The sequence below is a fragment of the Henckelia pumila genome, chromosome 2 (assembly GCF_033568475.1).
Source record: "Henckelia pumila isolate YLH828 chromosome 2, ASM3356847v2, whole genome shotgun sequence".
Taxonomy (NCBI): domain Eukaryota; kingdom Viridiplantae; phylum Streptophyta; class Magnoliopsida; order Lamiales; family Gesneriaceae; genus Henckelia; species Henckelia pumila.
This window is the reverse complement of record NC_133121.1, coordinates 78,191,257-78,263,345: the sequence shown is the minus strand read 5'-3', so window position 1 is coordinate 78,263,345 and position 72,089 is coordinate 78,191,257. Positions and strand designations below refer to the sequence as shown.

Genomic DNA, 72,089 nt, shown 5'->3' with positions numbered 1-72,089 from the left:
TAACCCCATGGACTTTGCATACTTAGTCAAGAACAAGGGATTAAGATTTCAATCCCTTACTCTTAACCCGGATGGAGTTAACTTAGTTTTTCTCAAAGAATTTTTTCAAAAAAAAAATTCTAGGTGCGCCCAAAATCATACATGCAATGTCATAAAATTACCAGGAATCCAAAGACACTATCATGATCAACAAACACCTATTGTTGTGCAATGGTCAAGCAAACACGAACTTCATCAATTACTTTGCTACACTGCACCAGTCTAACATGCGTGCTTAAAAAAATTCACGATTCAACCAACAATTTCTCATGTTCAATCAAAATCAACATTTTTTCAAAAACAATTTTTTTTTCAACTCTATCATCATAGGTCAACATTCATCACTCTACTTATTCACAAAACACAAACGCAAAACATAATGAGATGCATGAATACGAACTATATGACATAAACTAGACCATATGAATGCAAAACACAACACAAACAAAACTAATCTACCCCCATTTTTGTTTATTGAAATTTTTGATTGAGTTATTAAAGAATTTTTTCTAATTTTATTGGATAGAAAATTTAATAAATTAGGTGATACTTAAAAATAATTTTTTGGATATAGATAGAAAAAAAAAATTCTGATAATTGGAGTAATTATGAATCGTAAATTTGCTTTATTATCTACTATAGTTATGTTATGTACTTATGGTTTTTTCAAAATATATTTTTATGTTGATTACATTATTTATGGAGTTTAACATATTATGAATAACAATATGAATGTATAATAGTCGTATGAGTCAATTGTAAGTTAAAGTTAAAATTTAACAACATTATTTAGATTTCATTATTATATTTTAATTTTTGTTATTTGATGATTTATATATATATATATATATATATATATCTATGTGTGTGTGTATATATGTGTGTGCGCTCTTTGGTTTTCTATTATGTTGCCCCCCTTGATAAAATTTCTAGATCCACCTCTGGATATACTTTGAAATTATTGAAAGAGGCACATGCAATAAACATTCGGATAACATCCAATATTGCTGCTGAAGCATTGGTCTCATCAAAGTGAATTTCTTCTTCTTGCATAAATCCTTGAGCAACCAGGCATGTGTTGTTTCTCACGACTGTTCCATATTCATTCAGTGTTTTCATGTACACCCATATTGTACCTATGACATATTGATGGTTTTGGTCTTGGAACTAAATCTCAAACATGGTTATAGGTGAAATAATTCAGCTCTTCTTGCATAGCTTCTACACATATTGGATCAATAAGAGCTTCATAAATTTTCTTAGGTTAAATTTGAGATATAAAAGCTGAATGCATAAATAGATTGAGTAGTTTCCCTCTGGTCTTGACTGGAACATAGGTGTTACCTATAACCAGGGTTTGTGGATTATCTTTCTTCCAGGTGGAATTGATCATCTAGGTTGACCGGTGGAATTTGATCAATTGAATTGGCTTCAGTTGCATCATCCATGATTGAATTGACGTCAGTCATCTGTCCATCAGTCAGGATCTCCTCAGTTTTCTGTGCATCGACTGTTGGAACAACTTGATCAACTAGTTGATCTACAACATCAGGTTCTGGAGACTGAAGTGTCCTCAACTGGACATCATCTTCACGGTCATCTTCCAGAGTTATTTCTCATAAACGATTGGTCAGTTGAGTTGGATCAGTCATCATGTCAGTCGAGGTTGTTTCATCAAAAATAATGTGCATAGAGTCTTCAACATTTAAAGTTCTTTTGTTAAAAACTCGATAAGCTTTACTAACAGAAGACTAACCAAGATGATATCCTCATCTGACTTAGCATCAAATGCAGTCAGATGAATTTTATGGTTTTTGTAGATAAAACACTTGCAACCAAACACCGTGAAATAGGATACCATTTGTTGCTTGCCATTCCAGGTCTCATATTGAAACGACCTCTATCTCTACTATAATTAATCATTAAATAAAATATGGATTTTCAAAAAATTTTGGCATGACCTATCTATTTATATTAAAATCCACTTGACACAGACAGCAAACTAACAATACAACTGTCAACACAGATAAACTAGACCGATAAAACGAAGGAGAACCTAAGGGAAGAGGTTCGACGTCACAATCATCCAAAATTTAACAATTTAATCTTTACATGCCAAGAAACAAATCTAAAAGTCATTACATTTACATTTACCAAATAAACAAAATTAATACTTCAAAACATTCAAGTTTGAATAACCTCTGCGGAAGACTGGCATAGGTCGGAGGGAGGTGTCGTGCCCGCATCGCAGTCCTCTCGATAGTCATGCCCCTCGATCTCAACGATAATCTAACCTGCACCAAGCAAAGGTAGTGAGCCTAAAGGCCCAACAAGTATAAACCATGGAATAAAAAGGGTTTAAAAATACATGCGGAAATAATTAAAATATTGTACTTAATATACCTTGAAACTTACTCAGAAAAGTTGAATGATAAAAGAGACTGAGACTTGGAACAAAATAAGAGAAGATTGCATGCAATGAACTCGCACATTACATCAAAACTCACGCTTTTAAACATGAACTGAAACTCACACTTTAAACTTGGAACTTTCCTCTGTAACTTTCATAATTTTTACTTTAACTTTAACTTTTACTTTATTTTCCTCTGAGAATTTAGATCCTTGATTGTGACCCTTTGTTTTGATCGATCAATGACTGCAGTATACTATGCCAGCAAGGATGCCAAGATTTCTCCCGTTAAACACCACATTGCCCCTCTGAATTTGTAGGGATGCCGAGATTTTTCCCGTTAAACACCATACTACACGTCTGGTTGGTAGGGATGCCGAGATTTCTCCAGTTAAACACCGTACTACACGTCTGGTTGGTAGGTATGCCGGGATGTCTCCCGTTAAACACCGTACTACACGTATAAATTTTGGCAATTGAGCTAGGGCATCCCCCGACCCATCATTGCACATCAATGTCACAACCAATTCACTTCATTCATTAACTTTCACTTTCATTGCCTTTAAACTTTTAAATTTTTCTTGAAATGCAAAAGAATACTTCAACTTGCTTAAATTTTATTCAACTCGAAGATGAGAACCCACACACACACAAAAAAGCAACTTAAGGGGATGAAACCCAACATAAAGTAAGAAAGATTGGTGAGTAGGTGGCTGCCCCTAAGATGGTTACCCAACTTAAACTCTATTTCTCCTCAAGCATGTCTTATCCCGAGAAATCACACCGAAAAGCCCTTAACTCTACCTTTCCTTAACCAAACTTAATCCCGCTTGAACCGACACTCTCCCCACACTCTATACTAGTCCTAAGACCAGATTATGACCTCCAAGGATAGCCCGAGAAACCCAAACAAAAAGAGTTTCCGGACAGCCCCTAACTCTCTTCAAATTTTGCACTGACCACCTTGACTTTTCGCACCCTTAACTCAATCATAACTAACACGAAACGCTCCCAATTTGAACCGACACGACCACAACATCCTAAAATTAACTTAGGACCAGACCTCACCCAGCCTTAGTGTCCCAACCCGTCCAGTTTAATCTAGGTGTGCAAACGAGTCGAGCTACTCGTGAGTAGCTCTGTCAAAGCTCGACTCGAGCTCGATTTGATCAAGCTCGAGCATACAATCGAGCTTGAGCTCAAGATTTAAATCTATGTGCTCGAGTAGCTCGCGAGCTACTCGATAAGACACATATATATAAAATATAAAATAAATATATATAAATATAATATATAATATTATATTTATTTATTTATTCATATATTTATTTATTTATATATATATAATTTTAAAGATCGAGCTCGAGCTCGAGTACTCTAACATTACTCGAGCTCGAGCTCGAGTACAAAATTTACTACTCGATCGAGCTCAAGCTCGAGCTGTTGTGCTGAGTGTTGAACTTGTAACGATAGAAATCAGTTGAGGTGCTGCAAACCTCATTAAGTAAAGAAACAGTCGTGGACTCTGTTCTTGTAACTAGGAGTTTTGGGATAGGCAGTGGGTAAGTCCTAGTCTTGGATCGGGCTCTTTCAAATTGCTTGTAGTAGTCAAAGTCTTCTAGTGGATCCTTCCGAGGTGGAAGAAAGGGTGACGTAGGAGTGATTGAAATCTCCGAAAATCCAGAAACAAACTCTTGTGCATCTTATTTTCAGTCAATCACTCTCACCCACTCACCAAGTCATTTGATCATTAGTTCAGAATCTATTATTTGGCATCATTCCGCACAATATCATGTTTGTCAATTAAATCGACACCGAGAAAGGAAAAGCTCAGTTGACCAACCTCAACTGAACATAACGTAGCAGTTTAAGAGGTAAACTGCTACAGTAATCAAACTGATTTTCTGTCAAGCAACATCAAAACAGTTTATCTACTCAATTAATCGATCCTAACAACATGTGTGCTCCGATTTCTAGTGAGAAACTAAAGATAGGGGTGTGCAACCTTCGGTATGGTTCAGTTTTACATAATTACAGTTCGATTTTTTGGTCTAAAATTTTTTATAGTGCGGAAATAGTTCAAAAAAATTTAATGAAGTTCTTATAATCAAATCACAATTAAGTCACAAGATAAAGGATTGTAAATGACACAAGAAATATGGAAGTTCGAAGGCTGAATCCTTTTACGTCTCCCCTTCTTCCACATAGAAAAGAATTCACTAGAAGACTTTGGTTTTACAGACATAGTAACAACCCACACCAATATTAAGACTTATTCAATGCCTAACTCGGAACTTCTATTACACGACAAGATAAGATTTACAGTCCTTATCAAACTATCACAAACACAATATTACTGTTTGAATCATTAAATCCAAACTATCAAACTCTTCTTCACAGGCTTTCTGTGTGAAGCAGTTGAGGAGCTTGAAAAACCTTTGGTTGATCCTTGAAGATCTGATAATTTCCTTGATAAGTGAGGGTTTAATTGAGCAAAGTAGATAAGACGTTTGTGAGTGCTCAAGTGAGATTGTTAGCACAATAGATGTGAGAGATTCAAGTTGCAAAGATAGAGCTTCGGTTGTTATTCTCTCTTCAAGCAATCTCTATTTATAGTGTCCTTTGCATGGAAAAACTCATCGCTCATCTGGAGATCCTTAATGCAAGATACTGTTGACATTTTTCTTTCTTGAAATTTAGTAAGCTTTAATACAAGCGAGATTTGGCTCTTTACAAATCAAGAAGGCAACGGTCGCAGACAGTGTCTGATCATAAGCTCATCGGTGAGCGTTTCGAGAAAACAATATGATTTTCTTGATTTCTTGTTGGCTATGTATGTCTTAACAATCTACTGTTCTGAAAAATAAACAGAAAACTCTGAAAAATTTGTATCTTAGATCAGAAGATATCCCTTACAACCGTTGTGAAATGTATGCTTAAAATGGTGAACGTGCGAAGATATCTGGACCAAGCGAGTAGATCCTGTAATGGTATCCAGTCAAGTGATTTACTTCTTAAGACTAGTCGAATGTTGACTTTTTCATGCAACCAGGTGAGTGACTTCTCAAAACCGGACGAGTGATCTTCAAAGAAAGTGATCGATAACCTGTTTTACACAAAAGACAAGAAGAACTACAACAATGATATATTGTTTGTTATTACCAAAACTTAGTGATTCAACATAAATTGATAACTTAAATTCAGTTTTATATAATTTTTCATTAGTTTGTACAAGTTTACAATTATAAAATTTGATAATTGAATGGTCATAATTCAATTTATTTTTTTTAAAGTAAAGTTAAGTTATTTAAAATTTGTTTTTATAGCTTTTACAGTTATGCGAGTTATACATTAAATTTTTTTAAAATGTATATAAATATTTTTTAATAAACTTTTTAGCAAATTTGTAATTAGTTATACAAATTTAATAAATACAAAAAATATATAAATAAATATACAATAATTTATATTTGAATTATTAAAACTATACTCACTTACTAATAGTCTAAATATAAATAAAAAAATTTATTTTATTAAAATATGATTATAGTCGGTTTGATTTTGAAGTACATAAAACCATAACCAAATTATAATAATTACGGTTTTAAGTTATAAAACCAAAATAAGATGATGCGGTCAAAATTTTCGCATTGAATAAAATATCTCAAACCGATAATCAACGAACCAATTTATTTAGTAAATCGAACCAATTTATCCCAAAATATTTCTGTGTATCAAAGAAAACGGGTGAGATAACTTCATCCGAAGGCGAAGCCACTCCGACGCTGAAGTCAGTATAAAATTCAATAAAAAAAGTATCGAAATTGCAAGGTATGAAAATCGTGTAAAAGACATATGTAAAACGTGTAAAAGATGCATGAAAGCATATAGAAGTGTATAAAAGAGCGTCAAGATCATGTAGAAGGCATATATGAGCGTGTAAAAACGTATGTAAGGCGTTCCTTTATTATGGTTAGAGACCTTTTATTTATAAGTGTAGAGTCTCAGTCCATATAAAATTTTATTGTATAATTCAACTAGATCCATGCATATCCATGTAATATTTTTGATATATCTCTAAAATATAAATAAATATATGATAGGATTTTTGTCATATCATTAATACTACCTCCTGGAAAGAAGTGACGGCGAGTGAAATGATGGAGGAACTTTTAAGTGGTCGACTTTATATGTTAGAGTATGTAAGGCAATATTCTGGTTGTTTGTAATTTTCTTTGAGCTTTCATGACAGAGTGAGCTTACTTAGATGTGCCAAATAATTTGGCTAATATAAACGTCAGACACTGAAGAGATAATCAAATGATCGATCTTTCATGCCGAGTCGATAAAGTGTCATCAAAAGAGACAATATTGACTATACCGCTCAATAAAAAGTCGGGTCAATTTACCAAAACCAACAAAAGATTGAGCATAAGACAAAATCCAAGATAATATTGATTGCCGCAAAAAGTCCATAGAGATCCAGAGTGATAATAGGTGTCTAAGCAGGCCATGGTTAAGAGTCCAAACAGAAATATAGTCTTATATAATGATGATCTGAGCCATTCAAAAACAATCTGAAATAAATAGATGTAGGTGACGATCAGTTTAGATTTGATCTCAAATAAAGAGCAGTAGACGATAATTTGATGAAACCGAGCTCAAATAAAGAGCTGTAGAGAATAATTGTTGTTGCCGAGCGTGTGATCGGGCTTATGTATGTGCCAATTTAATGGACTTATATTTTGCCAAATTAACGGACTTTAAGTGTCAAGCTGATTGGGATTTTGTGAATGCCAAGTTAATGCGCTTAGAGTGCCGAGTGGGTCGGGATTTTGAGTGAATGCCAAGTTAATGGGCTTAGAGTGTCAAGCGGGTCGGGATTTTGAGTGAATGCCATATTTATGTGGTCTTACATGTTGTCGAGCGGATCAGGCTTTTTTGTGAATGCCAAGTTAATAGGCTTAGAGTGCTGAGTGGATCGGGCTTTTGAAAATACCGCATTTATGTGGGCTTACATGGTGCCGACCTGATCGGGATTTTTTTTAATGACACGTATGTGTGGGCTTGTATGGTGTGAATGCCATGTTTATGTGGGCTTACATGATATGAATGCCACCGAGTTGGTCGGATTTTTTGGAAATGCCACGTTTATGTGGGCTTACATGGTGTCGAGCTGGTCGGACTTTTTGGGAATGATACGTTTATGTTGTCTTACATGTAATTGACAAGCTGTGTTGGGTTTATAAAGTCTTCAGCCATAGATTGGGGCTTTTCTACTAGATTCCATGTCCGAAATCGTAATGTAGGGTCTTACTGCGAGATTGCACACCCGATGTCATATAATAGGACCTTACTGCAAGATAACATGTCCGATGTCGTAGAATGGAGCCTTAGAGGGAGATTGCACGCGTGATATAGTAGAATAGGGTCTTACTGTGAGATTGCATGTCCGATTTCGTACAATAGGTCCTTACTGCGAGATTGCAAGCCGGATATCTGTAAAAAGACCCAAACAAAAATACAAGGCAATAGAAGTCCAATACAGTATCTCGTTAATTAAATTCATGGCTTCACATAAAAAATTTATCATGATATATCCCACATCCGACATTGATAAACTCACAACCATATGAGGTAGGTCACAATGTGAGGCTATTATATTTCAAGTAAAAGATCTCAAGTTTGAGAAACTCGGTCTTCATGAGATAATAGCATAACATTGAAAAGTAAGTTCTAGTGAAAGGAGAAGAGCCATATTAAGTCTCATGACATATACAGTAATCGGCTTTAGCATTTTTTTGTAACTTTACAAGAAACAACAATTATCACCTCCACGTAATAGAATCATGAACTATACAAGAAATTAAATTTATTTCAATGCATGCTTGGACATGTATTACAATAAGAATGCTTTGCTAAAAATAAAAATAATCGAAGACGTATTTTTATTTCTCGAGTCGCGAGTAGGCTTAACTAGGTTGTCACAAGGTGCCAAGCTAAGATTCTTGATGGTAAAAGTGACATGGGCTAAGTCCAAGCAAGATTCATATATTCAAATATAATATGTTTTGAATTCTGCACCAAAGCACGAAACCAGGGCAGGAAGAATCCAAAATAATAATAATTTGCATTCATGATGTCATCATAAATTCATTATAGATAATGGTAGGATATCAAGTGCATTAAACTATTCATAGGATATGAGAGATAACAGTTAAAAGGGCTAGAGTTTGACAAGTTTTATATTTCTAGAGTAACAAGACACCACAAAATTATAATAAGTCAAATGTGATTAAAATATGTATATTTTTTGTTATGAAAGCTCCTCGCATTATAAGGCTCGTTCAGTGCATAAATAGCACTTGAGTAGTAAATTAGCCTTAATGTGACCCTTTGAGATAACTAGCACAAAAAATCGTGATCTGAAGTGAATTTCATACAAAGAAAAATTCTCAGTCGCAGGACTAAATCATAAAGCATGCAGAAAATGTGTGTGTATATATATATATATATACATACCTCTTAGTGAGCTAAAGAATGCTACAAATTCTAGAAGTGTTCATCGATTCTTTAGAAAAATAACAATAATCATCGATGAAAGATAGTTTGAGTGTGATCAAAACCAAAGAACAAGCAGGCTGAATGCAATTCAATAGTAAAAGGAATATGACTTGTCTTGCAAGACATAAATTCCTTAGTGATATTTTCCTAATTTTATTGAGATAAAATTCTATTATAGAGTTTTGTCTTTCTTAGACAAGTTTTAAAATTGTTGATAATTATTATCTTCTATTGAAAATATTTGATTTCTGATAATATCTTGTTTCCATATTTTGTAGGATTCTAATCATGGAAGGAATTCTAATCTCTGTTTAAAGGAGATTGTGGAACGTTTTGAAGATACGGCGAGAGAGAGCAAAATACACAGAGAATAAATGTTGATTACTGCAGAAATTACTACGGTCATACTGTGTTGCTGAGTAGTGTTGGAAACACTGAATAACACACGAGTGAAGTATTGTTCTGAAAGTAGTTCTTTGGTTTTTGTTTTTCGGCATATTGTTTAGAACTTCCTATTGGTTTTATTATTCTAGTTCTTACTAGTTTTTAGGAAGTTATTTATTTTCTCAATTTGTTGAAAAAAGTAGTTTTTCATAAACAATCACTAGTTGGTTTTGTAAACTGATTTGTTTTCTAGTAATTATTTCACCACGAGGCATCGCGCAAGTACTTAGTACTTGTACATAAATATCTGTGTTATTTATTATTATTTTTAGTTAATTATTCAACTGCGTAGTGTGTCATGAAGTGTTGAAAACACTAGGAGATAACACTTACTCTGAAATTTATTGTTGGTATTTCCTGATCGAAACTGTCAAAACCCTTACAAGTGGCATCAGAGACATTCACTTGACGATACGAAGTGTGATTCTTGTTTTTGTGTTTTGACAGGATGGATTTATCACTTGTTGAATTGACGCATGATGTCATTGATTCTGATCTAGGGGATGAATCCATCGTCTTGCTTACCAGAAATTTTGGTTGATTATCTCAGAAGGATGAGGGATACCAAGAAACCAGAACAAAAATCCAAAGTCCCGGTCCCTCCTACTCCTAACATGCCCTTGAGAATTTGCGTACCAGATCAAAATAAGTCACCAGCTAAAGGTCAATATCAAACAAAAACTGAGGAAAGTGTCCTTACCATAGCCAAGAGAGTTGATTCCGTATAGTGTCATGAGTGCAAAGGATATGTACACTATGAAAATAAGTGTGTCAACAGATTTAACAAGGATATAATTGCCTCTTTAAGTGATTGTGAGTCTAAAATAGATCACATACCAAGTCACATCAAGCCTTACTATTTTAAGCTCATGTATGAATATATGTACTGGAATTACAGGCAAGTGTTGCCAACACTGCACCAGAACACTTCCAGGAGGAAAAATACAGAGAAAAAGGTTTGGGTATCAAAAGCTAAATCCAACTGTAATGTTGTTTATACTTCCTTAAAAACTAATGTTGCAGGTCATTGGTACTTCGAAAGTGGCAGTTCACGCCACATGACAAGGTTGAAAAAGTATCTCTCGGATTATGTTGAATAGAAAAAAGGAAAAGTGACATTTGAAGGAGGAGCCAATGGAAAGATTGTTGGTAGAGGCACATTGAACGTAGAAGGACTGCCCAAGCTTCACAATGTTCTACATGTTGAAGGATTAAATGCTAATCTTATTAGCATTAGTCAACTTTGTGATAATGATCTTTATATTAAATTTGATAAGAATCTTTGTGAAGTATTTGATAAAAAATAATTCATGTGTTATTTCAGGTAAAAGATCTGTGGATAACTTATATCAACTTGAAGAAGATATTGTATGCAAACACACGAAAGAGAATGATCTTGATCCATGGCATCAAAATTTGGGACATGAAAGCTTCAAGACATTGAAGAATTTGTATCTCAAAAGAAAAATAGCTGAAGATTGAGATAGATGATCTGCTGGAATTTTCCACACCTTAAGAAAATCCAAGTGTTGCCCCAAGTGTTGTCACACCCAGCCCAACACTTAGCACAAGACTGCCTCTAACTGTGATAGAACTGGATGATGCTCAACATGCTGATTGTACAGGAGACACTGATGGTGTATTGAACAATGATGGAAAGGAAATTTCAAGTAAAATCCAAAAGAACCATCCATCTTCACAAATAATTGGAGATTTACATGGAAAGATGCAAACCCGAATCAAAGAGAAGATTGACTATAGAAAGATGAGTGGGTTAATATGCATGAGTTCTGTATACTCACAGGTAAGTCACTTCTGTTTTATCTCTAATATTGAGCCAAAGAAAACACCTATGGATTCAAATGAAAAGTTGTGTAAGGACAGTGTTGTAGACTATGTTGACAACACTGGATACTGCAAGATTATTGGTAATATTTTGTATTTGAATGTTATTCGTCCTAATATTATGCTCAGTATGTGTTTGTGTGTCAGTGTTTATTGTGATAATTCTAGAGAAATTGACATTTCAAAGAAACCATCTCAACACTCTCGCACAAAACACATTGACTTGGACATTACTTTATTCAAATTTAGTAGAGAAATGTTTGATTCGTATGGAGTTTTTTTGGAACAAATAACCAACTAGCAGATATATTCACAAAATCATTAGATTTTGAGAGATTCTCCAACCTAAGAAAATCTTTTAGCATGTGTTCATTATAATCACTCACGGTTGCTGTCCCTAAGTGTTTCCAACACTGAAGGACAACACCAAAAATGCATGTGCATTTTTAGGACTTTAGGCATACTGCATTTTCATCTTGTCCTATGTTTTGCACTGTTTGATGATATTAACTAACATCCTGTAGTTCTTCTGCAAAATTTCTTTTTAGATCACACTTGCCATGATAATGTGCTCTAACTAAACCACGAAGTAGTTGAAAGATGTTCTTGTATTCCATGATCTTGTTCCATGTGAAAAGTGGTTTCGTTAATTTAGAGTATAGTTTGATAAAATTTCAATGACCAATGTCTTGAAAATCAAACTAAAATCGGAAAAAATTGGAAAAAGCTACCTAAAGGAGTCCAATGAAGACCGTTCTTTTAGTGTGCAGGCTACCACTTCTAAATAAAAAAAATGATACATGACTTTGGAACTGTGAAAAAAATTCATCAAAGTATTTTGAAGATTACAGTGTTGTTGGAAAGTGTTGCCAACACTAGTGCTTAACACGTACTCTGCACACACTCTACATGCATTTTATTGTTGATCTAATATCATTACATTTTGTTTTAGGCATAACTTAGGTCATGCATATATCGTAAATTGTGAATATTTCATGTTCAGGGGTTGACGTTTTAAACGGACAAAATAAGGTAAAATACCCTATTTTCTAAAATTTGATATTCTGTGATTGACAATGATTTAGTGGAGTTGAGCCGATGTGAAGTTATTTATGGGAATATTTGGCTACTTTGAATCTCGGATTATTTTCATAATTGGGTTGGATTTTATTTTTTTAAATTAAAAGGCTTACCTTTTTTTAAGTGTTTCTGCATGGGTCTTTTGAAAGGTGAAGGGTTGATAGTAAATATTTTGGATAATTTGTTCACCTTTATTTTGCACAAATTTTATTAACATCGCATTCATTGTTTTGTGTTGTTCAATTTGCTCTTTAACTCACTGCTTAATATTTCTATTTCACTTACTTGGAAGGAAAATGTTTTTACTCTCATGAGATACTAACTCGTGTGTTTTGATTAGAGGAGATTTTACAAAAGTAAATTCTGACCATTTTGAAAAAGGACAAGGTTTTAAACTTGTGTCTACTTCTGATTTCATTAAGGAAGATAGACCTAACTTGGTGTGCATCTGGTGTTGAGTCGAGTGTTGCCAACACAATATTCCAACATTGTTGAAGCTCTGCGCTACACTGCTCCCGCCACTGATTTCTCCAGATAACTCATTGTGTACTCTGAAGCCTTACTGGCTCAGTATATATTGATGCTTGAATTGGATGTTTCTGGTCAAAAAGGGGAGATGTAGTTGGCACAAACTCACAAACTTTGGATGATGGAAACTTCGGATATTGGACTGAAGATGCTTAACTGAAGATGGAAATGCTAAAGATGAAGAAGCAGTATCCTTAGTCTATATATTTTTTACTCTAGTCTCAATGCTTTGAATTTTTATATCTTTTTACTATGCTTTAATTTTAACTCCCTAAGTAATACTCTGATGATACTCCCATATTGCTCTAATATGAATAAGATCTCCATGGTGCTCTGTTACACATGTTATTCCTTGTGTTACCAACACGAGTGACAACACTATGTGTATGTTTTAAATTTAGGGGGAGACTTACTTATTCAGGGGTATAAATGGTTTTCAACTAAGGGGGAGTTTACTGGAACTCGTTTGTGCGTGTTTTGTCCAGAAAAGCAAAAAGGGAGAGATTGAAAGGAATATGAATTGTCTTGCAAGACATAAATTCCTTAGTGATATTTTTCTAATTTTATTGAGATAAAATTCTATTTTAGAGTTTTTCCTTTCTTAGAAAAGTTTAAAATTGGTGATAATTATTATCTTCTATTGCAAATATTTAATTTCTGATAATATCTTGTTTTCATATTTTGCAGGGTTCTAATCATGGAAGGAATTCTAATCTCTATTTAAAGGAGATGGTGGAAAGTTTTGAAGATACGACGAGAGAGAGCAAAATACACAGAGAATAAACACTGATTACTGTAGAAATTCTGGAGCTTTGAAGATCGATCGTTGATGAATTTTTGAAGAAATTACTACCTTCATACTGTGTTGCCGAGTAGTGTTGGAAACACTGAATAACACATGAGTGAAGTGTTGTTCTGAAAGTGGCTCTTTTGTTTTCGTTTTTCGGCATATTGTTTAGAACTTTCTATTGGTTTTATTATTCTAGTTCTTACTAGTTTTTAGGAAGTTATTTATTTTCTAAATTTGTTGAAAAAAGTAGTTTTTCATAAACAATCACTAGTTGGTTTTGTAAACTGATTTGTTTTCTAGTGATTATTTCTCCATGAGGCATCGCGCAAGTACTTAGTACTTGTGCATAAATATATTTGTGTTATTTATTATTTATTTTAGTTAATTATTCCGCTGCGTAGTGTGTCTTAAAGTGTTGAAAACATTAAGAGATAACACTTACTCTGAAATTTATTGTTGGTATTTCCTGATCGAAACTATCAAAACCCTTACAAATAGTCACTTTGCAACTAGCTGCCAGTACTTGGCAAACTAAATGAAAACCAATTTTGCGAAGCAAATGAAACCCAAAGGACCTACATCTTTGCTCACCAAAATTGATATAATAACATACTTTTATGAACTTTTCTTAATCGAATAAATAATTACGTGTAATTTGACAATCTAAAGATGTCGATGACAAGGATCTTGTGTAGTGAATTTTATGATAAAAAAAATATAACTGGCTTACATACAAAGGAGTTTAGGCCAATTACCTGAACAAACTTTGATCCTATTGATTGATGTGTGGACTTGTATGGTGAAACTAAACTACGAAAAGCAACGAGTAAATACACCATATGAATATAACTATAAGTACGTCGTACCAGACTTTAACCCAAGAAATTATTTGAAGTGTGAATGATGATTTATTGATGAATCAGTTTAATGGTTAAGAATTATTAAGCCACAAACACATGTAACCAAATTTCATGCTCGACTTTACATCACGTATGAAAAAATAATAATAATTAAATCACATAATATTCGAGAATTTACAATATGAATTTTAAACTTTTCTCTCGAAGAAGGACGCCATTGGAGGATGTTTCGGAGCCGTGCCTTTACCTTAAAGAAGACAGCAATCGAATCCCTCCAAGATCGAAAGCAAATGCCAAATTTTAAAAAACCAAACGGTTCTGTTTCGCACTCGGGAACAGTTTCGGTTTTACTTTGGTTCCCGACGATGACCGCTAAATTCGGTATCAACTATCAAGTGCACTAGGTCAAGTAATAGTAAGTGGACAATAAGTCCAAGTATCGATCCCACAGAGACTGTAGTCAATTATCAAGAATTAATTATTTAACTTAATCTAGACAAAAATAATAAAGAAGATTGCGATGAATTAAATAAAAAATTATTTACTAAAACAAATAATAAATAAAGTAGTTGAACGATAAATTTAATTAAAACTAGACAACCAAGACACATGAAGGTACCAAACAAATTATGCAAACAAGTGGCAATTCTAGGATCCAGATTTAATTTTAAATCACGACGAATCCTTCTAATTTATTTAACAATCTATTTATAGAACAGTTAAACCTATTCAAATATTGACGGATCAATCTTTCATAATTCAAATCAAATTCAAATGCATTGAGAAACTTGAGAATTCAGTTTTCACCTAAAACCGCATACTGAAACCGAATACTATTTCTAGTTGGTTTAACCATATGTCAATTATTGGACCGATCAAAATCAATTCCTAATCTGTCGACTTAGAATCAATTAACAAGCAAGTAAATAATTGACCAGATCATTCATATGAACAAAATATAAATTCAACAATCAATAATCTTAATAAAAATCTAAAACTCCCAAATCAATATCCAAATATTTGACATAAAATTGTTCGGTCCAATCTCGTCGTCTTGGTTGAAGAAATACTAATCAATAATTGAAAACAATATTCAAACAAAAGTTTTAATCAACAAAAACTAAGAAATAAAAGAGAAGAGAATAGAAGAAAAATCCCCAATCCTCTAGCCTATCCGCCTTCTCTCTGCGTTGTGATGTCCGGAGCCCTTCATCTAATGATAAAAAGCCTATTTATACGCCCCAAATCTTCAAAAGATTGCATCCTTCGCGACCAAAAATTTATCAAAAATAAAACTCTGTATGTATTTCTCGCTCGAGCGAGACATCTTCTGTTTCGTCATTTTCCCTACCCATATTTCTCGCTCGAGCTCGTAAAGGTGCGCTCGAGCGAGCTGTTTTCTGCCCCAAATCTAAAAATTTCGCGACATGCGTGGACCCTATGAAATGTCCGTGCCTGGGTCGGTGCATACCCCCTTTACAGCGCGTAGTTTTCTTGAAAAAATCATATATCGAGTTCTAGCCGTCGGATCGAGCTGAAATTTGGACAACATCTTCAAAACATCTTGAACTTCATTTTGAACGGTAAATATTGGATTTGCATCTCTCTAAAATAAAAAATGATTTTTGAATCATGGCTGCTCCGTAATTCATTTTTCAAAAATCCATTTTCCTACAAAATTAACCCCATGAGTGAAATGCACATATAAAAAATAAATCACATAAAACACACATAAAACAATATGAAAGCATGCAAAATAACTATAAAAACAACACCAAATTATGCACACAAAATGCAGTTATCAGGCGACTCGGGCGGTGGCCATTTTAGAACCGAAGGGAAACATGTAGGCTAGATCAAGGATGGTTGGCTCACACTAATTTTAAGTGCATCAAGCCAATTATACGGAATACCCAAAACAGGTTCGATTGGGCGAACCACGACTTCCTCGGGAAAATATTGAATATAGATGCGACGATCAATGCGGCTTTTTGGACTGAGAGATGCGCCTGTGAGTTGGCTACGCGTTGGTAGGTTGGACTTGGCCTGGCAGTGGCTGCAGACGGTGCTGCGAAGCGACTTTCAGGCGGTGGTTTGGGTGAAGACGGGCTTGTAACGATTCTTCCATACCAATCAAGAAAAGACAAATTTTATTCAATCATTGAACTACTACTATCCAAGCGATATTATGTATTTTGATATTGTTGCCTATATTCTAATGTATATGATGTTCTCTTGCGAGAAAATTTCAATGATTTTGAAGGAACGGTGTTGGATGGTGTGTATTCCGTGAAGTGTATGTCGTTCTCGACAAGTTAGAAGCATGGTTTGGGTACAAGGATTTGAAAGAGTCAAAAATATGATTTTTGTGTTGATCGGTGATGTGCGTGTTTTTTTAGTCAAAATCTTTGGTATGGTTTGTTTGAAGGGTGATTTGATGACTAAATGAAGTCTAAATCATAAAGAAAATCATTTATTGTGTATGTGAATGCATTAATTCATAAATTTGTGTGTGTACCTCCAAATGAGAAGAAAATCACACAGGTGGTCTGGACCACCCACGCAGGTGTGGGTAGTCCGGCATTTTTTTAGACCACCCACATGAGAGGGCACGACTGTGTGGGTGCCCACTACAGGGCAACCTAGCCCACGGGAAGGGGACGTGGCCATGCCCCCTAGGTACGACTGATGTTTTAAACATTTTTTATGGTCCATTTATGTCCTTTAACATGTAGGTGAGGGTCCAAGTGTGGTCTTGTATGCATGATGTATGAAATGTCGTCAACAACTTACGTGGATCGCTAACTATATGTAATGTATGATTGTCTAAGTATTTCTACCCAGGAAAGTTTTTTAAGTATGAAAGCATGATATTTATGAAAAGTTAAGGGACGTTCTTGCTTTCTTTTTAAATAGAATGAATGTCTTTTTAAGCATGAAATTTTTAAGAGCATGATATGAATGAACCTGACATTAATGATTTTCATTTACGAATGTTTTATGAAAATGAAAGAAAGAAGTATGAAAACGTAATATTTTGATGTTTACGTGTACTTGTGCTGACAGTACGGGACTGCTGCCCCAGGATGAGCTCCGGAGAGGGTCTTTTAGGCTCACTATGCTCGGATGATGAAGGTGAAAATGAAGAAGTAATTGGTTTAAACGATAGTCATGAGGCTGAGTAGTCAAGGATAGGGTGGGAAAAAAAATACTGAATTTTCGGTATACCGAGGTCATCGTATCGAAAAAATATCGAATTTACCAAATTTTCAATATACCAAAAATTCGGTACGGTACGGTAACGATACCGACTTTTTCGATACAGTAACGGTATGAAATTTGAAAATTTTGGTATATACCGGTATACCAATATACCGAAACAATATATAAAAATTTAAAAATATATAATGTTTTTAAACAATAAATTTATAAATTTTAAAAAAAAAATAAGGTTTTTTTTCGGTATAAAACGGTATATACCGATATCGTACCGAAATCTCGGTATACTATAAAATTTTATTATAATCGATATACTAGTTATATGTACCAAAATTTTTGATATACCGAAATGTTCGAAACGGTATCGGTATAAAAAATTTTATACCTTAGTTTTTGGTATGGTATAAGGTATACTTTTTTCGGTACGGTACGGTATGCTAACCCTAGTAGAGGAGAGGAGAAGATTGCATGGCATGGCTGTCCAAGAACCTTATGTCAAGCATGTACATGAAATTTTATGTATTTTATTTATGTTATGCACGTTTTATTTGGAATCATGTTTTAATACATCGCTTTTAGGATTTAACATATTAGTTTCAAGTTTTATATGCATGATGAAGTTTTGACGTTCCCTCATGGGATTTATGTAATTGTATGTTAACATCATTTCGTTCAAGGAGATTTTACACAAGGTTTGAATCATTTGAATGAATTTAATTTTATACATGGTATGTTATACTTGCAAGCAAGAGGCATGTTTTACAAAATAAAAAATATTCCGCAATTTCTGCATCATATTTTCATAAGCGTGACTGAAGAGTACGAGACATCACATAAAAAATCTCTTCTTTTTATATATCATACGTTATTTAACCTTTTGGGCTAATTTCATACATTACCCTTGTGAAAACACGAGATTGCTGAAACCCCCTATAATTGTTAACTCCTTGTATTTTTAAATTTTGATCACAAACACCCTTGAAAACATGTACGGACAAGGGAGTGAATGTTCAAAATTTGAAAATATGAGGATGTATGTGCTCAAGATTTGAAAACACATAGAGTAAATAGATCATTCTTTTTTCATAAGAGAATTTTTAGCAACCTCGGGATTTAACAAAAATGATGTATAAAATTAACCCTAACCTGTTTTTAAACATGATCATTACAGTGCGAAAAAAATCTTGCAAAAAAAGTTGAGTTGGTCACAGTAAAATGAACCGAAATGTAGTAAATGTAAGAACACAAAGATTTTTTAGAAGTTCAGAGACTAAGCTTATACGTTTCCTCTTCTTCTATTTCTAGAAAAATTTCCACTAGATGATTTTGATGTATACAACCACTTTTACAAACCCAAATACTCAATCCAACGGACTTTCGATTAGATCTCCAAGTAACAGCCTATAAAAACTCTTTCTAAATCGGAACACTTTTGAATATGATGCGAATCTTGGATGTATGGAAGGCAAACACAACTATATTAAAATCGTACCCTCAATCCAATAACAAAAAGATTCTTTAATTTTGTCCCGACCTTTTGAACAAGTAAGTTTCGGATATCCACCTCTAGTTGAACCCGTAACTAGCAACAGATAATCACGAGGATAAACAATTAATCACAACGGAACCTTCAGAGGAACCTGTCTCTGACAATCCACGAAGATAATCAATTGACAAACGCCACAAAGTTTATGAAACTTTGATAAGTTTGATTTTGATAAAAATAAAGCAAAGCTTTGACAACATTTTAGAGAGAATTTTAAACTGATAAAAATCAATAATATGAATTATGTTATTATTATCTCATGAATGAGAAGTTTACAATATATTAAAAAAAATAAACTAGAAATCCTAATAGAATTAGACTAAAGATTTCCTAGTTGGATTATAATTCCAAAATCCTAAAGATAATGCAAAATATATCTAAAGATATCAAAGATATCATCTAGAAGTTTTCTAATAGACTTATAAGACTCAAAAATAACACAAGATATCAAAATATATCAAAAATCACGCACACACACAAACATGCTGAAGTGTGTGTAAAACGTGAAGGCGCGGGCGCGCAAGGATGAGGCGTGAGCGCGCATGGCCGTCTGTCCAACAACTTCAAAATTCACTCGGATGCACAGGCTTCTCGGCCATGTCACTTATTTTTGTGTTTGCTTTGATATTTTTTCCACTTTCTTGACTTCTTTGGACTTCAATAACATTATAATAACCTCCAAAATAATATCCAAGCATTCCAACTTGGTTTCCATCTAGTCCAAATCCTTCAAGTCTCGACGGCAAATTACGGAGCAAAGAACAATATGAATCTTCGAGCGCTTTCTAGATTCATATCAGAATCGAATTACGAGAACAATAACAATTCAAATTTCAGAGCTTCGAAAGCTTGAAGTGTAGCACGGTTTGATCACAAAGTTGATCTGATATCACAGTAGAGGTGCAATAGTAGCTTGAATATTAGAGTTTGATTCTTGTAAATACTTTTAAACTTAGTATGGAAGCTTTTCAGAGAATTATTTATTATTTTTTTTGTTATTATTGATTTTCAAGTATTTATAGACAAAAATCCAACGTCCATAAAAATAGTCGATGCAAGTTTGTTCCAAAAATAACCAATAATGAAACAAAGCATGCCGTGTATAATTGTCTTCTTTCCAAGAATAGTACTATGGCGCGGGGTTGTTTGGATTGTAACTAAATACGAAAACCAACGACACAATTCAAACTTTGTTTTTATTTCCAGCTAATCGGATATCTTTTTGAAGTTTGAATGATCAATGTTTTGAATTGTTCTGCTTTGTCTTTGAGTAGATTGATCTGATCCGGTTTGATTAAAAATTAATGTACGGGTTAGATCAGCTCAAAATATGTAACTGATTTTCTTCTTTCCAGTTTGATTAAAACTTAATGTACGGATTCTCAAAAAAAAAAAAACACTTTTTTTCGGGTTAGATCAGTTCAAAATATGTAACTGATTTTCTTCTTTCGGATATAACTTATCAGATCAATTTTCATTTTAATCAGATAACTTATTATCTTTTGACTTCGATCTCTTACAAGTCATTCTGATATGCTCTTTTCATTCAGGTCAATTTGTCTTTGTTCAGATAGCTTTAGTCATCACCAAAACATGGTAGAAGTAATTCTTTTAATGAAAGAGCGCCGAACTCTTGAAGACTATAAAGAAAGGTAAGGGTAGCTTTTGTTCAATCAAGATTTTTGCATTAAGAGAGACCTCCATGGCTTGCTTATTCGAAAAGTCTATACGAAGTGATTAAATAGTGGTACAGTCGAGAGATATGACACTTGATAACGACTCCAAACAAAATCATCTTCAAACATTTATGATGTACCAGAATAGAATCCAGAAACTTGCCATAATCACACAAATAATTGGGATTCAAGCCCTTGGATCGAATCATCTGAAAATGTCAAAATTCGGTGCCCACAAAATATCAAAACAAGGCAAAAAAACCACTCATATTCCACACCCACGATTAATTTACAGCAAACCAAAAATTAAAAAGAAAGGGTAGCAAATTTTTTTGCTTTACTGTGTAGTTACCTTCCATACCCGAATACAAGCATCCTCACCAGAGCTGACAACATGGTGGTCATCAGCAAAAACTAATCCATAAACTCCACCCAAATGCGCTCCCTTGATAGTTATTCGACTTGAAGCTGGCTTGTCTACTTCATAAATGATAACACAAGTATCGAGTGATCCAGTGGCAACCATGCTGCTATCAGGAGACCAAGCCAAGCAGTTTATTCGGGCTGTGTGGTATAGCATATTTTTAAGCTTTACCTGGAAAAGAAGCAAGACCAAGAAGGGGAATAGTGAGGAGGCATGAATTCCATTTTATTGTAAATCAACTTGTTGAAGTTTTAAAAACGGGCATATGGAATATTCACATAAAAACCAAAGGACCTAAAGTAAACCAAAGGACCGTACAATAACCTAAATGTTACATTCAGATAGCTACCATATAAGATAATGGTGAGCAGATATTGTCTAGAAAGGCTTAGCCTTTCATGTATCTGTGATGACTCCATCAAGGAATCAAACTTCTGATATTGGCTCCGATAACTTGTAAAACCAAGCACTCATTCCTAGACTCTCGATCCTTCAGACACTAAAATTACATGAAGAGGAAAGTCAGCAAAGACATTTTTATCTGCAAGACACCATAATGTTCCAAGGTACCAGCAATTGTACATGCATTCCAACTTGTGCATTAAAGATATAATTCACACTTCAATGGAAACTGCTCCAACAGAAATATAATCAGGCTAGAAATCGTTTCAAGTACAAAGGAAAAGATAGAATGACAGATACTTCCAGTTTATAAGATAAACTGAATCTTTATAACTCTTGTGAAGGTATATAGGTCTTTTCATTATCCCCTCTCTTTATCATGAAATCAGGCTTTGCGTTTTCCCAAAATGATACAATGGCCAATTGTGTGTGAACTTTTACAGGAAACACAAAAAAAAAAAGAACCTGAAGTTGAAGAAAGCCTACTGCTGTTCGTCCATTGCAGGAATACTTATCCATATCCAATTCACAGACGAACAATTATATCATTATAAGTTACCAAAGAAATGTTGGTCATTGTGTCAGACACCAGGTAAAGTAAGTGACCATAATTCGAGATGCATATGAAATTTATTTATGATTAGTTCAGACATTAAAACAAACTTCACAATCATAGTTTTCACAACCTTGCATCAGAAGATATCACATCAGCAATAAATCATGAATTTCTTTTTACCACGTCATATTGTGAACTCAACAAAAAAGAGTCAAGGCAATGATTTTGCACCTCTCGGGAAGCACAATCCCAGACAACAGCTTCTCGGTTAGCATCTACTGATGCAAACATGGAAACATCTGGAGAATAACGAATGGCGGTGATAGCTCCACGATGCTTCTCAAGTACAGCCTCTTCTTTCAGTGTATCACCAGTGACAGAATATACATGCAGCTTTCCATCCTCACCACCCACAATAGCTTCATTTCCATCAGGAGCAATTGTGCATGCTGCCACAGTAAAACCAAGGACAACGGTGGAGACAACTTTCGCACCACGAAGTATGATTACACCGGTATCAATTGAAACCAATGCAAGATCGGGAGAAAGAAGGGAAACACTCAAATCCTTCGGCTGATTGCCAATATCAATGCATTCTGCATCCCCACATTGATCTCCATGGAGAGGAACTCTCCAAACCTTTGAGGATAAAAAGAAGAAAAAGAAAGCATTAAACCCAAAGCACCATAATTTATAACCCTAAAAATAATAAATACAGGCATAGCTTTGTATTCTTCCTTGGTACCTATCATGTGTACGTGCAATATGTTCCCATAAAAACGAACAAGTATTAACATTGTAATGATAGCTGTAGGCACTACCGGTCAAGAATGTTAAAATTAATATAATTATATTGAAACTACACACGCATCCCATTATCCACCCTGATTTAAGGCATATGCAATAATTTATAGCGCATTAGCGCTATACACAATATTTCTCTAAAGTCTAAACATATCTCAGGTAAATAGGATCAACGTTGGCATCATAAACAAAAGCTAGTTCCTCAACCAACCACCTGATTCTGAAGCATGTACTTCGATAACTCGAGTGCAACTTCACACATTTTAAAGGAAAAAAACTCAACCTATTAAGAGTAGATGAAAAGGCTCATAAATTAGTCAATATTAATTATATACAAGTGAAAGAAGCAGAGAAATCTCTATTTTACAATTCAAAATATATATGTATGGACTATAAAAGAAAGGGTCGAGAGAAGAAGATATACGCACACCAAAGAAGTCAACTACCAGAAAAGTTATGGGGAAAAACTGATGGAGAAGCCAGCTGGCCAACAATATTTTTAGATGAAATTTCAGCTTTCCGAGTAACATTTTTATATTGCACAACATTGAATTCAAAAGGTCAAAAACTAAACCTTCCCAACCATTTTAGCATTTTAACTTGAAACTCCATGTTTGATAACATTTATTTTCGCATCTTACCTAGTCCAGTGTGAAAAAGTATTGTTATCCAACATAAATTAACAGAAGGACCCAAAAATCCATTATCCAAGTTTAATTCCACATCATGTTTCTTTCAACTGAATATAGATATAAATTTCTCTGCGAACAGTTGGAGATTGAGATAATTAGATTGATTTTCTAAGTATTTAGGTTGATAACATGTACCTTTGTTTAGCATAGATTAAGGGATTAGATGATTAGAATCCCAAAATTATAGTGATAGTATTTCCTAAAATTCTCCTTGTAAAGTAAATAAATAGCTGTGTGAACTGTAGAAATAATATCAGAATTTTACCATTTCTTCTCACATGGAGCTTGGAGCATTTGAAGTTAAGAATGCTTTCCTTCATGGCACCTAGGAGGAAGAAATTTACATGGAAATCCCACCAGGATTCAAAGAGAATGCCAAAAACAATAAGATGTGGAAACTAAAACGGCTTTATATGGTCTCAAGCAATCAACCAAGGGCATGGTTTGGAAGATTCATTCAAGTAATGCTGAAGTCTGGATACAAGCAAAGTCAAGGAGACCACGCACTGTTTTTCAAGCACTCAGATTCAGGGGGAGTCACAATCCTCCTACTATAATGACAGGTAATGAAGAGAAAGAAAAACAATTCCTAAGAAGATGTTTGACAAAAGAATTTGAGATAAAGGAACTTGGGAGATTGAAATACTTCCTAGGGATTGAAGTGGCACACTCCAACAAAGGTATCTTCCCTTCACAACAAAAATATGTCACAGATTTGCTGAAGGAAACTGGTATGCTATCTTGTAAACCAGCCCAAAAACCGATAGATATCAACCATGGGTCGGGAGAAGTAACTGAATAGCCATTGGTTGATAAAGAAATGTATCAAAGGCTGGAGAAAACTCAAATATTTATCACACACAAGGCCTCATGTTGCATATGCAGTAAGTCTCTAAGTGTTTTAAGTCAATTCATGCATGACCAAGGGATGGTCATTTGCAAGCAGTCCACAGAGTGCTAAATTATTTGAAGTCAAGCCCTGGCAAAGGAATTCTGTTCAAAAGAAATTATGGATATGGTCTTGAAGGGTGGATACGGATGCTGACCATGCGGGATCATCTATAAGAAACAAAATGTAGTGGCACGTTCGAGTGCAGAAGCAGAATTTAGGGCGATGGCCTTGGGGATTTGTGAGCTCTTATGGATCAAAATAATCCTAGATGATCTCAAAATCAAATGGGAAGGGCCTATAAAGAAGTTGTGTGACAATAAATCAGCTATCAATATTGCTCATAATCCCATGCAATATGATGGAACAAAACATGTAGAGGTGGATGGACATTTCATGAAGGAGAAGATTGATAGTGGACTCATTTGTAGACCATATGTACGTACCAGTGGACAATTGGTTGATGTACTCACAAAGGGACTCAACCATGCAGCTTTTCAAGACATTATTTCCAAGCTGGGAATGGAAGATCCATATTTACCAGCTTGAGGGGGTAGTGTCGGAGATTGAGATATTTGATTTATTTTCTAAATACTTATATTGATGCAGGCAATAAAATTGACTACCTGAATCTGATTCAGGTGGTCCACCAAAATTATCTCAGTACCCATCATATATTGATAGCTCGTATCCTTGATTAGCATAGGTTAAGGGATTAGATTATTAGAATCCCAAAATTATAGCGATTGTATTTCCTAAAACTCTTCCTTGTCAATCAAGTGTATAAATAGATGTGTAAACTGTTGAGAAATAATATCAGAATTTTACCATTTCTTCTCACAAACAATATTTTGGTTTGCTTGAAGTGAAAAGATACTTCAGGGCTTGGCCTTGATCCAATAAATATTTATGAATGAAAGATTCACTCACCTGAATGGAGCTGAATACAAGCAGAGAAAAAATTTAGTTCTTTTTTTTTAACTTGATAGAATTTAGTTCCGTTTTTAAGCAATACCATAGGAAACAGAGGAGGAAATGAGGAAGCTTTAATAAACAAATCCCGTGATCAGTAATTAATTTTCTATCATATCTCCCATTTTCCATATTTTTTACCTCTCTTTCTCATGAATCCTTTCGAAAGATTAAAAAAAAAAGAAAAAAATTAGTTTGCAATCCTGTATGTGTGATAAAATTCCTCGGGATTTAAACTTTTAGGACTTCTTTTTTCTTGGGCTGAATATGATACAAAAAGAACAGTTTCATATCAATCAATGAAAAACCAAATCCAATTACATTATTTCCTCAATAGATAAAAATTTATAAATATATTCTTCATGAATCAAAATCTAAATAAATATGAAAAAGACTGGAAATGGCAAATAATTCATTAAAGACCAAAGATGCAGGAAGCAGATGCCAGGGAGAATCAGGCAGTGCACATCTCTTTTGAGGTTAAATTTACTTTGTAGTTTGTTCACAAGGTCACTTCCCTACTCCCTGCCACAAAATCACCATGTACCCAAATCCTCAAGGTTGCACTCGGATTGATAGATTTGATTTGATAATGGATTTCAAATTACACTGATCCTGGGTGCATTTGAAACCCACCACAATTGCTATTAAAATAATATAAATTGATATTTGAGTAATTTTTTCATTTGACAGGAAACTCATATATTAATATTAATTAATAAACAATGTTTTTTTATTATATTCATTTCACTTTTGTCAATTCAAGCAAGTCAAGGAACTTGAAATCAATTGATTTAAATCCATCGTATCAAATTTGGCAATAAAAACACAACATAAGGGAACTCGAGTACATTATACCTCAACTCTCCAAACAAAAGTACTATAATGCAAATTGAACGCTTACCATGGATTTATGTAACTTGTAAATAATATATCTATGGATTCTCGCACTTTAATCTCGAAAAGCTTCGTGATCTTGAAATAGTCCTAGGAGCATATGTGACACTCATACTGTTAGGCTGAATGGTTACTTGGCCACAAGGATTTAGAGATATGACACAATCAAAAGCACTTATGAGCTAATATTGGTTGAACAAACTGAAATAGGAAATTTTTTCCCCGAGTCCAGAGATGAACTGTAATAACCCAAGTCCTTGTTTGAATAAATTACAATTTAAGACATGATTAAAGAGTTGTTAATTAAGCATTGTTAATGAATCAATTAATTGAGGATCAGCATGTGGGGATCCATCAACGAATCTACTTCAGATTATCTTATCCGAAATAATCCAACTAGACGAATGAGATTGTGACATGTGTCACATAAGATAAAGTTCAGATCTTCTGAACTAGTCTGGATGCACCCTATAAACAGAACATTGGTTTTCTTCACCGATTTCCCTCAGCTTTCTCTCTCAAGTTCTAGCCATATACCTTAGGTTTTCTAGCCAGTTCTAGCGCAGTTTAGTGTTGAAAAGCTTCGGAGCTAGTGTCGGCTTGAGGAGGGGTCACCATAGGATCGAGACGTCATCAGCGGGCTAACGACGGACGCAGGTATAACCCTAAAGCCTTCAGTAGTGAGTTTAGGGTTGGCAAAGGGGCGGGTTCAGGGGGTTTTGTCAAACCCGAGACCTGCCCCGCAAAGGAAAAATATTAAAATAGGACCTGGACCCGCCACCTGCTATTTTTAGACCCGCCAGGCTCAAAACCCAGTCGTGAACCACTAACATTTAATTAAAAGAAACTTAAATAAATTATTATTTATAAATATATAAATATATGCACATACATATATATTATAAGAAATATATATAATATGTATAAGTCCATATTTATATATTTTGTGTATATACATATATACAATATATATTTAATATAATAAATAAAAAAAGTATTATACCATTACAGTATGCATATATATTATATTAGAAGTTTTCAGTTGCCCAACAATTCCTCCCCATTCATGCCCGACAACTAAAATCCGGTGGTGGGTTTTAGTGATGCAAAAAATCAAAATAAAAAACAACTAAAACCCTCCACCGTGTTTTAGTGGTCGGGGATGAAATGGGGAGTAATTTGTTGGGCAACTGAAAACTTTTCTATATTATATATAATATATTATACATATATAAACATATACATACGGGGCGGGTCCACTCAAACCCAAGACCCGTCTCCGGGCCCGTTGACCTGGACCCGCCCCGAAACCCATTTCACCGGGTTTGAACCCGTCCCAGACGGGGTGGGTTTGACACGGTGAAACCCGTCCCAATGACATCCCTGGGCCGTAGTTGTTAAGGGCGCAAGGCGCACTAAGGCGCAAAGGGTCCTGGAGCCTGAGGCGCAAGGAGCAAGGCAAGGCGCGCGCCTTATCGAAGCAAGGCGCAATAATTATTTTGCAAAAAAATATATTTATTTAATGATATTATATGACAAAAAGCTATTATTGAAATAATTAATCTAAGCAAAAATATATCATATCACAAAAATTATTTATCTATTACTGCTATTTCATTGTAAAGTACATAAATCTTTCATTATTCGTATATTTATGAGTTACTTTTACTTTTCTAATCTAGAATACTCATATATTATTTTTAGTATGCTATCTGTAGTTAAGAAATCTGTTATTACTAGCAGATTTTTTCTTTACTTTTATTTTTCTTTTTTACCATATTAGTGTAGGGATTTTCTCTACTAACTTGTCCGGTCAATCAATTTAGATTCTAGTTTAAGGCAGATTGACAATTTAGATCCTAGTTTATAGTTGATATCAATCTATCGATAAATGTAAATTTAAATATTTTGGGAAATAGAACCTCAATTAAATGTTCTTTAAATTAAAAAAGGGAAAATATATGACTTTCCTTAAGCCCATTTATTTTATTCTAGGGTTTGATAGACTTTCCTTTCTTATCTTAAAATTTAAAACACAAAAAAAATTATAAAAAACAGAAAACAAATTGAGGCGCGCCTCAGTGGGCTTCAAAGGCGAGCCCAGGCGCGCGCCTGGGCTCGCCTTAGTGAATCGCTGTGCCTGGGATGTGCTAAGCCTGGTGGCGCCTCTCGCCTTGCCTCTCGCCTTTGACAACTATGCCTAGGCGGGTTCAAACCCGGTGAAACCCGGCCCAATGACATCCCTAAGTAAGTTAAGAAGCATGTTTAGTAATTCTGGATCTGGTATGATAGTAATTTCAGTATGTTGGTATTGTTTAGGTTCAGACGAGTAGACTTTTGTCGGATTGTTTAGTGAGGTACTTGATGTACTGACTGAGATATCAAAGCGCAGTATCCACACTTATATACTGCATTTTTTTCTGTTGCATTATTCATGATTTATTGTTTTGGCATATTGTGCATGACATATCATGTTGGACCTGATATTTTTGAAATATACCTCGTTTGTTAGGGCCACTCAGCCCTGTTCTATATTGTGGACGGTTGAGTACTGAGAGCTACAGCGTTCGACGTACCCGCTGGCTCTGATGACCTTGGACATTGTAGGTCTACATCTTGTTGATGAGTGTGGGAGAAAAAACTTGCCTAGGGCAGATCAGAGACAACACACTCAGGCGCCACTAGACTGAGGGTTCTAGACTTGACCTTGATATCCGAGCATATTGCATTTACATGCATCATATCGGTTTATATATTCGTACATTTTCGTATTGAGCGATTTTCACTCACGCCCTTGTTTTCATCTTGGACATCCCATTCCACGGGGCAGGTCTTAGGTTGGACGGCTCGGACGGCCAGGGCAGTGGCTAGAGCAGTTGAGTTCTCGGTGGTGATACGGTTGAAGTTTACTTGATTTCTCGCATTCTAATGCAAGATTGTGATTACTGTTATGGTTGTATTAATATTTAAGATTGAGATTATCGTCTGCTTTCGTTTGGGGTTGTAAAAATACTTAAGCTGTTTTCGTTATTAATTTGATGTTGTTAAGTTTAATTATGCATGCTTATTAGTCTGTTTAGTAATGGCTCGGATAAGGGTGCTACATGAACTGTGTATACAAACAACCAACCTTAACTAGATGCTAGTTAGTCTAAACTAGTCTCATTACTTGAGGACACAAATAACCGAATTACCACCACCATTCTTGTGAGAACCAAGAAATTTCCCCTCAACTGGAAGAACTCACTCAACCGATTCACTTCTGTTACCACGCTCAACTGCTCAGTTATGGGTTGAACAAGTCCAAACCCACTACCCAAGATTTTAGAGCCCATGAACCCACAAGTCCACTACCCTTGATTCAAGGGCCTCAACCTACTAACCGAACGTGAAAGCAGTAGAAACTCTCTTATAAATAGCAGAGAGTTTGCAGCAGAAATCACACAAAATCTAAGCAAAACCAAAAACAAACTCTGAGAGAATTTCGAGGCTCTCTAGGCAAAGTTGGAAGTGGTTGAAGAACCAGCACATGACTGGTCAAAGCAGAGGCTATTTTCGAAGCATTCTCGGCCCTAAGTTCAAAGTAGCAGCCAACCACTTGTGGTGATTGAAAGCAAATTTGAAGCAGCTACGTTAGGTGACCAACCGAAACCAAGAACCAGCAGCGAGTTTATCGATTTGGAAGTTCAAAATTTTCAACCATTTAATTCAAAACTCAGTTTTAACAAGTGGGATTATTTGATGTGTATGTTCTTGGATAAATATGCACACTTAGGTTTCTTTTGTAAGTGGGCATTTGTACGTATATTCTTTTCTTTAATATAAAATAGCACACTTATATTTTAGTAAGTGGGCTTAGCTATGTTCTAAAACCTTGATACGCTACTATTCTGTTTTGGTGAAAATATGGATCAAATGCACATTCTTTTGAAAGTGTATGCTATGACTTATTGAATATTAAAAAGCATGTTTGAGATATTTGTTTTGCTATAAAGATTCGATTAACAAATGGTTAAGGGTAATTCCTAACCTTGAACTCAGCCCTTGTACGATGGGATAATAATAATCGAATCTTTAGCCCTCATGCGATGGGATAATAATAACCATTACATTGGTCTCACCCCATAGAAGAGCAACATATTGGGGACTGATCAGTTAAGAACCATGGAAAATGAGATGAACTTGCAACAATTATTGTTAATTATTGTTTGTATTGACATTGTTCAAGCATGCTTATTTGGAAAATGCTATCGTATTTGTATCTGTGTTTTGCTATGCACGATCGATCCCCGATTTACTGAGTGTTTCCCAAGACACTCAACTCCTTCTTCCCCAGATAGGAGCGAAGATCGGTTGGAGGAAGATGAACAAATTCTGGGGCTGGTGAACAGCCTAGCCTGAGACTTAGTTTGTTTAAGTCAAAATCAGTCAAGAACAATCTATGTTTTATTAAATTTTATGTTCAGCTACGCTTCCGCACTATTGTAAAGTTTTTTTTCTTGTAAAGACATTGATTTCATTATGAAATAGACTAGTTTTGGCAATTATAGTACCACAAGACTTGTTTTTTGAATGCGAAAGCATTGAACAACGCCGGATGTCGACGAGCCCGGCTCACGGGGCGTGACAATTCTCTTCTTCACATATTTATTTCGTTCTTCCTCTCTAGATTCTTCCAAGGATTCATGACTCTTAGGCCCTCTTTCGGAGAAAATTGTAATTGGACTTTAGTTTTTGGTATGGTGGAATATCAGAACATGGCAAGAGTAAAGTATACAAGGAGAAAAATGGAAACTGTCCAAGAAGAGAGGCATGTTTCGAAAACTCTTGATCACTTATATTTGGAGCTTCATTTTAGACAAGTGATTTGAAAACGTGTTTAGTACTTTATAACTTATAAGTTGAAAAAATTTAAAGTATATGTTTGGATAAGATTTTTGAAAAATATTTTTGAAATTTTTTAAAAGTGTTTTCCAAGTATAGTTTTTATAAAACAATTGAGATATTTTTTTATGTTTTTAGAAATGCAGGCTGTGATGGAAATCAAACATATTACTTTTTAACTTTTAAATCGTTTTTATAGAATTATTGTCCCAAAGCATATTCGTTCTTAAAACAAAAACATTTTAAAAATTTTGTAAAATACACTTTTATGAAAATGTTTTATAAGTACTTGTCCAAACGAAGTCTTGGTATCTACAAATTTTGAATGAAAGCACCGGTTTAAGCTCTGTGGTATTGTAATCTAATGTAGATATGACATAAGTCAATTGAAAAGCTATTTAAAATGTAAGTATGCAAACTGGTCAATTATTTGCTAACCTTATTGTCAAATCCGGACGACGCAATTTCTTCCTCCACAACAGCAAAACATTTGATTTGTGAAATCACCTTCCTTTCTAACTTTCCATAGTATCCAATACCTTGAACCCACTTAATAATTAACCCATCATAGCTGCAAGATAATATACATTTGGGCTCATTTTTCAGCACTGCTAGTGAATTAACATTCTTCATATGGCCAGATAATGCTAACGGAGCTTTGTCAAGATCATTGGCTGAGTACAAGAATATAGAGCCACCAAGAGAAACTGTGACAATGAAATCATTCTGCCAAAGACAGCCAACTAGCATGTCATCTACTCCACCAGAACCAGGGCAAACCAATGTTTTTGTCACCTTTCCATTATTATCCTCGGATATTTCCCATACTTTGGCAGACTTGTCTGCGGACACTGTCAACACCTGAAATTAGGTTCCAACAGTCAGTACTTACGAGCAGATAAAAGATGATGGTGGTGGTAAAATTCCGGGAGTAACATAAGCAACCCAATTTCTAATGCTGAAGAAGTACATCCACGTAGACAAATTTCTCCAAGAAGACCTAACAATTAAGATTCAAACCTCCATTCCCATTTTATTCAGTGATCCCTAACATGCAGAGAACATGAAAGTAAACGGCATACAGCTAAGTTGTTGAATTCTGCACCTGTTTTCAGCATGCACATACCATCAGAAATTCTTTGTTACTAATCAAATAATAACTTTTTAAAGCTTAAAAGTAACCGATCAGATCTTAGTCCCAAGGTCTCCTTAAGTAGTTCTTACTCTTCTTCCAGGGCCACATCAATTGAATGTCATCTACCCCCTATCTCCTACACTCCCACTCTAGCGTGGACACGCAAAAAATACCCAGGTGCACTCAAGATGCATGCAAAGAGGCAGTCCCTATACAATCACACGCACACACGCGCGCAGACGCATATCTCTATCTCTATATAATCATCATATCGTCACATATTAAAGTCGAGGATAGGTTGGTACGTTGGTATGGCGAACTTCCACTTTGTTTTGCCCTTTAATGGTTACTTAATTACCAAAATGACATCTTCCTTTTGTCCTTTGATAACTAATAATTTACGAAAATATCACGTTTATAGAATTAATTTATGTATTTACAAAAACGCCACTTCTCAAAATTGTTCTCTAATTTTTTTTTGGTTTTTCATTACAAAAGATAGACTATATTGTGTGCACCTGAGTACTAGTATTTATACAGAGAGTGAGAGAATGCAGATTATCAAACTAAATAATAAATATAGGATATTACAAACATATCGAGTCTTAGTCATTTTCAAAGAGGATCTTTCATGGAATTTGAAAGTTGAATAAAAATCATACACAAAAGATACAAAAAGAATGTGAATTAGTCATGTCCCCAAAATTGATATCCAGGAAAATTATATAAGCTTTTAGGAAGAAGGTACATCCGGCACTGTTGTTTATGTCATGATCTATTTGGAGTTCCATTGAAATAGTATCAGCACAGAGGTTGCTAGCTCTATAATGTCTACAAGGTATCACATTATCTAGTTTTGTTGCATAATGATGTAAAAAACAACTGTTTGTCCACCCAATTCCATTCTTATCGTATTGATAAAGCTAACTAACAAGGCACACTCTATCCTCATAGCAAGCTGATGCTTTCAACAGATTATCCAACTTTAAACCCAAAAAACATAATGCTAGCATAACCGTTATTGAAATTAAAAATTTATTAAAAAATTACACCAATATCAACAGTGGCAGTTAAAATTGCACTTCGGTTCTATTGCAAATCAAATGTTGTAAAACGAAATTCATGTTTCTTTCCTTTTGAAAGAGTCTTTGTTATGATAATACAAGAGTTCTAGTAACATCATGCTTTTTTTATGACTGAATTAATATTCTTACATTTTTACTGTCAAGACTCCAACTCACAGCATATATACTGCCTTTGTGACCATTCTCAGAAGACAACTCCCCAATTATTTCTCCAGTCTTGGCATCATATAGTAAACCCTTTTTGTCAGAGCTTACACTAATAAATTTAGTCCCATCTGGCGAAAAGCGAACGGAATTTACAAAGTTCGAGTGCTCCCTGCAGGCCAACATAGAAATTTAACAATGATCAAACAGACAAACCGATAATATAACTAATATGGGGTCCAAAGTAAGATGGTAAAAATAATATGATAGGAAATTAAAATTGCATCTGCTCATGAATAACAATAATGATAGTGGATGGAGTGATGTACTTCAATGTAATATGCTAGTTAATCTAAGATATAACTTCAATGTACATTAGATTCAAGGGGTAATGATGGCTATGGTGGAAGATATCAAGATATTGAAGAACTGGGTAAGGCATCATCATATGGTTCATACGGAGAAAGAGAAATCAAAAAGATTCTGAATGGATATAAATCATGATCAAAATTTTATTTATCTTTATTCCAGAAAGATAGGGAGCAGGGTTGGTTCAAATTAAGTAAAATAGCAGTTCAGAGAGGCCTACCTGTGTGATAGCTTGAACTTAAATGGAGGCCCTTCATAAAAGTTAACCAAAAAGTCCTCTCCACAAGTCACAATCCGGAAAGGTCTTGTCGGCTTAAATGTGCAACTTAAAACTCTTCTTGAATGCCCGTCAAATTCTCCAACATTGGTTCCTGAGTCCCACCTGCAAATTAAACTTGTCAGGCGAAAGAATTCTGCAAATCGATGTCATGGAACAACAATGCAGAAGAATGTCATGATTCCTTCACATAAAAGGGGGGAAAAACAGCACTATGAACATAAAAATAAAGAATGCTTACATTATGCATCTTGCGACGCAGAGTAAAGGAATGTAGAGCAAATTTGGCTAGATTAACCAAACCTTCCAAGGCATACGTTGATCATTATAAGAAATTCCTAAATTTGAAGTTAGTTTAAAAGGTTAACCAATTCTCTTTAAAAAAAATGACTGGGATATGGAGTCATAATTTCGGTTTGAAACATCAAATAACATGGGGTAAAGGAATGTCGAGCAAATTTGGCTAGGTTAACCAAGCATTACAAGGCATATGTTGATCATTGTTAGAAATTTCTAAATTTAAAGTTAGTTAAAAAGGTCAAACATTTTCTTTTTTGAAAAAAACAATGACTGGGATTTGAAGTTCATAATTAGTTTTTGGAACATCAAAAAAATTATACAATAATATATGTGTCAGTGTTTTAAAAAGCGTAGCGTTGACCCGTAGTGTTTTTCTCCATTCATAGCGTAGCGTAAATAGCGTAGCGCATTGCGCAAGCCATTCGTGCACGACAATTATTTAATTTATTTAATAAAAAAATAGAAAAATACTTATATACAGGTAAATCATTGATATAATTAGCCATTAAACCAAAATAATTGACAATTAGATGCCAAAATATAGTTTCAACATCCATATGGTCCTTTTCCACATTAACAAGACCCAGCCTTGCTTGTTTGAACCATTAATTTTGGTCAAAATATGTCAATTATGAGCCTTTAATTTTTGCCCAAATAGCCTACGCTATAGTGCTATAGCGCACGCTATTTGCGCTATAGCGCGCTTTTCCTGAGAATAGCACGCGCTATTCGAGCAAAACGCTATAATAGTAGCGCTATGTAGCGCTACGCCATAAAAATGTGTTATAGCGCGCTACGTGGCGCGCTATTTAAAACACTGAAATGTGTGTACACGTAGATCACACACACAAATATATATACATATGTACGTAATTAATTATACGCATTAGTATCCCGTGCTTTGCCTATAAAAACATTGATTAAAAAATGTGATGCAAACTTGATTTTAGTAGATACAAGAATAAGTTAACTCTAGATACACTAAAAACAGAAGTTGGCCACTTTCTCTAGTTTGGAAAACGACAGTGAGATGGTTTACGGGCATCTTTAGTTCCCTTCAAATACAAGATTGGTCCAAAAAGATGGAAAAACGCCCAAAAATATTAGCAATGAATAGGGACGATAAAGCCTTTGTATGATTCAATGTTGAGCCGATGACTACAACATTACTTATAGTGGGCCTTGAGACATAAATACAAAGTTCTAAATTTATGTACTAAAGATTTGCCTCCTGAAATATTTTAAAATCCACCTTAACAAAAATCTTGGACCCACCACCACAATTCATCTGTAGTTTTCTACCTAATAAAAAACGATCATCCAACACACTAGAAATATTGGATGCCAATGTACAGTTAATATAATGCATATTTGCTACTAGTAATCTGATTAGAAAAGGAGATTTTGAGCTTAAACTATCACCTTTTTAAAAAAGGATAACACCTTCACAAAGTCGGTTCATACACAGACAAAGAACACAGCGAGTGTAAAAGCTTTCTTCAATACAAATTCAGATGAAGTCGAAGTGACAAAAAGACACGTAGCGTGGAAGCTTACATGAAAGCGCGCACAAAGGACTTGCCCTTGCCATCTCCAGATGCCACAATACGCTGACAATCAGGGGACCACTGAAGATCATCGATTCGACCAGAGAGCACCCTGAATTCGTTCTTCAACACGAATTCATTGCGGGACCCCCAGATCCGCACCACGCCAGACACGTCCGCCGACGCGATCCACTCACCGTTGGGGGAGTACCTGGCCACCGTGGCCGGGTAAGCGTGCTCTCCGTAGACCTGCACCTCCAGTGGACGATCCAGATGTCGAATGATGACGGATCGGCCATTGCAGTAGAGGATTGAGTTGGATTTGGGGTGGCCGGAGATGAGGATGCCCCGTCCCCGCTCCGTCGACGGCACACAGGCGTACGTCTCTGCTAACTGCGCCATTGCTGAGGTCTGCGTGAGGATGTTTGTGATTTGTGAATGTAATTAATTAATTAGGAAATTGGTCTCGTGGAAGCCATGTAAATAAATTGTAATCAATCCATTCCTCCGGAGATGTCTCCAGGCTGCCACGTCCATTTGCTCTTTCACAAATTATTTTAACTATTTATATTATGCTTACATTATACATTTCATCTGATAAATTTAACACAGAAACAGACAAAAGCGAGAGGGGAATAAAAGAAAACATAATATAATTCATCAATCGAACAATGATATATAAAAATAGGAAAAATATAATAAGATCAACCACATATTCTACCAATCAATTATTCATTAGAACATCTAACCACCAACTCTTCAAAAATCACGGGGTACATACTTCCACATTATATTAATATTTTTCTTCTATCATAAATATTCCTTTTAACATCAATCTCTACTATATCTACTATTTTATCTACTATCTACTATTTTATCTACTATTTTATAAAACTTCTGTAGCATATAAAAACTAACTTGGTCTGACTTGATTACACCAATGTGATATTATCATTTTAGCCACAAAAAAACTACATTGAACTTTTCACGTTGTTGGCTAAAAAGGGCAAAATATTCATCCACCACCCACGATTTACCAACACGTTTATCTTCAAAAATCATTCATGCCTTAGATTACGCAGATCTCTTTTCCTCATTTTGCAACTTTTTTATAACAGTTTCATGCTCCATTTAGTTTCAAATTCCATTTCAAAATCGTCACGGTATGAATTTTCAGTCCTACATGTGCATCTTATGGAAATTGTGTTGTTATGTTATCTTAATCTTTCTTTTTTCAATATTTGTTACAAAATATCACTTTGAAACATGGCTTCCTAGAGCTTAGCATTGTTTGTTGCGCGTATGTATTGAAGCACCTAGAATTTGAATATGACCTTTTATGTGTTTGTTATAATGCTCCAATGAAAAAAATGGCAATGCCGTGGATGGAGCCATGAATATCAAGTACATTATTTCGATTTGTGATTACTTACTACAAAAATTATCTTTTTTTTGTATTCAAAGGTGCATTTTGCCACTGGACTTTCTACTCCTCAACTTTGTTTTACCTTATTGTTCGATTTTTTGTGTTTGTTGCAGAGATGCCATGTTATTAATCGTTGTTTTGTAGAATTGTTTTCTATTCTACAGGGGAGCTACAATTTCTATTAATTTCCAAGGTTCTATTCCTTTCCACTTTCGTATCTGCCCATTTTTCCATTCTTTATGTTGGGTTCGTTTTCGATGTGTCAATTGTATTGTTGTGTTGTATCAGTAGTTGTTCGATTTTTTGTATCACTATTTCATATTTGGAAACGATCGCCTTCAAAATTTATAATTTGTCGAGCGGTTCTGAACTGTAGGTTTTGAAAATTTTCATTTATTTTCTCAGTAAATTGTAACTCCTTTCTTTGTTTCAAGGTAAATTGGAATTAATTTCCAATAGCTTCATTTGTTTCAATTATTTCTGTCTTTTTTTTTTCAGTCGTCAAGCCACTCGGAACCGTCATGAGTTTAAAATTTCTTTTAGTAATCAAGGTAAATTGGAATTCTTTTTATAAAACTTCTGTGTCACATAGAGGTACGCTTCCATAATATGTATTCACTTTTTGTTTTTTTACAGACGATTTTTTTTATTATTATTTCATCTATATTTGATACCACCACGGAGCTCCAATTCTTATGAAACCTTTCTATTAAATACCATTTTAGCTGATCCATTCAGTTTCACGATCCACCCGCAAACCGACGTTCAGAATTTTTACTTTCTCAATGTGAGCATACATTCCGTTTCAGGTTTGTTATTCAATTAGATTTTCACCTTCTTTGTATTAACATTTTTAACTTTATTTTGTGTTCATTTAACAGTAAAAGTCAATTGTTCAAAAGCTTAGTTAATTTAGTGGTTTTTATAATTCCACCTTCATGTGTTAGATGTTTATTTTCTTGCTCAGATTTTATGTCGTACAGTCAACTTCCTAACTTCATATTTTAATTATTATTGTCTATTGTTTTTCCTTCGACATCATCATAATTCTTATTCATATTATACGTGTTTTGTTTATAGTTTCAATGGCTTCTTCTCCTCCACCCTCTACTACTAATGTTAATCCCAACAACCACCATAGATGTCAATTAAGCATAGCGCTTCAACGCATCAGAAGACAATCCATAACAGAAGAACGACGACAAGAATATCTTTCACGACATCAATCAAACTATCAACAACAAAAATATGGAATTGAGCTTCCCGATGAATCGGTCTTGAATGTGCCTAATGACGTGACTCCCAATTCGCTTGATATTTAATGTACTATACATAGATGTATACAAATTTTCAAACCCATTTATCAGTCATTGTTTTCAATTATTACTTTAGTTTTATGTTATTCAATAACATTCGCTTATTACTAATGACATCATGAAGGTGAAAATGACGGCGTGAACAACAAACACAATCAGATAGCTAGACAAAGACGACATTCAATGATCAATGATGAAAGAATTATGTATTTGGCTCAATGAAGAGTGACTTATCAGAGGAGGACCCAACGTTCTATATCTTCTTCTAACGAAGATGATCGATTTCAATTATATTGTTCACGAGCAACTTTATCTGTACGGAACACATTAGAATATAATATTTTAGAAAAATGAAACTCAACTTTATGACTTATTACTTCTTTATTTTTTGAACAAACTTAGTACTTCACTAATGCAATGCGTTTAAAAAAATAAATAACTTTTTCGTCTAAATTAATATTTTATAATTGTAGGTAACATGTAAATTAGAACTACTTTATTTCAAAATCAATTTATCTGTTATTTTTAAAGTATGTAGAAATTTTATATTTATTTCTTATATTTTTTTTAAAAAAAAACTCAAATTTATTTCTTATGTAAATATCCTTTTTGAGATAAAAATTATTCCAAAATATATATGATTTATAAATGGTATAAGTTGCAATAGTCATAACGATAATATCATTTCGAATTTTTATCCCCAATATTTTCATGAAAATTATTTAAAAATTATGTCATTATTATTATAATTATTTGCTAATATTGTGGAAAGATACAGAAGCAAGCAGAGAAATCGAAGAAAAATCATTATTCAGGTACATACATAAATATAGTAATAACATAATATAACACGAACGACATGAATACTATTATTATAATATTATAATGCACAATATACTTACAACGATGTGATATAAAACTGGTATATATTGAAATAAAGACATGTTATATTTTTTCAAATACACTTAATATAATCAAATGCATTTCTTAATTTAAAATTATTATTCAAACACTTTTACAAGTATCGCACACAACAATAGACAACACAAGTCCTAAATATTTTTTAGTAACTACGTAGCAGGTAAAACTTTACGAAAATTTGTTATCTGTAGTCATAAGTATAGATTTAATTAATTCTATTTTCTTATCTCATTCTACTTAAGGTTGTTTTTGTTTGGACAGATGACATGTTAATGCATCAATACCACAAGGATCATAAGAGATTGTGAAAAAACTTTTACAATTTCAATGCTTTGAAGAGTACATATATTAAAAAGTTTATTAAAACTCCAAGTGTTGCATTCATTGTTGGGAATTATGATAATTTTTAAAAATTCATGTTTTATATTATAATATTTTTTTATTTTGCAATTCTAACATAGGTAAAAATAATAATTTTAAGTTCATGTAATCAACAACCGTGCCATTTCGATTATGAGCCAAGACACGGTAATCATATTAGATCTTTAATCTAAGCATAATTTTATATCATAGCCCAATTAATATTCATGCACAAACGTCACACACGCATCGCGTGTGCCTCGATCGCTAGGACTCATTATTCATAAGTCTCACTATCCACTCATTCATCATTATTTTATATTAAATAAATATATTTTCAATTTTATTTATAATCTTAAATGATTATTATTTAAAATAAATATTATTATTATTTTTTTAACTCGGCTACTTTACAACCAATATTTTGCAAAGACTATATAAAATTAATTGACGAGAAAATTACTTTAATTGAAACGAAAATTAAATTTTTTAAAAGAAAATTTACATTAATTGAAAGGAGAATTAAATTAAAAGAAAAATTACATTGACTACAAATGTAGTATACTTTTTGCAAATTTCATCTCCTCCTCATCTCTTGACACACGTTCATAAAAGATATAGAGTTATTTGCATCAAACACCCCTGTGAAATATTGAAAATGCACACTTTTCTTATGTGAAATTTTAATGGGCATTTTCAACCCTGACTTTTTAAAAAATTAGCACACTCACCCCTCCAGATGGGTGATTGTTGCGCACCCGTCCCTCATGCGACTGGGCAAAGATTTTGATATTTTTTTTGCACCAAATACCCCTGTGAAATATTAAAAATGCATATTTGACCCCTGTAAAAATAATTTTTAAATCTATTCAACTCATAATACACAATTTTTATTAAAATGTAATTATAAAATATTTAGCAAACACTTTTTGTTTTATTAATTTTAATTTTAATTTTTAATTTATTATGATTATATAATTATTTTTTAAAAAATATTATTATTTTATTTTATTATCATTATTTTATTAAACTTTCTTCTTGTTCTCAACTTCTCCATTAAAAATGCATTCATAAACGAGATTTAAATACCTAAAAGTACCAAAATATTAAATCAAAATGATAATTTCATGCATATTACTTTTCAATTTAGGATTATAGATTTTTGAACCAAAATCTAAATTTTTTAAAATGCATTGCAGAATTTACATTAAATAATAATACACAATATTTATTAAAATCTAATTATAAAATATTTTTCAAACATTTTTAATTTTATTTATTTTTATTTTTTATTTTAAATTTATAATTTTTAATTAATTTATTTCTAAAAAAATTATTACTTTATCTCATTATCATTATTTTATCAAATCACTTTGTGTTTTCAACTTCTCCATTAAACATAATTCATAAATAAGAATTTAAATATCTAAAAATACCAAAATATTGAACCAAATGATAAGTTCATGAATGTTACTTTTTCGATTTATAATTATATAAGCATGTTATTTTTTATTATTTATTACAAATTGTGCAATGCATATTCTCGAAAAATTTAAATTTTGGTTCAATAATATATAGTCCTAAATCGAAAAAGCAATATGTTTGAACTTATCGGTTTAGTTCAATATTTTGGTATTTGAAATTATTTAAATACATGTTTATGAATGCATGTTTAATGGAAAATTTGGAAATACGAAGTGAGTTTAATAAAATAATGATAACATGATAAATTAATAATATTTTTAGAAAATAATTAATTAATGATAATACATTTAAAATAAAAATTAATAGAACAAAAAATGTTTGCTAAATATTTATAATTGGATTTTATTAAAAATTATATATTATGGGTTGAATAGATTTAAAAATTATTTTCACAGAGGTCAAAAATTCATTTTTAATATTTTACAGGGTATTTTGTGCAAAAAAATATCAAAATATTTGCTCAATCGCATGAGGGGCGCGTACGCAACAATCACTCATCTGAAGGAGCGAGTGTACTAATTTTTTAAAAGGTCGGGGTTGAAGATGTCTATTAAAATTTCACAGGGGAGAAGTGTGCAATTTCAATATTTCACAGGGGTGTTTGGTGCAAATAACTCAAAAGATATATAAGTTGCTCCTCTGTTATTTGTGAAATATATGTCTAAAGGATTTCGAATTCCTTCAGTTGATCTAAAGGATTTTGTATTCCTTCAGTTGAATATTGATTACGTCGATCGTTTTTTGCTATCATCTCATCTACTTCGTATTATTTTTTTGTTAAATTAATAGAAAATTCAGTCTTTTCATGCTAGTATACACAGTAACTTAGCAACATATTTTCCAAGTTTATTTACTATCAATACCCTTCATGGTTGATTTCACTTTGTGTTTCACATTGCTTTTTGTTACCTTTTGACCCATTAGACGAGTCTTCTTTGATTAGGTCTATATCTACAATTGCATCTTTGTTGGATGAGGTGTGGCTTGCCCCACTTTGAGGTCCTCGCCTTCTGTTGCAAAATTTACGCTCGCAAGCGCACGATTGTCAAGTTTTAATATAATGATGAATAGAGTATCGTTCCCACGAGAAGTAATATGAAAATATTTAGTACTTGTAATTAGAATAGTCTAAACTTTATCTAAAAAATTAATATTTTAAAGGTTTGCAGAAAAATAAAATAATCAAAGGATTTTGATAGCACGCACACAAATTTCAACAAAATATGAATCAGAAGAAAAATAGTCTGGAGGTTTAGATTTCACCTGGTTTCAACAACAATCACTCCTAATTAATTTATTTTCATGAATTTCTTTCAATTAATAGCCAAGAACACTTAGATTATTCTATTTCCCTCTCCCGAGTGCCAAATAGAGTGTATCAACTACAGTTCAATTCTAATATCCCTATTAAGAATCTAATTGCAGCGATATGTGTAAATCAATGTTTTTTTAAGGCTCTATTAAAGTTATATACTCTCTCGAGCTATATAAAAAATTAACAGCGTTAATTCTATTGGTCTTATTAAAAATCCTCTTTTCCGAGTGCCATATTTTAAATAAATATAACAAATCAATTATTGATCAAGTAATTGAAAAGACAATCAAATCTAGAAAACAATTAATCTAAGGAAATTCAATCCAATAACATTAAGAATTCATAAAAGTGTCTACACTAGGTTCCATCCGACCTCTAGACTCTAAAAATTTAGTTCATAATCCAATTCTGATAAAACCAAAACATATTCAAAAAAATAAACATCACTTCAGAATTTAATAAATATAAAAGAAAGAAAACAAATCCGAATATGCGATGTTGTGTCCAGAAAATGCAATCTTCAAACTCTGCTCTTCACGTTACGTTCAGATTTTCCCTTCCAAAAGTTCACGATCAAATTCTCTCCAAAATATTTCTGAGTTATGCGGCGGCTTCCCCTCTTCAATTCTCCAATTCTATCCTTTTATACGTTGCATCAAAAGCCCAATAAAAAGCCCAAGAAAAATCTAAAATTTCCTTTCCGATATAATTCAAATTCTGAAATCCCGACGGGGCGGCCGCTCAGTAATCACAGGCGAGCGCGCATATGCTACACATTTTATTTTCCAATCTCACGTGAAATAGCGCGATAGCACTTAACTAATGCGCTGTTGAGCTTTATCATCTTCTCCTTAGCGCCAAACAATAGTGCTTTCTCAAACCTACAACGCTTCTTCTTTTTTTTCTTTTTTTTTATTTTCTTTCTTTTTCTTTTCTCTTCTTCAATCTTATTTTTCTTCTTTTTCCCTCATCAATTTAATAATTCCCTGCATATATAAAAACAACAAAACAACGCATAAATCTGCTCGAAACAAATCAATTAACAATTAAAATCATAAACATATTAAGTGCATAAAATGCACTTATCAAATTCTCCTAAACTTAAATATTTGCTAGTCCCGAACAAAACTAAACAAAACAAACAAACAAACAACTAAACTACACACAAGAAAAGATAAAATAAATTATTCAAACCAACCTGCCTCAGTTATCCAACAATTAATCCATGTGTAGTTAGATTTCTCAAGAGTTCTCGTGCGTGTGTGAATTATCAATCTTGTCTATCCACCTAGCTTTCGATACACTAATGCAACAAGTTCATTTTATAGAATCATCAACTCTGCTCTCTAGTTTTTAAACACTCTCCACCAAGTTTAATTTCTACTCACTAAGATCTAAAGAACTTTTCAAATTATATCACTTTTTTTTTTATAAAATCATCGGATTTTGCACCCATTTTTTATTTATTTAGCCCCAATAATTACCTGCAGACTTAGCTATAACTAAAGATAGGATTCGGATTTTAATCCCCTAGTATATAGCCCGGATGGAGCATTAACCCCATTTTATCCGCAAACTTAGCCATGAATTGGAGATTAGGATTTCAATCCCTTTCCAGGCCCGGATGGAGTTATAAAATTTTTCAAAAATTCTAATTTTTTTTCCATAAATTTGCAACCCCATTTTTTCCGCATACTTAGCCAAGGATAAGGGAATTAGGATTTCAATTCTTCGTTAATGACCTGGATGGAGCTATTATTAATTTATAGCCTAAATCATTTCTAAGCTCGTAGAAGTCTACCTCGGTTTCAAGTATACATAAATCACCAACGTTAACAATTGAATCATCCAATTCACGCACAAAATCACACAGTTTCTCTAATCACTAAGGTCTAGACAATCAAGACATGGTGCATAATTTGTGAGAACTCAAGAAAAATTTCACCATACTAGATTTAAAATGCTATTTTTTCTTCCTCATTCATCATCATAGGCCATTTTTCTTTTTGTTTTCTAATTTTTCAATTTTTTTTCTTTTGTAAAAAGAACACGAAACAAAAACACGAAACAAAAAGAAAAATACAAGCAGTGCATAAATATCATATCAAGTGTATCTCAACATAAAAAAATTCACTTTCTAACATCAAAAACTTCAACTTCAGGCATGCAAAAAACATATGTGCACAAAAATAATTATTCACCCCCCAAAATTAGATACGATCATTGTTCCCAATGATTGAATTCAAGAAAAAGAACAAGGGACTCGTACCTTCGACACTGAGCATCAGGACTCGGTCTCATCATCATCTCCATGAAAAGAAGTCGCAGAATCTACAGTATCATTAGGAAACCACTGCGGAGGAGGTGGATAAGGCAGGATAATATTGTGCGAGAGTGAGACAACCTTTCTCTTTGAATTAATATGTGATGGCGCTCTTCAAAAGCGCGATTGAGCAAGATTTGGCGCGGTTCGGAGGCGCTGTAGTGCTGGGATGAGGTGCGGTTCAGAAGCGCGATAGAGCATGGTGTAGCGCCCTTCAGGAGCGCGTTAGCGCATGGTTTCTGCGCAGTTGGGAAGAGAGTTTGTGCTTATTTGTTGTGCCCTTGTGTAGCGCAATAGCGCAAGGATTTGCGTGGTTGATAAGCGTGTTAGCGCAAGGATTTGCGCTGTTCGGAAGAGCTATAGTGCATGGATTAGCGTGGTTCCTTAACGTTATTGCGCATGATATAGCTATTTTGCATCAGGGATGCGTAGAGAGGGCGCGGGCGCGCTCCAAGGCTTGCGCGAGCGCGCATAAACTTCGAACAAGAATTCTCACATCTTGAAAAAAATCCAAAAATTTATAAAATTAGGCCTCCAAAATTCCCAGTAATGCACTCCAAAATAATAGATTAACTCATTAAAAAAAAATGGACGAAAAATTAAAGAATACATTAGATGAAAATAAAAATAAAAAATGAAATAAAAACAAAATAACACAAAAATTTTGGGTTGCCTCCCAAAAAGCGCTTGGTTTAGAGTCGTCAGCCCGACTTTCACCGGTCTTAGGTGGTTGTCGCTTTGGTAGGGTTCTTCCCATTTTCTTTCACATGCCAAATATATTCCACAAACCGATTTTTAAATTTCGCCTTCTCTTTTGTGTTTTTCTTCTTTGGTAATATTGGCTCTCTCTCCTTTGGAGATTCAACCTCAATAACAACTTTTTGACAACCCTTCAGCTTCACAATCCGCTTAATCAAGCATAATTCTTCAACAGTTGGGTTAAGTGTCTTCATGAATATGTTAAAAATCACTCGTTCGCCTTCCACACCCATCGACAATTCACCCTTTTTGACATCTATTTTTGCATTAGCAGTAGCCAAAAACGGTCTTCCAAAAATCAATGAAGCACCATGATCTGCTTCCATGTCTAAGTTCACAAAATCAGTCGAAAATATGAATTTATCCACCTTGACTAACACATCTTCAACAATAGCCCGTGGATATGTGATGCTTCTATCCGCCAACTGTAATGTGATCGTGGTCGATTTTATATCTCCCAATTCCAAGGCCCTGTAAATAGACAATGACATTATTAAATTAATACTGACACCTAAATCACATAAAACACTACTAACATGAGATCCACCAATAAAACAAAGAATAGTAAAACTCCCTAGATCTTTAAGCTTTTGTGGCATCTTCTTTTGTAGCACACTACATTTTTCAGTTAAGTTGACCACCTCGTTCTCTAGCAGCCTCCTTTTCTTGGACATTACCTCTTTGATAAACTTTGCGTAGTTCGACATTTGCTCCAATGCATCAACAAAAGGGATGTTGATGTATCTTCTTGAAAATCTTCAAGAATTTGGAGAACTGCTCGTCCAATGCCTTCTTCTTGAATCTTTGGGGATATGGAAGTGGAGGCTTGTACATCGGTTTCTGCTCAGATTCAATATCCTTTTCCTCGAATTTCTTCTCTTCAAATACAGTTTTTTTAGCCCTATCAGATGTCTTGCTCTCATGGTTTCCTTCTTCATTACCTAGTTGTTTCCCAATCCTTAAGGTGATAGCATTACATTGCTCCTTTGGATTTATCTCTGTATTTCTTGGAAATTGACCTATGTTGTTATCTTTCAAAGCATTTGCCAGCTGCCCAATACTAGTCTCCATAGATTGCAGCACAACGCCCATATTAGCCACATGCATCTCTAAGCTGTAAAGGCGAGACTCAGTCCTCGCCATCCTCTTGCTCGATTCCTGCACAAAACTACTAAAAACATCCTCCAAAGAAGGTTTACCTTCACCCTTATTTGTATTGTTAGCATATGAAAAATTTTCATGATTTCGTAAACCTGGTGATAAGTATTGGGAACAGAATTACCTCTATAGCCTCCATAACATCTTTGATTTATGTACTGCACTTGTTCAGGATGGTGAGATTCTTCCATAGCACCCGACACACCTGCTTGTTCCGCCACACTTCCTTTATTCAATGCGATCACTTGTGTAGTCAGTGCAGATAATTGTGCAGTTATTGAAGTAAGAGGATCCACTGCATACACCCCAACAGGCTTATTGACTCCAATACGCTCAGATGGTCATTGAAAACTGTTGATGGTCATCTGTTCCAGCATATCGTAGGCCTGTACAGGGTCTTTAGCAAAAATGGTACCTCCAGAAGCAGAATCCACAGAAATCCTCGTCAGTCCATTGTAAAACCACTCAATTTGCTCCCAATCTACAAAATTATGGTTAGGACAATGTCTAAGTAAATCTGTGTACCTTTCCCATGCTTCGAAGAGCTGTGCAGAGTTCATCTGCCTGAAGGTGCTGATTTCGATGTTTAGTTGGGTGGATTTGGCAGGTGAAAAATATTTTTCAAGAAATTTCACTGTCATCTCCTCCCATGTAGTAATACTTCCCAACGGCAGCGATTGTAGCTAACTCCTTGCCTAGTCCCTGAGAGAGAAAGGAAACAAGTGTAAGCGAATAATATCCTCACGTACACCATTCATCTTTACCGTATCAGTTATCTCCAAAAAAAGTCCGCAGGTGTAGATGAGGATCAGCAGTTGAACTCCCATTAAACTGGTTCTGTTGAACCATGTTGATCAAAGCCGGCTTCAGTTCGAATTTGTTTGCATTTATCGTCCCTCGAGCGATTCCAGAATAATGAGCCTAAATCGTTGTTGTGAAAAATGTTCGCAAGGGTACGAGTGTCAAGTTTTAATATAGTGAAAAATCAAGTATCGTTCCCACAGAAAGTAAAATGAAAATATTCAGTTCTTGTAATTAAAATAGTCTAAACTTTATCTAGAAAATCAATAGTTGAGAATTTTGCAGAATAAAATAATCAGTGAGTTTTTAACAGCACACACACAACTTTCAGATAAATATCAATCAGAGAAAAATGGTCTAGAGATTTAGATTTCACCTGGTTTCAACAACAATCAATTCTAATTAATTAATCTTCATGAATTTCAATCAATTAATAGTCAAGAACACTTAAGTGTATAATTCCCTCTCCCGAGTTCCGAATAAAATATATCAACTACAATTCAATTCCAATATCCCTATTAAGAATCTAATTGCAATGATCAATTCAAAACAATGTTCTTTTTAAAAGCTCTGTTAAAATTATACATTCTCCCGAGTTATATAAATAATTAACAATGTATTTTCTATTGGTCCTATTCAAAATTTTCTCTCCCGAGTGCCAGATTTCAAATAAATTTAACAAATCAATTAGTGATCAGATAATTGAAAAGACAATCAATTCTAGAAAAACAATTAATCTAGAAGAAACTCAATTCAATCAAATCAAAAATTCATGAAAGCGTCTACATCAGGTTCCATCCGACCTCTAGACTCTAAAAAATTAGTTCATAACTGAATTCAAATAAAACCAAAACATGTTCAAAAATCCAGACATGAATTCAGAATTAAATAAATAAAAGTAAGTAAACAAATCTGTCGTTGACGCCGTGTCCAGACTATCGATCTCCGTCTTTTGTTCTTCAAGTAAAAAGCACAGAATTCTTCCAGAAATCACGATCAATTCATGTCTCTGATATCTGATGTGTATATGTGTGGCGGCTCCTCCCCAAATCTGACGCTCAAGAATCCCTTGAAAAAGCCCACTCAAAAGCCCACTCATGTCTCTGATTCTCACGCGGGCGCGCATAAGGCTCTGATCTCGATCTTCAATCTTCACGTCAAATAGCACTTTTGCGCTTCACCCTTCTTCTTTAGCGCTTGAGAAACGCTAACAACAAGCCCATATAAAAAGCCCAATAGACTTTTCTTTCTCCTGTTCATTCTTTTCTTCTTTCTTCTTTTCTTTTTCCTTTTTATTTTCTTTTCTCTTCAAAATTCTTATTTTCTTCTTCTTTTTCATAAAATCTCCATAATTCCCTACAAACACAAAAACAACAAAACTCCACCTAAATCTTCGAAACAAACAATTAATAATTAAAATCATATATAATTTAAGTGTATAAAATACACTTATCAAATACCCTCAAACTTAGACTTTTGCTAGTCCCGAGCAAAACTATCAAAACAATAACTTCCAAAAAACTTAAATCACCAAAAACCAACAAGAATATCCAAGAAATATTATGAAGAAATGGCCTCAACAATAATTTTAAAATATTCAAATCCAATCCCATCCAACCTACTAACACTTGTAAATTTTAATCATAACTAAATAACCGCATAAACTTACAATCTCCGCAACTTACGTTTCAAAACACCCTTATCCAAGTTCAATTCAAATATCCATAGATCATGAGGACTTTTCAAGGCAGTAAGAGATCAAATATAGGATATAAAATCAAAAACACTCACAATCTGGTAAATGTAAAGAATAATAGTGTGTGCGTGTTTCGATCAAAAATTCATAATCATTAAAAGTTTCTATCAACAGTCCATAGGCTAAATTCTCGCAACTCTTCTCCACTAGTATATTGGGCAACTGAGACTCGGTCAATAGTACTTAATCAGCTTATAATGTAAGGCCTGGCTCATGGCTACAAATGAAGGATTAAGAATTCAAAATAAGGAGTAATTTACATTTATGCTCAATCTAACTTCAACTCCTTTTCATTCACAATTTCACATTTATTTTTCACTTCATTGATTTTTCAAATTTTTCACAACTTATTTCACAACTTTTTTCTTTTTTTTTTTCACTAATACCTCTTTTCAACTCTCTCTTTTTTTTCACTACTACCTCTTTCTTTTCAATTCATCCACCACACCATTCCATTTTTCACAAATAAAACTAGGAGCTTATAACATTTTAGCATTTAAAGTACTCCCTTAAAGGTAGGAAATAGTGTTTAGGCTATTCAGGTAGTAAAAGTAGGACCTTGAAATAATGACGAATGGGGGTTTTATCATACGTTTACACGCATGTCATTCGATTTTTAATAAAGTTCAAACAAGGTACTAGGGATAAAATTAAATCAGTGGGTTGCTTGAAAGGCTCAAACGAATATCATAAAAATTGCCTAAATCATCCCTAATCACAATTTTGCCCGTATTTCACCTCAAAGAGTGTTTGAACTAGTTCTAGACAAGTCTCAATCCACAATTAATTCATACAAATTTCAATCAGTGCAGAAAAGAATAATCATCAGCAATAAACGATGATTTCCACAACAATGTTCAGATTTTGTACCTCATTGTACTAATATACGTGTAGGCTCAAATGGGCAACTAAGGATACATTTATTTCAACAAAAATTAGGCCCAAAAATTTCAAACAATGCCTCAATCATATCTATGTTTGTATGTTTCAAAAATCAGATTCAAGTATTAATCACAGAGTATATAGAAAATTGTTCATCTAAGTGGTTCCATTTTCTCAAAAATATTTGTCAGATAGGTAGACAGTCATGGATTTCAGTTAAAGCACAAAATTTTTTTTTCATCAGCCATGCATCCAATTATTTTTCTACTTCCTTTAAACTCTACTCACTTCAACAACAACTAAACTCAAACAAAAAGTTTATCTATGAAATTTTATCTATGAAGCACACAATAAAACTCAACTACTCAACTAAATCAAACACTGATTTACCCCCCCCAAACTTAGTATAATAATTGTCCCTAATGATTAAAAACTATAAAAAGAACAAGGGACGCGTACCTTCGACACCGAGCATCAGTACTCGGTGTAACCATCATCATCTCCATGAATAGAAAAAATTGGCAACATGTATAACACCATTAGAAGGCGACCATGGGAGGAAATTGAAGACGCACAACATGAACATCCAAATTAACCTGAAAAGAATACATGCACACGATAAAATAATACACAAAATTAAATCCCGAAGCAATCAAGACAATATAACTCGCTTAATGTATAAAGGAAAAATGAAAAAGTGCGCAAAGCGGATGTGGTTGTAGGAACTCGATGGCGCATGGTAGGATTGCTCGTTGTCGCACAAGTGAATGAAGGGATCAGCGTCACTATCGCATGTACGGAGCAGCTGGTAAAGATTGTGTGCGCATGGATGAGAGCATGTAGAGCTGCGCGGTTGGTCTGCTGGTAGCGCGATAGCACCTTAGATGCGCTGTTGGTGATCTCATTTGCGCATGGAATTTCTGCTGAAGGTTGCCCGTTTGCGCATGGAAGGGAAACAGCTTGGAGCGCGTTTGCGCTAGAGATGGAGCGCTGATGGTTATTATTTGCGCAGGGCAGAGTAGCTGGGAGCGCGATTGCGCTAGAATGTAGTGCAGAAGAGGGTCTCGTTAGCGCAAGAGTAGGTGCCGTCCAGGAGCGCTATCGCGCTTGCAGGAGATAGTTAGCGCTTGAATTGCTGGTGTAGATGCACATTTGCGCTTTGAGCTGCGCCAATGAGATGCGCGTTTGCGCTATGGGAAGCGCTGTTAATGTTGCTCGTTGGCACTTGGTGTTGTGCAGGTGAGCAGCGCGATTGCGCTTGGTTTAGCACATTTCGTAAGCGCGATAACGCTAGTAGTAGCGCCCTTGAGTTGCGCCCTTCGTTGCTTGTTGGCGCTGGTGTGTAGCGCTGATGGTGAGCGCGATAGCTGGTAGCGCTTAGTCGTATCACGCCCAAATTAACCCAACTCAGATTAACTAAATAAACATGTAGTAGCGAGAGTAGGGATCGTTCCCACGAGGAAAGTGAAATTTATTTGTGTTATTAAAAATAATAGAAATAAATAAAAGGGGATTTGGAAATTTTAGAATTAACTATTATGCAAGAATTAAAATAAGGAAGATCAATAAATTAACGAGACTTGGTATCGGTCGACTACACCCTTAAAATCATTCACTCGATCATCGATTCTCTAAAAATAATTAATTCACATCGAATATTCATCATTGAAAATCAAATTCTTGTTTTACCTTAATTTTAGTTAATTAGAAAACAGCATTCTAAATTAACCCTTACCAATAAATTAACCCGATAACAGCAATCTAGATTTAAATCCACGGTAGCATTCATATGAGTGAAACTGATGAATCTAGACAACACATGCACCAACGGATGTATTTAGCCTAGTCAATTGTTGTTCCTACGAATTAATAAATTCAACAGCAGAAAATATCAAACGTAGTTGCTTCACAAATTAGATGGTTCAAACAATTACGGATTTGAATTTAATTTAGCAGTAGATTGTATAGCGAAATCACAGGCCTATAATCTCACATACAAACATGAAATAAATCAGAACAACTCTTGATACTCAAATTGAATTAAACAATGAAAATTTGAATCTCACAAGATAAATAAATTCAAGGGTTCATCTTCCTCAACCAAGAATAAAAACAAGAATAAATAAAATCTAAGAACAAGAAAGATAAAACCTAGCCGCCAGATGAATTCTCTGTATGTAGCCGTCTAAAGATCTTCAGAATTCCTCCCAAAGATCGTAATTTTCGAGTTATATGATATATTTAAAGACTAGAGTCCTTCCCAAGAAAGTTTCCTAATTAAACAGATTTCTCGGAAAAGTCGGTGCGATCGAGCGCACCGAGTTCGTCTGATCGATCGCTCAATAATATGCAATTCTCTGTTTTTCAACTTCTTGGCCGCTCGATCGCTCCGAGTACGTCCGCTCGAGCGCGCAGCTTTTTTCCTAGCAAGCAGCGATTTTGAAAAATTCATATCCAGAGATCTAGCCGTCGGATTGAGCTGAAATTTGGACAGCTTCTTAAAAACATCTTGAACTATATTCTGGACGGTGAAGATCGGATTTTGACTTTTATAAAATTAAATATAATTTTCTGATCATTGCTGCTCCGTAATTCATTCTCGCGCAATAGATTTTCCATCTTTTTCTCGACAAAATGCTACGTCCTATACAATAAACACGGGAGCGTGTAATGTAGACACGATGTATGAAAAACCAACAAAAACTTAATTAAAACAAATGAATGCACACACAAATGACAATAAAATGATAATAAAATATGCAACACAAACATGCCCATCAAATACCCCCACACTTAATCCTTGCTCGCCCTCAAGCAAGTTATGCAAAAACAAAATGAAACAGAACAAAAACATAAGCAAGGACGAATCACACAAATCATAGCCTCAGAGAAAACCACTTTCATCTAAAAATAAGTTCATAGCGACTCTCAATCATCAATGATACACCTTCAGTCGAATGCAAATGTGTGTGTGTGACATGTTACCCCAGTTACATGCAACTTCAAAAGACAAAGTTTCAAGACTGTTCGCCGACCTAAAAACAATTTAGTGCAAGCTTCACAATCAAGAACTCTCCTCCCAACAATCCATCAACAAAACACAACTCTCTCAAGATAACTAAGCACTAATTTGCGATTTCTTTTGCAGTCCCAATAATTACCCGCATACTTAGCTATGAAATAGTGAATAAGATTTCATTCACCTTCCAAGCCCGGATGGAACTGATGCCTTACTAATTTATTTTTTTCAAGGCTAAACCCCATTTTATTTTTTCCGCAAACTTAGCCACAAACAAGATGAGTAGAATTTCAAACATCTTGCTTGCAACCCGGATGGAGTTGATTACTTCATAAACATGCTATAAAAACTGATTTTTTTCTTTTTCTACGTCTAAAAATACCCAAGAGAGTAAATGCTAAATCAACAGGATCATCAAGACTTAAGAACTATCAAGTTCCACAAACACCTATTGTTGTGCAATGGTCCAACAGACATCCACGATATCTAATACATCGCTACACTTCACCGGTTAAACAAGCGTGCTTAGAATATTCAACAAACAACCTCCGGTTTCTCATATCCAATCAAGAGTAAAAAATTTTCAAAAATCATCATTTTTCAACTATCTCGTCATAGGCTAGAAATCATCCTTTACATAAGCATACAAAACACTCATGAAACAATTTATGAACTATATGCAAGTACGCAACAAACACAATGCAAAACAAACAACAAAACACTGAATGCACCCCCCCCCACCCCCCCCCCCCCCCACACTTATCTAAAGCATTGCCCTCAATGCTCTAGCACTAAAAACACAACACACAACACAAATAACAAAATGATAACGAGATGCAAAATTAAAACAGAACTCCCCTGGTTCAAGTGTTGGCGTTGTCGTCCTCTTTGGCCTCAGGCTGAATAATGGAAGACTCCTATTGAAAATTGGACAGCAGATGGGGCGGCTAGGCTCCTGAAAACAAAGAAAATAAAACAAAAAACAAAACAAAACAAAAACAAAACAAAATGAAATAAAGGAAAAAGACACTGGGTTGCCTCCCAGCCAGCGCTTGATTTTCAGTCATCGGCTTGACTCTCAGAAGCACTGCTCAAAGAGCGGCTAACGCCCAAAATAAGTGTCATATGACACCACAAATGGGTCTTGGTTCCATAAGCCCTCAAGCTTGGCCAGATATAAATAGTTAAAACTCGTCACCGCAACAACACTCCAAAGTAGCTGATAAACATGGGAAGAGAACGTCTCGGTGGGCTCTTGGAAGCTAACATCTTTTGAGACTGGTACGAATGGAAAGGAAGAATCTTGGGGATGTGTGTATGATAATACTATCGATGAGCTCATATCGATAGACTCTTGAACTCCGTCATCCTCAAACTCAAGTGGTAACATATTTCCATCGTACGAAATTTCTTCCAGAACATCTTCCGAATGAGGTCCAATAAGAAGAGAAGACTCAAACACCTCTAAATCTTCAGTAGGAATTGATTCGCACTCCCAATTCTGGTTCTCTGAGTCATCATCATTAAACCAAATTGGGTTGGTCAATTCTTGAGTATCTTGATTCACTTCATGTTCTCGGTATTCATGGACGAGTGATCTCTTGATATTCTCTATGTGCTCCACAAGGTGACATCTAGAATTTTTTTAGATCTTCTACAGTTTCCACAGTCGATGCCACAAGCTTGCTCATGATATTCTCTAGCGGATGTAAGATCAACTGCGAACAACTTCCCTCCTCATTTTGAAGCTCAAATGGTTGGTTTGTAAAATCCGGGGATTGAGAGTGTGAATACCGGTAATAGTCAAACTCGGCCATATCATCCAACAGGTGTCTCATGGTATCATCATCTTGGAAAAATATTGAAATGCCGGCTGTGAAAGGTCCATCAATTACCCATTTTCTTGTCACTGCATCCAAACCATTAAGAAAATATGTAAGGAGAGAATAGTTAGAAAACTCATGATACCGGAAGATGGTTTCCAAATCTTTAAATCTCTTCCATGCTGTGTAGAATGGCTCTCCGTGTTGCTGAATAAAACTTGCTAATACTTGTCGATTTGACATCTCGAAGTATCACACTGCAAGAATCCCCCTTTGCCTAAGCAAAATTCTTTCTATCTTTGGGTCGTATGGAAATTCTTCTTCTTCCGAAGATTCACCTGCACGCACGAACAAATCAGAGTAGCACTAGGAGAAATAATAATAATAAAAAAAAACAAAACAAAAACACAAATAAATGAAACGCATTTCCCCGGCAACGGCGCCAAAATTTGGTAGCGCTTAGTCGTATCACGCCCAAATTAACCCAACTCAGATTAACTAAATAAACATGTAGTAGCGAGAGTAGGGATCGTTCCCACGAGGAAAGTGAAATTTATTTGTGTTATTAAAAATACTGGGAATAAATAAAAGGGGATTTGGAAATTTTAGAATTAACTACTATGCAAGAATTAAAATAAGGAAGATCAATAAATTAACGAGACTTGGTATCGGTCGACTACACCCTTGAAATCATTCACTCGATCATCGATTCTCTAAAAATAATTAATTCACATCGAATATTCATCATTGAAAATCAAATTCCTGTTTCACCTTAATTTTAGTTAATTAGAAAACAGCATTCTAAATTAACCCTTACCAATAAATTAACCCGATAACAGCAATCTAGATTTAAATCCACGGTAGCATTCATATGAATGAAACTGATGAATCTAGACAACACATGCACTAGCGGATGTATTTAGCCTAGTCAATTGTTGTTCCTACGAATTAATAAATTCAACAGCAGAAAATATCAAACGTAGTTGCTTCACAAATTAGATGGTTCAAACAATTACGGATTTGAATTCTAATTTAGCAGTAGATTGTATAGCGAAATCACAGGCCTATAATCTCACATACAAACATGAAATAAATCAGAACAACTCTTGATACTCAAATTAAATTAAACAATGAAAATCTGAATCTCACAAGATAAATAAATTCAAGGGTTCGTCTTCCTCAACCAAGAATAAAAACAAGAAGAATTAAAATATAAGAATAAGAAAGATAAAACATAGCCGCCAGATGAATTCTCTGTATGTAGCCGTCTAAAGATATTCAGAATTCCTCCCAAAGATCGTAATTTTCGAGTTATATGATGTATTTAAAGACTAGAGTCCTTCCCAAGAAAGTTTTCTAATTAAAACAGATTTCTCGGAAAAGTCGGTGCGATCGAGCGCACCGAGTTCGTCCGATTGATCGCTCAATAATATGCAATTCTCTATTTTTCAACTTCTTGGCCGCTCGATTGCTCCGAGTACATCCGCTCGAGCGCGCAGCTTTTTTCCCAGCGAGCAGAGATTTTGCAAAATTCATATCCGGAGATCTAGCCGTCGGATTGAGCTGAAATTTGGACAGATGCTTCAAAACATCTTGAACTTTATTCTGGACAGTGCAGATCGGATTTTGTCTTTTATAAAATTAAATATGATTTTCTGATCATTGCTGCTCCGTAATTCATTCTCGCGCAATAGCTTTTCCATCTTTTCCTCGACAAAATGCTACGTCCTATACAATAAACACGGGAGCGTGTAATGTAGACACGATGTATGAAAAACCAACAAAAACTTAATTAAAACAAATGAATGCACACACAAATGACAATAAAATGATAATAAAATATGCAACACAAACATGCCCATCAATAGCGCATGTTTGTGCATTGATGGGGAGCGCGATTGCGCAGGTGTTGCGCACTTAAGGAAGAGTAGAGGCGAGGCGAGCGCGGGAGAGTCAAGCGGGCGCGCACAAGCTTCTGCCCAAACTTCTAAAATCCTGAAAAAAAAATTCAACAATTTTATAATATCAGGCCTCCAAAATTCCCAATAATGCATTCAAAAATCAAAAATTATCTAATGAACAAAAATAAAAATTAAAGCATAAATTGAATAAAAATAGAAAAGAAATAAAAATAAAATAACACAAAAATTTTGGGTTGCCTCCCAAAAAGCGCTTGATTTAGAGTCGTCAGCCCGACTTTCACCGCTATTAAGTCTTCCCTTTCTCTTTCACTCGTCAAATAAATTCCACGAACCGCCTTTTAAATTTCGCTCTCTTTTTCGTGGCCTTCTTTGTTGATGAACTTGGCGCTTTATTCTTCACAACCGGCTCAATTAAGCATAATTCTTCGATGGGTGGATTAGGTGCTTTTGTGAATAGATTGAAAATCACTCGTTCGTACTCCACAGCCATTGACAATTCACCCTTCTTTACTTCAATTTTGGCATCCGCCGTAGCTAAAAATGGTCTCCCAAAAATTAGCGGAGCACCATGATCCGCTTCAATGTTCAAGATCACAAAATCCACTGGGAAGATGAATTTATACACCTTGACTAGAACATCTTCAGCAATTCCAAGTGGGTATGTAATGCTTCTATCCGCCAACTGCAATGAAATCATAGTCGATTTCATATCTCCCAACTCCAAGGCCCTGTAAATAGATAATGACATTTAATTAATACTGGCCCCTAAATCACATAGTGCAGTAGTAAAATTAGATCCACCAATAGAACAAGGAATAGTAAAACTCCCTGGATCTTTCAGCTTTTGTGGCATCTTCTTTTGTAGCACGACACTGCATTCTTCAGTTAATTTCTCAATTTCATTCTCTAGCAGGCTCCTCTTCTTGGACATCACCTCCTTGATGAACTTCGCATAGTTTGGCATTTGTTCCAAAGCATCAACAAAGGGGATGTTGATGTGAATTTTCTTGAAAATATCCAAAAATTTGGAGAACTGCTCATCTAAAGCTTTCTTCTTGAACCTCTGAGGATATGATAGTTGAGGGTTATAAATCGGTTTCTCTTCAAGTTCAGGCTCCTTCTCTTCGATCGCTTCCTTAACTGCAACTTTTTCTACATCAGCTGCATGTTCCTGGACTCCAACTTCTTTCCCACTCCTCAACTCTATGACATTACACTGCTCCTTTGGATTTACCTCAGTGTTGCTCGTAAACAGGCCTCTGTTGTTATCCTGTAAGGCATTCGCCAAATGCCCAATGCTAGTCTCCATAGATTGCAACACAGCACCCATGTTGGCCATGTGCGTCTCTAAGCTGTCCAGGCGAGTCTCAGTCCTCGCCAGCTTTTTACCAGATTCCTGCACAAAAGTACTAACCACATCTTCCAAAGAAGGCTTACCCTCATCCTTGTTTGTATTGAACCCCGGAGGAGGATTCAACACATTTTTGTTGTTATCATAAGAAAAATTTTCATGAGTACGCAAGCTAGGATGGTAAGTATTAGGGACAGGGTTACCTCGATAGCCTCCATAACTTCTTTGATTGATGTACTGGGCTTGTTCATGAGGATGGTAAGGTTCGTCCACAGCACCCAACACACCTGCTGGTTCTGCAACACTCACTTTATTCAACGCAGCTACCTGTGTAGTCAGTGCAGATAATTGGGCAGTGATAGATGTGAGAGGATCCACTGCATAAACTCCAACTGGCTTCTTGACTCCCATAAGCTCAGATGGCCATTGGAACCTATTGATTGTCATCTGTTCCAGCATATCGTAGGCCTGTATAGGGTCCTTCGCAAATATGGTACCTCCAAAAGCAGAGTCCACATACATCCTTGTAGGCGCATTCAACCCATTGTAGAACAATTCGATTTGCTCCCAATCTGCAAATTTATGGTTATGACAACGTCTAATCAAATCTTTGTACCTTTCCCACGCCTCGTATAGCTGTTCAGTGTCCATCTTTCTGAATGTGCTGATCTCAATCTTCAGTTGGGTGGATTTGGCAGGTGGAAAATATTTTGCAAGAAATTTTTCTGTCATCCCCTCCCAAGTAGTGATGCTTCCTAGCGGCAGTGATTGCAACCAACTCCTGGCCTGATCCCTGAGAGAAAAAGAAAACAAGCGTAATCGAATAATATCATCAGGAACACCATTAATTTTTACCGTATCAGTTATTTCCAAGAAAGTCCGCAGATGTAGATGAGGATTGGCAGTTGCACTCCATTAAACTGATTCTGTTGAACCATGTTGATCAAAGCCAGCTTCAGTTCAAAATTATTGGCGTTAATGGTTCCTCGAGCGATTCCAGAATAGTGAGCCTGGATCTTCGATCGAAAGTGATCTCTAATTGGCACCAGTGGAGCTTGATTTACATTATCTTCAGCCATTCTATTGACTTCTTCTCTTCTAATTCTTCTTAAATCACGTGCAGTGCGCTCGATCTCTGGATCAAAGAGTAAAGAATTTGCACTTTGATATCGTCGCATAAACTGCAATTAAAAATAAGAAGAAATAAATTAGTAACTTAAAAATAAAATAAATAAAACTCTAAATTAAAATCTAGACTAATTGGTAACAAGACTAAAAAAAATAAAATTTACTCCCCGGCAATGGCGCCAAAAACTTGTTGTGAAAAATGCTCGCAAGCGTACGAGTGTCAATTTTAATATAGTGAAAAATCAAGTATCGTTCCCACAGAGAGTAAAATAAAAATATTCAGTGCTTGTAATTAAAATAGTCTAAACTTTATCTAGAAAATCAATAGTTGAGAATTTTGCAGAATAAAATAATCAATGAGTTTTTGACAGCACGCACACAACTTTCAGATAAATATCAATCAGAGAAAAATAGTCTAGAGATTTAGATTTCACCCGGTTTCAACAACAATCAATCCTAATTAATTAATCTTCATGAATTTCAATCAATTAATAGCCAAGAACACTTAAGTGTATTATTCCCTCTCCCGAGTGCCGAATAAAATATATCAACTACAATTCAATTCCAATATCTCTATTAAAAATCTAATTGAAATGATCAATTCAAAACAATGTTCTTTTTAAAAGCTCTATTAAAATTATACACTCTTCCGAGTTATATAAATAATTAACAGTGTATTTTCTATTGGTCCTATTCAAAATCTCCTTTCCCGAGTGCCAGATTTCAAATAAATATAACAAATCAATTAGTGATCAGATAATTGAAAAGACAATCAATTCTAGAAAAACAATTAATCTAGAAGAAACTCAATTCAATCAAATCAAAAATTCATGAAAGCGTCTACACCAGGTTCCATCCGACCTCTAGACTCTAAAAAATTAGTTCATAACTGAATTCAAATAAAACCAAAACATGTTCAAAAATCCAGACATGAATTCAGAATTAAATAAATAAATAAAAGTAAACAAATCCGTTGTCGACGCCGTGTCCGAACCATCGATCTCCGTCTTTTGTTCTTCAAGTAAAAAGCACAGAATTCTTCCAGAAATCACGATCAATTCCTGTGTCTGATATCTGATGTGTATATGTGTGGCGGCTCCTCCCCAAATCTGACGTTCAAGAATCCCTTGAAAAAGCCCACTCAAAAGCCCAAGAAAATAAAAACTTTCCTTCCAGCAATAATTTTAAAACGCTAAAATCTCATCACGCGCGGCCGCTCCAGGATTCTCACGCGGGCGCGCATAAGGCTCTAATCTCGATCTTCAATATTCACGTCAAATAGCGCTTTTGCGCTTCACCCTTCTTCTTTAGCGCTTGAGAAGCGCTAACAACAAGCCCATATAAAAAGCCCAATAGATTTTTCTTTCTCCTGTTCATTCTTTTCTTCATTCGTCTTTTTTCTTTTTATTTTCTTTTCTCTTCAAAATTCTTATTTTCTTCTTCTTTTCCATAAAATCTGTAAGAGTGGGTGCCCAGTGAGCCAACTGTGTGGCTATGGGCTTTGTTGACTCTTTGTATAAACAATCTTTTGTTTAATATTATTTACACTTTTATGGCAATGACTTTATATTACTTCATATTGTTATATTGTGATATACTATTGTTGTTTTGATAAAGACCTTGAATATACTATAGTGTATGTAAGATGTGGTAGAACATGGAGATGTCTATCATGAAATACATCTTATAGTCACTGTATATTCTAAAACCGTTCCTAGTCGATTGAGCCGTCCGATAATAAGGATAAGGATCGCTCGAGTTTGAGACTAGCATTTGCGATGCGGAGTACCACGTTTCATTGGTAGGGAACATGGAGATGTTCGAAGCATGCAAATGGATATTCATAGGATGAATAGTCGAACTACCCTATCCGGACTTTCCAAGTGGTTATCACTTATCGAGTGGATAAAGTCCGCGGTTTTGGTTGTACACCATTAGTCCTTACGACTTGAAACATCATGGAGACTCTATATGCTAGTACTGTGCTTTGACTCGTTTACCGACTCTGAGGGGGTCATCAGGTGTCGAGATTGGGTACAGTTACGACACATATAGGAGTCAATGCATTGTTGTCAAGGATTCACCACATACTTGCGAGTGTGGATATCCTATGCGATCTGAGGAGATATTAGTGTGACAAATCTCTGGCCAGAGTACTTGATGTGATTTAAGAAATGGTTTCTTAGTAGCACATGCGATGTCACTAATTTGATCTTCAAGATGTATTGCATAGTTATCGAATCTTGAGCGACTCTCGATATACCAATGGTTGTTGATTCGATCGGGATATATGGATGAAGGGACCGTACTGTACGTTAACCAAAATCTACTGGTTCTTGTAGGCACTATCAGTGATACCTAGGGAATCATGGGGCGATGTTGCTAGGCGCTTTACCATGATTCGTTGGGCAAGTCGGAAAGTGTTGTTCCGAGTCACAAGGAGTTGTGAGCCCACGGCTAGCTGTATCCCTGAACCATTGAGGGTCACACAGTGTAATGGAGTTTTAATCCCCGTTGAGATAGTTAAATTTAAAGAGTTAAATTTAATGAACTAAGGAGTTGGACTTCTTAATTAAGAGTAAGGGAGTAGGGTTTCCTAAAATGACATAGGGATGGACATTTTTGGAAACCACTGAATTCGGATTCAGGAAAATTTATTTTGACTTTAAAACGTGCAGAAATGGTTTCTGTGCACATTGGTGAAATCGTTTCATCAATCGGAGTCACGATGAATTTTATATTAATTTCTGAACGAGCGGGCTTTGCTTGTCGGGCCCCAGCTTATGACTAATGGGCCCTAAGGTGTTAGTGGCCTGCATTATAAATAAGTTATTTCAGTACAGAAATTACACACAACAGGTCATAATTTTTGAGACAGAGCAAAAATCGAACCCTAGCCTCTCTCTCAACAAATCGGCCGAACCCTCCCCCTCTGCCCGAGAAATTCCGGTCTGTGATTTTGAATCGCAGTAAGGAATAGCGAATCAGATTCGTTTATTCTCTTCGCAGAAAACTTCTGATAGATTTTCTAGTGCAATCTATCAGAGGGATTAAACCTCTGTTCGTGGACCTGATTGAAGGCGTTCATCGGTTCCAGGGAGAGACAACAAGAGCAGAATTGTTCTGTTGGTGTCCATTAATCTCGTTGCGAGATTTGAGGTAAAATTTATTTAATTGTTATTTAAATTTTACACACACACGTAATTCAATCGATGAACGGTTGATACCCACACCATGGAATTGTTCCATGAAAAAATTTTTAAACTTCCGCTGCACCGGGTATCAATCGTGATTGGTCTGAGAACCGCCAGTTTTTCAACAGTGGTATCAGAGCCAGGTTGCTCAGATCAATCGATTGAATTAATCAATTGTACAAAATTTTTGAGTCTCGGTTTTTGAAACAAAATAAATATTTTTAATAAAAAATTTTTATTTTCGGGGGCGAAACCCGGGCAGCGATTGGATCGCTGCCCGGAAGGGGCAGCGATGGTCGCTGCCCCCAGGGGCGGCGCACGGCGCCGCCCAAAGGGGGCGCACGGCGCCGCCCAGGGCGGCGACCGTCGCCGCCCAGGGCGGCGCACGGCGCTGCCCAGGGCAGCGCTCGGCGCTGCCCAGCGCAGCGCTGGGCGCTGCGCAGGGCAGCGCTCAGCGCCGCCCAGGGCGGCGCACAGCGCCGCCCAGCGGCGGCGCCAGGCGCCGCCAGGGCAGCAAGCGTTGCTGCCCTAAGGGGGCAGCCGGGCTGCCCCGGCCCGCGCCCCGGGTGCGGGCCAACCCGGGAGTGTCCCGGGTGGCCCGCGGGAAAAATTAATATTTTATTAAAAATTAATTTTAATATGTTAAAATTTTATTTTTGGTCCGGTCAAAAATTGTTTTTGATTGGTTCACGAGATTTCGGATCGAATTGTTCGAGTCCGTAAATTTTAAAATTGATTTTGGATAAATTTGAATTTTTGGAAAATTTTAATATTTTATCCGTAAATTGAATTTTGAAATCAATTATTTTGGTACAATTGATGATAAGATATGATCTTATGATATATTAGATAAAATATGATTTTATTTGTAAAATTGGATTTTATAGATAAAATATGATTTTATTTGATATGGAGATAAAATATGATTTTATATGTGAAATGTGATTTTATATATAAAATATGATTTTATCTTGTTTAAATTTGAATTGCCACAGCATGTTATCCAATAAATTAATTTTGAATTAAATGTTATTGGATAAGGATGATCGATTGCCATGACCAATTTTGTAGGTGTATGTTAGGAATTTACATTTTGTCTTTATTGTTGTTGGTTTTATTAATGGGCCTGGTTTATGGCCCGATATGAATGTCATATGTAATAAAAGTGGGCTTGGTTTATAGCCCGTTCCCACCCCCTAAAAATGTATCCCCTACTTGTCATTGTTATTTATTGTAAATACATTAGATTTAGTGGGAGATCAAGATTTGAAGATGGTGGGCCCAGCAGACAATGAAGACTGAAGAAATGTAAATTGGAAGCATATGTAATAGGATTGCATTTGCATACTGCATATTACCTAGGATTGGACTAAGACCCGTGATTGGCAACCACGGGTCAATTAGAAATGGAATCGATCATCCTATATAATATGTGATATTATGATTGTATGCATGTTTAGACATAAATTGCGTGAATCCGGCAATGCATGCAATAAATTAAATATGATGAGACAAATATTTTTATAAATAAAATCCCTCATTTTAAATATGATTTAAAATTTATATCAAGATAAATAAAGGAAATTTAAATATTGTTTAAATGTTCCTACCTTCCATCAACGGTCAATGTATGTGATGCTACCCGCGGATACGGTCCGGCTCATATTATTGGGGGGGCCCGTCCGTCGGAAAGCTGTACATTGGATCGACAAATGTTGTAAGTTGGGTGGAACTCCCATGGGATCGGCTCATATTATTGGGGATCCACATGGCGACCGTTCATCACAACTTAATATTGATGGGTCATCTTGACATGTCACTTTAAACGGCGTCATATTATTGGGCCCTTATTGGACATGAGGTAAACACATGGGGGTTGCTTTGGAAGCAATTGGGCTCTACCTTTTGAGAATTATGGTTGGCTGATATTATTCGGGACCATAAGTTTGTCAATTGGACTCCATGTTCTCACTAAGGAAAAAGTTTCCCGTTTTCACTAGAGGGTGGTGAAATCGTTAAAATAGTGGGAGTGAGATTCATAAAATTAAATTCGCCTATTTTATGTCTTAGTAAATTGTTAAACAATCATTGATATATGTCTGTTTTCCTTTTCAGTATTTCATACAATGAATTCGCGAAATCCTTTATTCTCGATCCTCGAACAAAACAAGCTGACTGGCGCCAACTATACGGAATGGTTCCGGAAGTTGAAGATTGTCTTAACTTCGGAGAAAATGCTCTACGTGTTAGAGAAAGCACCTCCGAAGGAAGCACCAGCTGACATAAGTCCGGAGGAATTGGCCAAACTTGATGCATGGTGTGACCATGACATCAAGACCAAATGCTATATGCAAGCCTTGATGTCTGATGAACTCCAGAGGCGATTTGAGGACACGGTGAATGCTGCTGACATTCACACGCAACTCAAGGAACTTTTTGGGGCTCAGTCGAGGGCTGAAAGGTTCTCTACTGTTAAGGAGTTGATGACGTGCCGCATGCGTGAAGGGACTTCGGTCCGTGATCATGGGGTACGAGTGATTTGGCTCATACAGAAGTTAGCGACCCTTGATTTGGTGTTGGAGCATGAACTCAATGTGGACTTGCTGCTTCTATCTCTTCCTTCTTCATTTGATGGATTCGTGATAAATTTTAATATGAACAAGATAGAGGCCACCCTTGAAGAGATGGTCAATATGCTCGTTACATATGAATCCACACTTAAGAAGGATAAGCCAGCTTTCTTGGTGGGCTCCTCATCTTCTGCTAAGAAGGGGCCAAGTATGAAGGGCAAGAAACGTTCTGCCCCACCCAAGAAAGTGGAACCCGAGAAGAAGCAAAAGACAAAGGCTTCAAACAATGGAAAATCCAAGGATGTTTGCCATTACTGCAAGAAGCCGGGTCATTGGAAGCGCAACTGCAAGGAGTATCTTGAGCAGTTAGGAACTGCAAAGGGTATGTTCTATATCGAAATAAACATGTCACTTAATACAACTTCTTGGGTATTGGATACCGGATGTGGATCTCACATTTGCAATGATTTGCAGGTGATGACAAGAAGTCGCAGGCTTAGAATGGGTGAGACCCAGCTGAGGCTCGGGAATGGTTCCAGAGTTGAAGCTACGGCCATTGGAGATGTTTGTTTGATTTTGCAGAATGGTTTTAAATTATTGTTGAGAGATGTTTTATTTGTGCCAGATTTAATTAAAAACATTATTTCTATTTCTATGCTTGATAGAGATGGTTATTCTTGTAATTTTGTGAATGGGATTTGCAATATTTACAAGAATGAATGTTTAATTGGAAATGGACAACTTGAAAACGATCTATACAATTTAAAACTAAAAGACGTTCCAGTAAATTGTATTGACAAACCGGCGACAACAAACAAAAGGAAAATCGATAGTCAAAACCCGGCAAACCTTTGGCACGCTAGACTAGGTCATATTTCCTCAAGGAGGATGAACAAGCTAGTGGGAGAGGGCATGTTTGATATGTCTGATATTAACTCTCTACCTACTTGTGAATCCTGCCTAAAAGGGAAAATGACTAAATCTCCTTTTAAGGGGAAGCCTGAACGTAGTCAAAATCTGTTGGATTTGATCCATACAGATGTTTGTGGTCCATTTAGAGTAGGGACTCAACATGGCCACACCTACTTCATTACCTTTACTGATGATTATTCTAGGTATGGGTATTTATATTTAATGAAATATAAGTCTGAAGCATTTGAAAAGTTCAAAGAATTCAAGGCTGAAGTAGAAAACAAGCTAGGTAAAAGTATTAAAGCACTTCGATCGGATCGAGGTGGAGAATACTTGAGTACCGAGTTTTTGGACTATCTAAAAGAGAATGGGATTCTCTCTCAGTGGACTCCTCCTATGACACCACAGCTTAATGGTGTATCGGAGCGTCGTAATCGAACTTTGTTGGACATGGTTCGATCCATGATGAGCTTCACTGAGCTTCCACCTTCGTTTTGGGGCTATGCGCTTGAAACGGCGGTATTGTTGTTGAATAACGTCCACACTAAAGCAGTGGACAAAACACCATACGAGTTATGGAATGGCAAAGCTCCTAAGTATTCGTACTTGAGGATTTGGGGATGTCCTGCTTACGTGAAGCGGACAGTGGGAGATAAGTTGGATAGTCGATCCAGCTTATGTTATTTTGTAGGGTATCCGAAGAATTCAATCGGATATTATTTCTATTATCCTGCTGAAACAAAGGTGTTTGTTTCACGGAATGCCACCTTCTTGGAGAAGGAGTTCTTATTGGATAAGAAAGGCGAGATGATGGAACTCGAAGAAGTTCGAGAAGAACCCAAAATACAAAATAACGATCCCACACCTCAGGAACCATTGCTGGACACGCCTGCACCTAGAAGATCCGAGAGGACTTCTAGACCTCCAGTTCGATATGGTCTTCTTCTTGAAGAGGGTCAAGATGAACCCGACAATGGATGTGATCCAAGAAGCTTCAAGGAAGCAATTTCTGATGCGGATTCGAATTTATGGCTTGAAGCTATGCAGTCTGAATTGGATTCGATGCATACAAACCAAGTTTGGTCTTTAGTAGATCCTCCCGATGGAATTGTTCCAATAGGGTGTAAATGGATCTACAAGAGAAAGCTTGGGCCTGATGGTAAGGTATTGACCTACAAGGCGCGATTGGTGGCGAAAGGTTATACTCAAAGGCAAGGAGTTGACTATGATGAAACCTTTTCACCAGTTGCAATGTTCAAGTCCATAAGAATCCTGATTGCCATAGCTGCATGGTATGACTATGAGATATGGCAAATGGATGTGAAGACTGCTTTTCTTAATGGAGACATTAAGGAAGAAATCTATATGAAGCAGCCAGAGGGGTTCACATCCATGGGAAGCGAGCATAAGGTATGCAAGCTTCAGAGATCAATTTATGGTCTAAAACAAGCATCAAGAAGTTGGAACCAGAAATTTGATGAAACAATAAAAGATTTTGGTTTCATCAAGAACCCGGAGGAACCGTGCGTGTACAAGAAAGTAGTTAAGGATGCTGTGACATTCTTAGTACTTTATGTTGATGACATCCTACTCATTGGGAATGATGTAGGGATGTTGCAGTCAACAAAGATATGGTTATCAGGTAGATTTTCGATGAAGGATTTGGGTGAGGCATCCTACATTTTTGGGATACAGATCTATAGAGATAGGTCTAAGAGAATGATAGGACTCACTCAATCAACCTACATCGATACCATATTGAAACGGTTTTCAATGGATGGGTCCAAAAGAGGACATCTACCCATGTGTCATGGAGTTTCTCTATCCAAGTCAATGTGTCCCAAGACTGATGAAGAGATAGAGAATATGACACATGTACCATATGCGTCAGCTATAGGTAGTATCATGTATGGGATGATATCTACCAGACCGGATGTAGCATTTGCTCTGAGTGTCACGAGCAGATATCAGTCTAATCCTGGTCAGATGCATTGGAAAGCCGTGAAGGACATTCTTAAGTACTTGCGAAGGACTAAGAATATGTTCATGGTTTATGGAGGACGAGAACTCAAACTGGAAGGCTATACCGACTCTAGCTTCCAAAGTGATGTGGATGACTCGAAGTCAACCTCTGGATTTGTGTTCATGCTCAATGGCGGTGCTGTCTCTTGGAAGAGTTCCAAGCAGGACACCACAGCGGATTCCACCACTGAGGCTGAATACATTGCAGCATCAGCTGCTGCTAAAGAGGCCGTTTGGATGAGGAATTTCGTCCAAGAGTTGGGCGTCATTCCTGAATTTGTTGGTCCAGTCCCGGTGTACTGCGACAACACGGGTGCCGTTGCTCAAGCAAAGGAACCAAGGTCTCATCAAAGATCCAAACACGTACTGAGGAAATACCACATAATCCGGGAGATTGTGGAAAGAGGAGACATCAGTGTCGAACGAGTGGCCTCTGCAGACAATATCGCTGATCCACTTACTAAGCCTTTGCCAGGACCATTGTTTGACAAACATCGCGAAGCAATGGGTCTACGTAGTATGACTAGTTGGCTATAGGGCAAGTGGGAGATTGTAAGAGTGGGTGCCCAGTGAGCCAACTGTGTGGCTATGGGCTTTGTTGACTCTTTGTATAAACAATCTTTTGTTTAATATTATTTACACTTTTATGGCAATGACTTTATATTACTTCATATTGTTATATTGTGATATACTATTGTTGTTTTGATAAAGACCTTGAATATACTATAGTGTATGTAAGATGTGGTAGAACATGGAGATGTCTATCATGAAATACATCTTATAGTCACTGTATATTCTAAAACCGTTCCTAGTCGATTGAGCCGTCCGATAATAAGGATAAGGATCGCTCGAGTTTGAGACTAGTATTTGCGATGCGGAGTACCACGTTTCATTGGTAGGGAACATGGAGATGTTCGAAGCATGCAAATGGATATTCATAGGATGAATAGTCGAACTACCCTATCCGGACTTTCCAAGTGGTTGTCACTTATCGAGTGGATAAAGTCCGCGGTTTTGGTTGTACACCATTAGTCCTTACGACTTGAAACATCATGGAGACTCTATATGCTAGTACTGTGCTTTGACTCGTTTACCGACTCTGAGGGGGTCATCAGGTGTCGAGATTGGGTACAGTTACGACACATACAGGAGTCAATGCATTGTTGTCAAGGATTCACCACATACTTGCGAGTGTGGATATCCTATGCGATCTGAGGAGATATTAGTGTGACAAATCTCTGGCCAGAGTACTTGATGTGATTTAAGAAATGGTTTCTTAGTAGCACATGCGATGTCACTAATTTGATCTTCAAGATGTATTGCATAGTTATCGAATCTTGAGCGACTCTCGATATACCAATGGTTGTTGATTCGATCGGGATATATGGATGAAGGGACCGTACTGTACGTTAACCAAAATCTACTGGTTCTTGTAGGCACTATCAGTGATACCTAGGGAATCATGGGGCGATGTTGCTAGGCGCTTTACCATGATTCGTTGGGCAAGTCGGAAAGTGTTGTTCCGAGTCACAAGGAGTTGTGAGCCCACGGCTAGCTGTATCCCTGAACCATTGAGGGTCACACAGTGTAATGGAGTTTTAATCCCCGTTGAGATAGTTAAATTTAAAGAGTTAAATTTAATGAACTAAGGAGTTGGACTTCTTAATTAAGAGTAAGGGAGTAGGGTTTCCTAAAATGACATAGGGATGGACATTTTTGGAAACCACTGAATTCGGATTCAGGAAAATTTATTTTGACTTTAAAACGTGCAGAAATGGTTTCTGTGCACATTGGTGAAATCGTTTCATCAATCGGAGTCACGATGAATTTTATATTAATTTCTGAACGAGCGGGCTTTGCTTGTCGGGCCCCAGCTTATGACTAATGGGCCCTAAGGTGTTAGTGGCCTGCATTATAAATAAGTTATTTCAGTACAGAAATTACACACAACAGGTCATAATTTTTGAGACAGAGCAAAAATCGAACCCTAGCCTCTCTCTCAACAAATCGGCCGAACCCTCCCCCTCTGCCCGAGAAATTCCGGTCTGTGATTTTGAATCGCAGTAAGGAATAGCGAATCAGATTCGTTTATTCTCTTCGCAGAAAACTTCTGATAGATTTTCTAGTGCAATCTATCAGAGGGATTAAACCTCTGTTCGTGGACCTGATTGAAGGCGTTCATCGGTTCCAGGGAGAGACAACAAGAGCAGAATTGTTCTGTTGGTGTCCATTAATCTCGTTGCGAGATTTGAGGTAAAATTTATTTAATTGTTATTTAAATTTTACACACACACGTAATTCAATCGATGAACGGTTGATACCCACACCATGGAATTGTTCCATGAAAAAATTTTTAAACTTCCGCTGCACCGGGTATCAATCGTGATTGGTCTGAGAACCGCCAGTTTTTCAACAAAATCTCCATAATTCCCTACAAACACAAAAACAACAAAACTCCGCCTAAATCTGCACAAAACAAACAATTAATAATTAAAATCATATATAATTAAATTGTATAAAATACACTTATCAATCGTCGGCCTGAAATAAACTCTGATTGGCACCAAGGAAGATTGATTAACATTATCTTCAGCCATGTTATGTAATTTTTCTTTTTTTACTCTTCTCAAAGCACGTGCAGTTCGTTCGATCTTTGGATCAAAAAATAGAGAATTCACGCTTTGAGATCTTCGCATGAACTACAAGTAAGAAGAATAAAAATTAATTATCACTTAAAAATAAAATAAAGAAAAGCTCTAAATTAAAATATAGACTAATTGGTAACAAGACTAAAATAAAATCAACAATTTATTCCCCGACAACGGCGCCAAAAATTTGTTGCAAAATTTACGGTCGCAAGCGCACGATTGTCAAGTTTTAATATAGTGATGAATAGAGTATCGTTCCCACGAGGGGTAATATTAAAATATTTAGTACTTGTTATTAGAATAGTTTAAAATTTATCTAGAAAATTAATATTTTAAAGGTTTGAAGAAAAATAAAATAATCAAAGGATTTTGATAGCACGCACACAACTTTCAACGAAATATGAATCAGAGAAAAAATGGTCTAGAGGTTTAGATTTCACCTGATTTCAACAACATTCACTCCTAATTAATTTATTTTCATGAATTTCTTTCAATTAATAGACAAGAACACTTAGATTATTCTATTTTCCTCTCCCGAGTGCCAAATAGAGTGTATCAACTACAGTTCAATTCTAATATCTCTATTAAGAATCTAATTGTAGTGATATGTGTAAACCAAT

The 72,089-nt window shown here is 35.5% G+C and overlaps 1 protein-coding gene and 1 long non-coding RNA gene across 5 annotated transcripts; one reads left to right on the top strand and one right to left on the bottom strand.

Annotated features, from left to right (window-relative positions):
* Positions 1 to 21,138: 21,138 nt before the first annotated feature.
* LOC140877102 (actin-interacting protein 1-2) lies at positions 21,139 to 36,943 on the bottom strand. The gene is made up of 6 exons (XM_073280625.1): positions 36,389 to 36,943; positions 34,475 to 34,636; positions 33,871 to 34,057; positions 31,960 to 32,382; positions 22,615 to 23,022; positions 21,139 to 21,596 (listed from the first exon to the last, which is right to left on the bottom strand). Exons 1-6 carry the CDS (start codon positions 36,778 to 36,780, stop codon positions 21,339 to 21,341), a joined length of 1,830 nt encoding a protein of 609 aa, XP_073136726.1. The 5' UTR covers positions 36,781 to 36,943; the 3' UTR covers positions 21,139 to 21,338.
* Positions 36,944 to 37,164: 221 nt separating this feature from the next.
* Positions 37,165 to 39,474, top strand: LOC140877103 (uncharacterized). Of its 4 annotated transcripts, none has more exons than XR_012149239.1 (5): positions 37,165 to 37,541; positions 37,918 to 37,997; positions 38,303 to 38,355; positions 38,530 to 38,613; positions 39,245 to 39,474. It is a non-coding gene; the product is annotated as an uncharacterized lncRNA (long non-coding RNA). The 4 variants fall into 4 exon arrangements; XR_012149240.1 differs by lacking the exon at positions 39,245 to 39,474 and adding an exon at positions 38,885 to 39,238; XR_012149238.1 differs by having other exon boundaries at positions 38,303 to 39,127.
* The last annotated feature ends 32,615 nt before the right edge of the window (positions 39,475 to 72,089 follow it).

Coding starts and splice junctions, on each gene's coding strand:
- LOC140877102 (XM_073280625.1), bottom strand. CDS start 36,780: ATGGCGCAGTTAGCAGAGACGTACGCCTGTGTGCCGTCGACGGAGCGG. Junction 34,058..34,474: donor AAGTTCAAGCTATCACACAG/GTAGGCCTCTCT, acceptor GTTGGCCTGCAG/GGAGCACTCGAACTTTGTAA. Junction 23,023..31,959: donor CGTCCGGATTTGACAATAAG/GTTAGCAAATAA, acceptor TTATCCTCAAAG/GTTTGGAGAGTTCCTCTCCA.